At 37.5% G+C, this 72,089-nt stretch overlaps 2 protein-coding genes across 3 annotated transcripts; both read right to left on the bottom strand.

Annotated features, from left to right (window-relative positions):
• Positions 1-16,790: 16,790 nt before the first annotated feature.
• PPM1J (protein phosphatase, Mg2+/Mn2+ dependent 1J) lies at positions 16,791-53,098 on the bottom strand. Of its 2 annotated transcripts, none has more exons than XM_072425819.1 (11): positions 52,909-53,098; positions 51,184-51,740; positions 38,405-38,540; positions 35,979-36,296; positions 29,363-29,475; positions 27,920-28,004; positions 27,293-27,411; positions 25,281-25,344; positions 23,196-23,303; positions 20,737-20,888; positions 16,791-17,326 (listed from the first exon to the last, which is right to left on the bottom strand). In XM_072425819.1, the coding sequence occupies exons 2-11, from the start codon at positions 51,435-51,437 to the stop codon at positions 17,164-17,166; spliced, it is 1,512 nt and encodes a 503-aa protein (XP_072281920.1). In that variant the 5' UTR covers positions 51,438-51,740; positions 52,909-53,098; the 3' UTR covers positions 16,791-17,163. The 2 variants fall into 2 exon arrangements, with proteins under 2 accessions (XP_072281920.1, XP_072281926.1); XM_072425825.1 differs by lacking the exon at positions 52,909-53,098 and adding an exon at positions 52,250-52,304.
• A 17,006-nt stretch (positions 53,099-70,104) lies between these two features.
• Positions 70,105-71,121, bottom strand: LOC140322498 (protein D2-like). The gene has a single exon (XM_072399062.1). It carries the CDS (start codon positions 71,091-71,093, stop codon positions 70,491-70,493), a length of 603 nt encoding a protein of 200 aa, XP_072255163.1. The 5' UTR covers positions 71,094-71,121; the 3' UTR covers positions 70,105-70,490.
• Positions 71,122-72,089: the final 968 nt, after the last annotated feature.

Below are 72,089 nucleotides of genomic sequence, written 5' to 3' on the forward strand. Positions count from 1 at the left end.
CCGTTTATAAATTTTATATCTGCCATGTACCTAGCTCCCAAAGCAAGAATATCGACCCCAGGGTTCTTATCTGCACCCATACAACTATATAAGGACACAAGACAGGGCTGTCCTCTGTCACCTTTGTTATTTAATTTAGCATTGGAGCCCCTGGTATGTTTTATAGAAAGCTCCAAAGACTAACACGTCATCCAATTCCATGTAAAGTCTGCATTTTTTGCAGATGATATTTTACTTTTTTCTGCAAACCCGTCTCATGGTGTGCTGACCATACAGTCACTCCTAACATATTTTGTCTTTTTCTCTGGCTTAAAGGTAAAATTTTCTTCCACTAACTCCACATAGATCTGGGACCTGACATCCAATACAGTTTTTCAGATAGCACAACATGCCTTCAGCTATCGGGGTATCTGTCAGGCCCTGGTTAGCACCAGACCTCACCAGACACCAGTCCCCCAATCTAACACCACAGTCTTCACCTATAGCAAGCCCCACTCAGCCTCGGGGGACTGGTTGCCCCCAGGACTTATTGTGCAAGAGATGGTGTCTGGGGATAGGCTAGCAGCCACCTCTGACTGGGAGCAGAAAGGCTATAAAGCCCCAGCCAATGACAGCCTGGGATACACAGGAACTTACTAAACAATTGACTTCAGCTGTGCAGCCTAGGTGCAGAGGATGCTGAGGGAAACCTTAGCCACAGGAATGCTGCAACCTACAGAGTGCTGCTCCTGCAACCCCAGTGCTACCGTGAGCGCAGCCGCCAGAGGGAAAAGGCTGCGTGTGCCCTCCTGCGGTGAAGTATCGCCTGAGTGCTTATGCCCAGAGTGCGCCTTCTAACATTACCCCCCTCTCGAGGAGGGGCCTCTGGACCTTCTTCAGGGTTTTCATTGTGAAACCTTTTGACTAATTCTTCTGCATTAACTTGCTGGAACGCAGCTCCTCTCCTCTGGACCAGAACCTTTCCAATCAATCAAATACCGGAGAGAATTATGTACCCAACGAGAATCTACAATTTTCTCAACCTCATACTCAGGCCCACCTTCCACATGGAAAGAGTCTACACTCCTAACCGAGCGAGGTAGGTTTCCCCTTTAGGTTACTTTGTTCTCTCAGCAACAGGATATGGCTCAATGAATTTCGGCCCAAGCTTGGTGGAGGGCTGGCAAAGGGCAATATTCTTAGTGGAAACCCAAACTATCGATGTCGATCAGCAAATCATTTCTGATGCCCGGAACCTGCTTTAAATTTTGTTGTACTTGGGACCAAATTGTGGTCATGTGGGTGAGCTATTCTTCCAACAACAGCATGTTGAAGGTGGGGCCAGACAAAGGAGAATTTTGGATTCCGTCTATCCAAACATTGAAAAGGAGACATTTTAGTAGATTAATGTTCAGCGTTGTTAAAGGCGAACTCCGCAAATGGAAGGTAATCCGCCCATTCCTCCTGACAACCTGATATAAAGCAGCAGAGATACTGCTCTAATGATTGATTGGTCCTTTCAGTCTGACCGTTAGTTTCAGGATTAAATTCAGAAGAAAAAGAGAGGAAAATGCCTAAACGTGCAGAAAATGAACACCAGAATTGGGACACACACTGCAAACCTCTAACAGACACCATTTTGTCCGGGATACCATGTAACCGAAAAATGTTCTCAATCAGTTTGTGAAGGGGTATAAAGTGCGCCATTTTTCTAAACCAGTCCACTACCACCGAAACCACAGTGTATCCTTTGGACACAGGTAGGTCCACTATGAAATCCATCGCAATATGCGACCAGGGTTTGTCAGGGACAGGCAGTGGCTGAAGGGTACCTGCTGGGGCTGCACGAGGAGTCTTACTACAAACGCACGTAGTGCAGGCCTTTGCAAAAGCTTGAGTATCAGAAGGGACGGACATCACACATAGCGTACCAGTAACGCCAAAGCCTTTTTCTCTCCCGGGTGTCCAGTAACCTTAGACTTATAAAACTGCTGGAGGACCTGTAGGCGTAGGGGCAGGGGTACATATAACCGCCCTAAAGGGTTTGCCTGGAGGTAGGTCAGACTGATGAGGCAAGGCTCTAACAGGGTCAATAGATCAGGGGAGAGCGAACTGGCAGAATATTCCCCACGCACACAGTGCATGCTTGTCGGGAGTTTAACCTTTTGGCACGCTCTATGTAGTCTAGATTCTTTTGGTCAGTGAACACAGGTATTGGATGCTCTGCCACCCTCCAACCAGTGTCTCCACTCCTCAAAAGCTAATTTTGATAGCCAAGAGTTCACAATTACCAATATCATAGTTTTGTGCTGCTGGAGAAAATTTACAGGAAAAGAAGGCACAAGGGTGTAAACGTTCTGGGTCTCTCTCGCACTGGGACAAAAGTTGCTCCTACCCCAAGTTCAGATGCATCTACCTTCACAAAAAAGGGTTGCTGAGTATCAGGGTGTACAAAAATAGGGGTGGAGCAAAAAGCCTATTTCAACCTTTTTAAAAGCTTCACAAGCCTGGGCAGGCTACTTGGAAGGCTTTGCTCCCTTCCGTGTCAGATCAGTAAGGGGAGTGACTATGACTGATAATTTCTTAATAAATCTACTATAAAAATTGGCGAAACCAGGATCCTTTGTAGGCCCTTCAAATTGGTGGGCTGAGGCCAAACAAGGGCAGCAGTGACCTTGACTGGATCCATCATTAGACCCTTATCAGAAACAAGGTAAGAAATTTGTTGGACTTCGAACACACACTTCTCTAATTTGGCATACAAATGGTTCCCCCTAAGTTTCTGAAGAACCGCCCTAACATGCACATGATGCTAGGCCAGAGAAGGTGAAAAGACTAAGATATCGTCTAAGTAAACCACTAAAAATTTCCCAAGAATATCTGGGAAAACATCATTTATGAAATCCTGAAAGACTGCTGGGGCATTGCACAACCCAAAGGGCATAACCAGCTACTCATAGTGCCCATCCCTATTGTTAAAAGCACTTTTCCACTCCACTCCCCCTCCCTATTCTGATGAGGTTGTAAGCCCTCCCTTAGGTCAAGCTTAGTAAAAACTTGGGAATTGACTACCTGGCCAAACAGGTCATCGATACGGGGTAAAGGGTATCTGTTCCTAATGGTAATTTTGTTTAACCCTCTTTATTCAATACACGGTCCTAGGCTACCATCTTTCTTTTCTACAAAGCAGCACCAGCAGGGAACGTAGAAGGCAGGATAAGGCCCTTTTCCACAATTTACTTTTATAAACGTTTTCATGGCCAAATTTTCAGGGACAGTGAGATTATAGGGATGCCCTCAGAGTGGCATAGTATCTGGAAGCAGGTCTATAGAGCAGTCAAAGGGTCCGGTGGGGAGGCAGAACATCCACGGCCTGTGGAGAGAATACATTCGAGAAGTCTGAATAAGGAATGGGTATCTTCTCTAGGGATGTACCAGCAGTATGGAGAGGTAGCGAGTTTACTAAACAATCTTCAAAACATTTTTCACCCCATTTAACAATCTGTCCAGAATCCCAGTCTACTAAAGGGTTATGTTTGTGTAACCAAGGCAGACCCAAAATTACAGGTGAGGAAGGTATATACCAAGCATAAAAAATTTCAATATTTTCGGAATGGGTAACCCCCACTTTCACCAAAACCTCAGGGGTAACTGTTATGGGACTCCCCAGCTGCAGAGGTCAATCATCAATCGCCAATACACACACAGTGACCTAATAGTAGGGATTCCCAAAGAGCGTGCTAGGGCCTTAACCAAAAAAGTTGCCAGCCGCACCGCTTTTCAAAAAGGCCTGACAATGTTTCACAGTAGAGCCCCAGGAAATTTCACAAAATGGCCCGATTCCCCACAGTACAAACAGGGACCCTTATTCCTCCTTCTTTACCTTTCTGCGGCTGACAGTCTTGAAGAGCCACATGGCATCGGCTTATCCGCCCGAATGGGAGGTGGACTGGGTGCAGGAACAGTTGGCGCAGGCAGTTTCTCCAAACTGCGCTCGCGAATCCTGCGATCAATCTGGATGGTCAACATCATCATTTCATCCAGAGTCTCTGGCATAGGGTAATTGACCAACATGCCTTTGATGACATCAGATGGGCCCCAACGGAATTGGCTTTTGAGAGCAGGGTCATTTCATTGGGAGCTGACAGCCCAGCAGTGGAACTCTGCGGCATACACTTCTGCCCAACTGTTGCCTTGTCAGAAAATTCTTAGTTTGGTTTAAGCAGTTGCAGTCAGGTTTGGGTCCCCATACAAGACTCCCATGGCTTTGAAAAAAGTATCCACAGATGAGAGGGCAGGATCCCCTGTAACAAATTAAAGGCCCAAGTCTGGGAATCTCACCGGAGAAGGGATATGACCAGGCCGACCTTCTGTGTCTCTGTTCCTAATGACTTTTATTGGACTTTATAATGTAACCCCCTATGATTTCTGTTTTTTTTCTATTAGTTTATTATTGTAATGTACATGTAGAACCTTGATGTCTACCGCCCTCCGGCCAAGTTTAACAATTTTTTTGACAACTTTGACTCGTGGCTCCCACAAATCCTTTCCCATGACCTTCCCACCCTCATCTTCAGTGACTTTAATGTTGCAGTGGATGACCCCCAACCATCCTTCCTCAGCCAAACTTCTCTCAGTTACTTCTTAGACCCGCTACATCCAAACTCTGCTACCTCACCCACCTTGAAAACTCACAATTTTACCCTTTCTAATCACAACCTAATCACCCTCAACCTATCTAATTTTTGCCTTTCTTTGCCCCATCCCAGACCTGGTCAACGGCAGAGAGATATCCGTAACCTTGACCACAACCTGTTCTCAAACTGCCTTAAGTAATTTACCCCCACTCTCTCTAAAATACCATCTCCAGATAAAGCTGCCACTCAATTCAACCACACCCTCCATGGCTCTGGATAAAGTTGCCCCTGCCACGTTCCATTACCCTTGTCCTGCTAACCCCCTTAAGAGGTCATAGAGGTTATATTATAAAGTCCAATAAAAGTCTTTGGTTGTAGTAATTACATCATTATCTGTAGTATATGAGGGTCTAGAAGTATTTTATCCTGGTAAGGAATGCTGGGTGACCTCACTGGGTAATAAAGCATTTTAGCAAGGCATAAAATCAGAAAATCAACACAATAACTTTCAGCAGGCATATCAAGAGAGGATGGGGTCCAGGTGGCACATAAACTCTGGTGTTCCCTATAATATATCCAACTACCCCACATTGTGTTCAATTTGTCTGAGGAGCCCCGGGCATTGGCTGTAAGATCGTCCATCATCACAATGTCACTCACCTTATGTAGCCGTAATCCCACAGTTGAAATGGCAGTTTACTTCCAGTATAGTGGGATACAGGGATTGGCAATAATGACATGTCTGATGATGGAATGCTTATAGACCTTTTCAAAAATGGTATTTTGATACAACGAAAAAGAATGGGATCCGATGGTATTGTGTGCGTAGTGACTTTTTGGATGAGGAAGCCCACCTGGTTCTAGAATGGGTGTAGTAGTGGGCATGAACAAAATATGTGTAACATAATGCCCCTCCCTTGACCGCAGTGCCATCATAAGTTAGATACCGAAGGGAAAAGGCTGTGAAATTTCTCATATACGACTGGGGTGGGATTTTTTTTAACTCATTTTCTGGTGTATGCTACTGATGGAACATTTATAAATCAGAATAACTGACTTGGTTTTCTGTTTTGCCTCCCAAGCTTGGTGATAGCAGGGCAAATAATCCTCCGAGACAGAGTTCAGCTGAGAGTATAAAAATGAAAGTGAGTATTGGGTCAAGCCATGGCCATCTTACAAAAGCTCAAAGATTGTTTTAAAGTGGATATTGCTGGTTTTAGGGGAGGGGGCAATCTAAGGAAGTGTAGGAGTTGTATTGATCTCCAAAAATCCAGTTTTTTAAGTGGAGGAGGGAGCCATCATTATCTCCTTGGTTACCCATTGTCCCTAGTGTGTAAATTGTTCTGCCCTCTGTACTTCCCTCTCCCATTGCCTAATAAATATCTGGTCTTTCATGCCAGGAGGAAATTAAGGGATCAGCAGCATTGGTCAAGATGAGGGGGACAATTTTAATTGGAACAGAGAAGCATGCCATCTGCTGGCAGAAGTGCAAACAACTCCTGAGCTGCCTCTGCTCCCGCACTCCCTCTGGTGGTGGGATCTCTTACCTGCCGGTCAGGTGATTTCTTTATGCCTTTTGACCTCCCCTATTAAAGAAAGTCACTGGTAACAGGAAGTTGCCTGAACAAGAAGTTTATTTGGATCTGCTCCCAGGTTCCTGTTGGTCCAGTTTGTGTCTCCTGTTCCAGATTGTTCGTGTACCAACCCCGACTTGACCTTGACTACTCCTGCTTGCCGCCCTACCTGACCTCTGGCTTGTTTGATCTCAATTCTGACTTTCCTACACCTTGCCTGATTTCTGTTTTTCAGCAGCCACCTGCCTCGTGCACGCAAAGTGGCAGTTGCCTGCAGCATAACATCCTCACTTCTAGAGGCTTTGGTAAAGACCGGGCAGCTGCTCAGACTCTGCGCCCCGCACAGGGTCCACCATCCTCCCCCTGTGGCACCGTGACATTATCTTTGTTGTGTCTAAATCAGTCTAAGACTCGAACCATATGGGAGGCAGTGTAGTACAGGAAAAGGTTCTGAACTCTCAGCCCCCTATCTTTTTTTAGCCCGAAACAGCAGAGCACAACTAAGATGGTTACCCTTTTTACCCCAAATAAACTGGAACACTTTCAAAAGTATGGTTTTAAAGTAGTAGATGGGTATGAGAATTGGTAGGGCCTGCAACAAGTATAAAATTCACAATGGTATATTCATTTTAATTACCTGAATTCAACTCGAGAGTAAGTGGGGACCACTGCTCAAGATCTTATGTTATAGTGGCTGAGATTGGGGAGAAATTTAATGTGAAGAGCAGAGATAGATTAGTGAAGAGCTGGATTCATAAGTATTTAATTGTGTTTTTTCCCATTTAAAGGAGGAGGAGATAAGCTCTGTGCACAGAGATTGGGGCAAAGAGACAATGAAAGCTGCCGATTTGCAGTAATTTATTTTAAAGTTTGACAGGGAACCATTTTTCCACATTGTCTGTATTAGGTTTGGGAGGGAGATCGATGGATTAGTGATAATGGACAAGAGGTTGTCTGCATATGCCACCACCTTCTGCTCGGTACCCCCTTGTTGGAGACCCAAAATATCTGGATTGGAGCATACCACAATAGGTAGTGATTCCAGGGTGAAAAAAAAAATAATTGGAAATTACCCTGTATGGTGCTATTGGAGATAGGGAAAGATTCTGACACCTCCCCATTCACTCGCACAGATGCAGAGGGGTTTGAGTAGATTGCTGCTATCCATTTCATCATATTGTCCCCCAAGCCCATAGTTATTTATGTCATCAGAATGAAGTCTCGATCAGCCCTGTTGAATGCATTTTCCACATTTGTGGAGAGCGACATGGATGGCTTCCCTGTTGAAATTGATGAATGTATCCAATTTATGGCATGAGAGGTGTTGTCCCTTGCCTCCCTGTATGGTATGAAGCTCACCTAATCAAAGGGAATAGGTTTGTGACTATATCTTTTTATCCTATTGGCTTTATTGGCTAAGGTCTTAGTGCAAAATTTCAAATCTTGATTTGGGAGTGTTATGGGTCTGTAGCTACTGCACACTGAGGGGTCCTTATCTGTCTTGGGAATGACCATATAAAGATAGCAGTAGCTGCAGCGTGCAGATCTTGTTGGGTGACAGCTTACAGAATACCCTGTAAGCGAATGTTGTTGCGTTGACTGCAATTCTCCAGGTCATCCTGGTGTGTCAGCAACTGTTGTAAAAGCAAAGATTGAGAGTTTAAAGTTTCTGTGTTTTGGAAACTGACATCTTCAGGGCTACTAAACCTGCTATATTTGACGTCGATTCTTCCAGGCCCATGGTGACCCTTTTCATCCATTGGTCGAGCACTAATAATGTACTGCGAATGCAGGCTTTATGTTGTCCCCGGCATCAGGGTCTGCTTGTGGTGGTGCCATGCATTGATTTAGCCTTTACACTGTATGCTGCATGCACTGTGCATTGTGGGGGAATGAACAAAAAGCTGCGTAAAATCAGGAAAAATATATATTTTTTTTAAAAAAAAAGAGACTTTGCATGTCTCTAATGCCAAAAATCTCTGGTGTGTGTTTGCTCTTTTGGGTTTAGGTCTGCTTTAAAGCTGAACTCCAGAATGGTATAGAATACACAAACACATACAACTCTGTATTTATTTATCCATCCATTAAATATTTTTTTACATTATTTTTTTATATTGTAAACTATATTGTTATGGAGTTTATCATTTAATATTGAATAGAATTCTGCTTTAAAGACTGAGCAGCCTTGTTTATAGGACCAATAAACGCTAGCTCAGAGTGGACTTTTGTACGTTCAACAACTTTATCTTAAACCCTGTAACATGCAAATGATCTTACAACATCTATGCATATCTAGATTAATAAAAACTAGACGTTTTGACTTAAGGACTGGTTACCTGTACTATCGTGCCACGTACAAGGCTCTCTTGAATATTCTGTGAATGTTGCTAGAGACTAATCACTATATTGATAAAATGACTAATCTTTGGGTTTTCTTAAAGCAGATCTAACTCACAAAACAAACAGTCACTTTTACATAAATATATACATATTTTTTTGCTATACTGCAAGGCACATGCCCTGTGTATGGAGCCAATGTGATTCCTGTTTAGAGTTACATTATCAGTGGCCACTCTAAGGCTAAAGAGGATTGTCGTAGTTGGAGGTCTACTGTAGTCAGCGCTAAAGATAGTGGCTATGAAGGATGCAGCTGTGCATATTTGCCAATTTTGGCCCAGCTCACCCACACCATCATGAATTGAAGTCTGCTTTACTGTATATATGAATGAATTAATACTATATAACTTGAAACCACTAGGTGGCCTACTTTACTTACAATTTAGCTCTCATTTACTCTTTATGTTAGTTTTTTTTTTTTTTACAAAAATTAGACTAATGGGAATAAAACATAATCTATATTATGACAGCTAAATTTAGCCCTAAATTTCACCTCCTATGCTACATCAGAAAACTTAAACAGACCATGTACAATACAGTCTGATTGTACATTCTTCTTTTGATCTACCAACAACTATGTAATGGCCTAGGAGAAAATTTAACAGACACAACTTTCCTTTCTGTTATTCCTTACCAATTAGGAGCTGCAAATGTAAACTAAACACTGTTAAATTCTGGTAACACATAAATCAGGATTTAAAAAAACAACTGGTAATCTTTAAAGCTCTAAACAAGATGACAGAAATAAAAATCTCATAGACAGTTTATAAACGCAAAGAACTGGAATTACAAACAAGTAATAATTCTTATAAAGTATTTCTGGCAGAAAGGTCATTTGAAAGCAAATTGAAAAGTAATTCAGTATGACAAACCCTGGTACACAAGTGCTACAGGCTTCTCTGCAGCTCCAAATCATATCAAGACCACTGGTGATGCAATTTTTTTATTTGTCTACTCTTTTTTTTGGAATGTTTAAAATAAATTTTTTGTTGTGTTGACATACTTTTAGTGGATTTCAGTTGGGAAACATATTTTAGTATCTATAGTTATTTGGCTAATTTTAAAATGTGTTAAAAAGTTATTAACACCCTAACACGTGAAGAAAATGATTTTGTATTTGCCATATTATATAAGTTGTACTGAGTTAATCATGATGACACCTCTGGATATGTTGAATAGACCAATAAAAGTATGCAACTAACTTTATGTTGAAGACATGAAACATATGTTTGTTACACATCTTACACGAGGACATATCACCATCTTCTGGTGGCCAACAGTAATGCACTGAAGACTGACAAAAATGTAATTCATTACCGTTTGGGATGTTAGTAATGATAACTACATGTGCCCTATTTATTTTTTTTTTTTTTAGTTAATAAATTTGTCACCTCCTCTTACATGATTAAAAATATCATGCCACATCCCAAATTGTTATATAGGATTTTTCTTGTTTTATATGGGACTTTTTAGGCACGTACTTTTAATAAAACTATATTGTTATAAATACTTGTAGATCCCATGGTCTTTTCCTGAGGAAGCGGGCAATAGTTCTGTCGAAAAAAATACCCATTGAGATTTAAGAGCTATGTTATTGATGTGAATATATCAGCTATTTTAAATGTTATTAAATTTTAATCATGATTGTTAATACAAATTTGACATTTTAAATTACATCCAAAAACATTGATTTCCTAAAAAAATATGTGCCTAAAAAGTTGTATATAAAACAAAAAAAAAACCTAAATTTATTTTTACCATTAAAAATTCAGATCAGTTTATATTTGAATACATATGGTATATGCATCAGTATGCCTCTATTGGCACATCATATTTTGGTGATCAAACTCCATCTCGAATATAGACTGTCATTAGTAGCACATTTTCAAAAAAACACGTGATGTTCAATTCCCAAATGGAAAAAATATATTTCACTTATTAATACTTAAACATATCAAGACCATTTTGAAGTTTCCTACAGTAAAAAAGGCAATCTCATTTTATTAAACATCTTTGATAACATTTGTATTACCAGAGAAAACCTAGTCAAAAAGTATTTAAATCTAAACTTTAGGCAGATTTATGCAGCTATGTATTTCTGACCACATTAATGTATTTTTTTAAATGTAGTATAAGAAATCCCATGGAGCGATTAGCAGGCAGCTGTCTTACCTCTTCAATCTTTGCTATGCCTTAGAAGCAACCACTTTCCTACCACTAGGTTGCTCATGGATAAAGAGAGAAAGGTGGATGGCAGCTACCTATTTCATGTGCATTTAAACTAAAATATTGGAGTCTGATTAGGTAAAAGCAACTCCAAATCCCCTACCCTGCAGCCTTTAGTCTGGGGAGGGACAGGCAGGGATTACAATCAGGAGCTCTTCATGCAAAAGTGCTGAGAATGAACTTGCTGATAGGGGAAGAGAGCTGAGTGAATAGACTAAGTGTATTTACCAGTTTGCCTGGAGGTCACCTTTAATGCAGACTAAATTTGCAACTCCTAACTTTATTGCCAGTGACAACTTCTTCACCAAATCATTTTCTGGGTTCAGGTCCTTGTTCATTTTGATTAGCCAGGCTGGATGACAACTTTTACACATGCGTGTAAAAGTGAATAATGGCACCTGGTATACAAGGACTTCAATTCTGCAATTCAAAAGCTATCTGTTCACAATTGTTGTTTTATGGATTTAGTTCTGCTTTAATGTTAAATGTAAATGTGGTTCTAATATTCTTGCTCCTTCAGAAACACATACGTCTTACATCAATCACAGATTTATGGGTTTCTTGTATACCTCATAGGTTTTTTTTAAGCTAACATTTTTACGCTCATGGGAACATGTAATAATTATCGGATAACCCCTATAGAGGGACCTGGAATATGTAAATAAAATGGCAAAGTGTCTAACACAATAACATCTTACATTATGTAAATCTCCATGTCCTCATGCTTTAAACAGCAGTGCAGTGTATGCAAAACAGGTCTAAGTATTGGTGTTGTTTTACGAGTATATTGCTTGTATATTGCTACCTGATACAGTTTTGATTGATAATATAAACAGCAGTGATTGCGTTCTACTTTTACTAACGTAATTGATGCTCATAACAGAGAGTTTGGTAGACAGTCAGCACTTAATTACAAAGGAAATACTATTATCTGCAGATAAATTGCTTGCTTATGATCCACAAACTTTTCTTCCTTATAGTCCTTATAGTTAAACTAGATGTAAACCTTGTCAAAACATCCTATTTATTCTTTTAGAATGTAATGTAATTTAAAATAAAATAATATTTTAATATATTTTATTTAAATGGTACTTTACTGGTGTAAAAGGGAAGCGTTTGGGTTCTTGGAGCACTGGGTTGACTTTTCATTGGGGTACAACTTATATGTCAGAGATGGTTTGCAGCTAATTGGAAGGGGGTTTGCTGTGCTAGAGGAAATAATAATGGACATGGTGGAGGGATATTTATACTAGGACGGGGGGGGGGACAGTCAAATAAAGTGTCAGAAAGGTCAGACGGGGTTCAGTCACCAGTAATTGGTGGATTGGTGATAGTTGGGGGAAGGGTTCTGGATAAGTAATAGGAGTTTCCCACATTACACACAAACATTGGATTGCGCAGTACTAATTGTAATGAAAAACAAAATGATTTGGCAAACAGGGCTGGTAAATACAGCAATGGTTTAAACTGCCTGTTCACCAATTCTAAAAGTCTGGCAAACAAAATAGGGGAGTTGGAAGCCTTAATGAAAGAAGAGCATTATGAATTAGTTGATATTGCTTAATCCTGGCTTTGTTCTTCACATGGCTGTGTTGTCAATATTCCTGTGTATACTCTCTTTCGTGAAGACAGAGTAAAAATAAAGGGTGGTGGTGTCTGTTTGTATGTGAGAAGTGATCTGAAAGTGAATGTGAAAGAAGAAATTGTTGATAGAGCATGTGATAAGGTTGAGACATTATGGTGGAGTTGAATATGAACATGCATAATACACAGTTAATTATTGGAGTCTGCTATAGAAAGAAAGAAAAAGAGAATCAACCATTAGCACAGATAGAAAGGGCTGCAAAGGCTGGCTCACATTTAGTAACGGGAGCTTTACAGCAAAAGACCGGAAATTTATGAATTTATTACAAGATAATTTTATGGTACAGTTTATAGAACCCCTAACTAGAATTCATACTCCGCTGGACTTAGTTCTTTTCTAATACAACAAATGTGCATATAAAGGAGAATCTGGGTAGCAGTGACCATAATATGATTTCATTCAATGTAAGTTGTAAACAGAAAGCAAAAACAGGAAAGATAAAAACATCTATTAAGAGAGAAAGTTTTCCATTATTAAGGGTGGGTCTTTATGACTTGGGGAGAATATTGTCCTCAATGAACACAGAACAGAAATGGGAATGTTTTAAGTCTGTTCTACACAAACACATTGAAAAATATATTCCACTGGGTAATACGTTTACTGGGCTAAAATTAAAACCTATGTGGCTCAAAGCTCAAAGTTAAAAAAGCCATGAAGAATAAGAAAAGGGCATTTCAAAACTATAAAAATTAAGGATTACCTTTATCGTTTGAAATTATAAAGAATATAACAAAAGATGTAAAAATAAAATAAAATGTGCAACACTTCAAAATGAAAGACAAATTGCAAAGTAAGTAAGTAAGTGAAGTAAGCGAAGTAAGGCAAACCCCCCAAATTTTTTAAAATATATTGATAGCAAAAAGATCAGATCTGAGCATGTAGGCCCCTTTAAGGATGTCTCAGGGTTAGTTACTGCGCATAAAAAAAGGCAAATTTACTAAACACTTTTTTAGCACTGTGTGCACAAAGGAAAATGGCAGAGCTCAAGTCCAAATTGCTAATAGCAATGTCACTGCCTTAAACGAGCCACAACGGCTCAAAATTGATATGATTGAGGAACAGTTGTACAAAATTTGGGTTGACAAAGCACAAGGACCTGATGGATTACATCCATGTGTCCTCAAAGAGATGAGCTCAGTTATTTCAAAGTCTTTGTTTTTAGAGACTTTTTAATCACTGGCATGGTTCCAATGGATTGGCTTAAGGCCAATGTGGTTCCTTCCTTCAAAAAGGGAGCAAAGTCATTACCAATAAGAGACCAGTAAAATTGAATTCCATAGTTGGAAAGATCCTAAAGAGTTTATTAAAGAACCACAAATAGGAGTTTCTGCTTGAAAATATTATAAATGATAGTCAGCATGGAATCAAGAAAGACCCACTTGTCAAACACATTTACTCTTTTAATGAGGAAGAAAGTAAATGGGTAGACAGTGGAATAGAAGTTAATATAGTGGACGTTGCAAAAGCATTGGACACAGTATCTCACAGACTGTTAATATGCAGGGTAGGGTGAATAGGTTTAGAAAAGTCAATCTGTAAAGGGATAAATGAACTGGCTTACAGACCACATCTAGAGAGTAGTGATTAACAATTCATACTCTGAACAGTCCAAGGTTATTAGTGGTGTACCCCAGGGTTCAGTGTTGGGACCTTTAATGTTTAACATCTTTATAAATGATATAGAGTTTCGGATAAAAAGTACCATTTCTGTGTTTGCAGATTACACCAAACTATGTAATGAAGTTCAGTCCATACAGAATGTCTATAATCTACAAGCAGACCTGGATGTACTGCTTGATTGGGCAGCCAAGTGGCAAATGACATTTAATATTGAGAAATGTAAAGTTATGCACTTTGGGCGCTAACAACATGCTTCATAGTGTCTAGGGGGAATACATTTGGGGGAGTCAAAAATGGAAAAGGATCTGGGGGTTCTGGTAGATCATAGACCTAATAAAAGAAGGAAAACTAAACTAATAAAAGTAACGGAGGAGCTCAGCTATGAGGAGAGATTAGCTAAACTGAATCTATTCTCCCTTGAGGGAGGGGGGATATGATCACCTTCTATACATATAAAAATTGCCCATATAGGGAGCTCTTTACCTGATTATTCACTTTCAGATTATTACGAAGGACAAGAGGGCACTCTTTGCGTCTTAAGAAAAAGAAGTTTAAGCTCTGGATAAGGAAGGGATTCTTCACTGTAAGGTCTGTGCAAATGTGGAATAGGCTCCCTCTGGAAGTAGTTTCAGCTAGCTCTATAGATTGCGTTAGGAGAAAGCTGGATTTTTTTCTAGAAGCACAGAAAATAACTTTGCATTAAAGCTTTAAAGTAAAAATAACAGAGACTGTTGATCCAGGGAACATCCGATTGCCTCATGGAATCAGGAAGAGATTTTTTTTTCTGTTGGAACAAATTGTACCAGGTTTTTTTGGCCCTCCTCTCCATAGGATTTTTATCTGGAATATGTTTATTTCCCTAGTAGTTGAACTTGATAGACTTTTTTTAAACTAACTGACTATGTACCTATTATTGTACATTATTTATATAGCGCCAACATATTACACAGCGCTGTACATTATTAGTGATATTGACCTCTAGCGGTATTCCAGAGTCACACTCGGGGTAGCTTTAAACTAAAAAAAAACCCACTTACCTTGCTTTGTTGTCGTCCCCCCGGCGTCCTACTGGTCCCCGCAGGTTCTGGAAACTTGCCCTTCCTCCTCGATCTCTAGCCGGCGAATGCAGTGGCGATCTCCGGGGTTTCCTGGTGACGTTGGTGCATGCGTCGGTGCCGGCGGGCATATCGGCGTGAAATTCAAATAATTTTGTATTGGATTGAATAAAAAATAACTGTATTGAGTCTAATACAAATAAATATTCATAAAATGTATAAATACCGTATTTCTTGGACCATAAGACGCACTTTTTTCCCCCCAGAAGTGGGGGGAAAAAGTCCCTGCGTCTTATGGTCCAAATGTAGCCTCTGTGCCCGGGCCGTCTCTCCGGTATCCTTTTCCCTTCTCTAAAAACTGGTGCGTCTTATGGTCCAGTGCGTCTTATGGTCCGAAAAATACGGTAATTATATTATATATATATTATACATGCTACTGTACACTTACATGACATTTAAATATTTTTTTTCACAGATTGTTTTTTAACCGATTGATTTGTTATTTAAAGTTTATTATCAAATGTAATAAATTTACTAAATATCGGTGAGTTATTCCTAATAATTATAGCCTACAATGAAAAAAAAATTTCGATGCAAAAAATTGTACCGAGTTTTTGCATAGAAATTTGCACTGAATTAGATAGCTAGATAGATTAAATGACAGACAGACACAAACAATGACACCGGAGGAGGTGAAAACCCTGGGTTGTCAGGGAACCCATACTGTAATAACTATATTGTTGGCCACTGAATAGCATGCCACCCTTTACCCCAAGATGCACAAAATTGCACATTGCTAAAGCAACCCTTAGTAACCTCTGGAGGATCCTTGGGGTTCAATGGAACCCTGGTTGAGAAATACTGTTCTAGAGGCCAAGAGGCTACATACTCCTCATCCTTTGGACTCCATAATTCGCCGCAGCAGTACTTTGTAAATCAGTAAAAAAAATTCATATACCCTGCCTATGCTCAAACTCTGTCTAAAATGTGTTTAATAAATGGCAAACGGTTCTTTGCGCTCCTCCATACCTGTTTTCCACACAGTGCAGAGAAATATGTAATGGCTGATTCTCACTGAAATGCTCCAATATGTGGCTGCCATGAGCACTCTCTTCCCTATTATTGTTATTATTATTAAACAGGATTTATATAGCGCCAACATATTACGCAGCGCTGCACATTTAATAGGGGTTGCAAATAATGGACGAATACAGACACAGGAGGAGAGGACCCTGCCCCGAAGAGCTTACAATCATGGAGGTGGGGGAAATAACACACAATAGGAGGGGAGATATGTAGTGGTGGGCAGTAGTGTCGTTATCAGAAGACAGAAGAAGATGTGTAAGCAAGTTTGAAAAATGGGTTTTGAGTGCTCTTCCCTACATTCCCAGGACTCTTTTAGGGAATAGTTGGAGACCATTAGATTTTACATTGTTGCAGTTAGAGAGATACCCACTAAGCTCCTTTCCTGGGAACAAACCTTTTTTTTACCAGATAGTAAATGTGAAAATCTCTCCTTAGAGATTCTGATGGCAGTTAAACTGTACAGATGCTCTAATCTTTATTCCTTTATCTTTATTCCTTTATCCAAAACTCAACAAAAAAACAAACAAAAAAACAATATTAGTGATAATTTATATTCCCCAACAAACCAAAATGTTTTAAATTTTTTATCTTTAGGTCTCATAAACATAGCACTGAGTAGATGCATTACAAGTTCACATATTATGACAGATACAAAAGACATTAAAGTAGTTTATTAGTTTACTATAAACATAATGATTATTTATTATGTCAGCTTGTTCTTTAATTCAGAATTTACTTACATTGACTATTTAATCCATGTGCTTTTTTTAAGGCTGACTGCAAGCATTTGCAAAAACATACATTTAAATAAGAAAATATAAGCTTGAGTCTTTGGGAAAAGGGTATTATGTTAAAGTGCTTTGCATTTGCTGAGCTTCCAGAATATACTGTCGAGGTAATGTTCTGTCCTTGTGCCCACTAAAATCATAAACATATTAAATGTGTCATCCTCTGTTTTCCTTTGTTGATCTGCTTTGTTCCCCCAGTGGAATAACAAAGACAGAAATGTCATCTAGGGAGGCAAGTTTTCCATTAGGTAGCCTCCAGCCACTCTCTTTCCGTACACCTCTTGTTCGAAGAACAAGCTCCTGTGCAGCGAGGTTATACCTGTAACACATAACAAGTCATATAAATCCTAACTATTAAGTTTTAAACTATACGTTACATGTGTAATTATTTTATAATACCATTCTTTAAAAATAAAAAAATATGTCTAAGCTAAAATGTGTCAAATAAACTCAAATAAAAATAATAATAAAAATAAAACTCAAATAAATCAATATGCTTTCTGCTATTCATTGTCCTTCTAGCCAGTGAAACATACAATGCTTGCAGTCAGGGATTTATAGGGGGATGTTATACTTATCTATGAGCAAAGAAATAAAACTTTAGTGTGCCCAAGCTCAAAACTAATCTATACATATGTGAATAGGCTCTTTCCTTATCAGTTGATCCCTGATTCCTAAAGTAACCTAAATACAGCTAAAATAGTTTTCTAATATAACACTGTCTTCCTCTTACCAACTCTTGCACCATAACTCAGGTTGGGATCCAAGAATCACTGGCCAACCAGTGCATAGAGGTAGCTTAAAGTTTTGGAAAGATAAGTATTCTGGTGTTTATAAAGTTGAGCAAGCAGGAAATATTAGAGATAGAGGAGAAATCCATTGTAGGTTGGCTGGGTTACACATACAATTTGTAGAAGTAGATGTCTAATAAATCATACATAGTATGTGCTAATATAGTTTTCCATTTCTTGTTGATGTTAGCAGTCTCACCAAGATAACCCAAGCCCCGTGAATGTGACCTACGCAGTCTGACAGCTAATTACACAGAACTGTGTCACCAGACACCATCCCCATTTCAGAGTACATCATTGTCACAATTCTTTTTCTGCAAATCTCTTCCTCTTTGTGTTCTCAATACTATGTATACATCAATACTATGCTGCTTCACAGTGCTTGTATTTGTAACGTTGCTCTGGAAATGTGAATAGCTATTGTTCACAATGAAGCTGTGATGAAAAATATTTTGCAATGGTGTTTCACTCATTTCTCTACAATATGAATCACCCATTTCTGAGGATGCAATTTCCTAAACTTTATTTAATACCAGAAGTTGTGTGGATAGCTATCTTTTCCTTAGTAAATGTGACAGTGCAAGTTTTTTTTACATTATTGTATGTAAGTAATTTAAAAATTCTTGTTAATCCTGCCAGATTCTGTTCTTTATCTGTTTTGAGTAGGAGGGCCATCAGAAAGATGGTTTGCCTAGCCCAGGGGTCTGCAACCTGCGGCTCTTCAGCCTCCTTGTTGTGGCTCCCTTCGGCTGCCGCGGGGAGATCTCTGATGGGGGATCCCCTTCCTCCCAAGACACTGCGGAGGAGGGGGATTCCCTATCCGGTGTTCTAATGAAAAAAATCTACCAGTGAAATAAATCTACCACGGGGCGTGTACAAATGGGTGTGTACAATGACATCCCCCTCCTTTGAACCCCAATTCCTCTGGAATGGGGAGATGTACAAAACCAAAAATGTAGGTGCAAGTGCGGGACACCTGTGACTAACACCGCCTAAAATTTAATTGTTAGGCTATCATCAGAACATAAAGAACTCTGCCCATCAAAAAAATCTACTGTTACACATTGCTGGAGGCACCTGAACCCCAATTTCTCTGGAACAGGAAGGGGGTACAGGTGAACAAAATTAGAGGTGCAAGTGGGGGACACCTGTGGCTAACACCTCCTAAAAACTCCACCTATCAAAAAACCCCTACCCTGTTACACATTGTTGGAGGCTTCTAGCACCTAAACCCCAATTTATCTGGAAACGGGGGTACAGGTGAAAAAAATTTGAGGTGCAAGTATGGGACACCTGTGGCCAACACCTCCTAAAAATTCATAAAAACTCTGCCTATCAAAAAAATCTACCCTGTTACACATTGCTGGAAGCATCTAGCATCTGAACCCCAATTTCTCTGGAACGGGGGGGAGGCGGTACAGGTGACCAAAATAGAGGTGCAAGTGGGGGGCACTTATGGCTAACACCACCTACAATTGAATCGCTAAGGCATCGTCAGAAAATAAAGAACTCTGCCCATCAAAATAATCTACCCTGTTACACATTGCTGGAGGCTTCTAGCACCTGAACCCCAATTACTCAAGATTGGGGGGTACAGGTGAAGAAAATTAAAGCTGCAAATGAGGGACACCTGTGGCTAACACCCCTTAAAATTTCATCGCTAAGGCATCGTCAGAACATAAAGAACTCTGCCCATCAAAAAAATCTACCCTGTTACGTTAGAAGCCTCCAGCTAATGTAACAGGATGATACGTTAGAAGCTGGAGGCTTCTAGGGGCATAGTTCAGTGTTTAATTTATTTCAAAGTAGGCCTACACATGCACACTTGTTGTAACAGGTAAAATTAAAAAAATATTAAAACTTTTAAAAGTTTATAAACTGTGTTATGTTTTGCGGCTCCAGACTATTTTTCTTTAGTGGAAGAGGAGGCAAAATGGCTCTTTTGATAGTAAAGGTTGCTGACCCCTGGCCTAGCCTATGAGCCTTTACTGTAGTCATTATCCCCTGCTGGTTGATTGATAGCTGCTCTAACTATTTAGCAGCTTTGACAGGGACTTACTATTAACATAACTTCATCTTTTGCTAGACAACTTGACAACTTGGCTTGTCACAGTCAGTGGAAAAAGAATGGCTGTAATAATACAACAGAAGAACTCATAAAACAAGAACTGTTATGTTATTTTATCCTATATGTAACCTATACTTACAGTTTAAACTATAGTCCATGGTCATTGACCAACAAGCAGATCATCCTGTGAATTTTCATAATATTGCAGCTGTTTAAAGTCATACGGTTTAGTTTCTCATAACTAAACCTGACCTGAAATAAGGGAAAGTTAAAATTTTCCACTTCTTCTGACTTATCCACAATGTTGTAACCTGGTGGTGTATCAGTATTCTTTGGCATTGTTGCTCATGTTACTGCTGTTCTTTCTGCTGCTCCATTTAAAAATATCCAAATATTTTAATTCTCCATTGCTCTGGTTTGTTGTGCCTATTTTCCTTTATTTAATTATTGTTTGCCATATCCAGGTAACTGATGCACCACTTTATTACTCGTCTCATTCCCTCTTCAAAAATAAATAAACACAAATGGCACCCTCAGATTCTTGCCAGAAAAACAAAAAAAGGAAACATAAAAAAGAAAACTACAGAGATGATATTCACCAATTCCCTATACCAAACTGCAATCCCCCTAATAATTTAATATGAACTTTCAACATATATAGTTTATGATGTGTGTTGTGTTTCCTTAAAACAACAAACGTTACCCCTATAAAATCTGTATTGGTATTTATTCTCTAAACTAGATGTTGAGCAACCAACTTGATCAAAATCTTTTCTTTTTTTTTTTTTGGTAACATGACATTTTTTATACCCATTTTTATAAATCTCCACATACTTAACTTTGCAAACTAGATATGAACTTTTAATTTACCTGTTTGGTTCATTAGGCCCATAAGATTCAAACACTCTTTGAACAATATCTGCCACTTCATTGTCAGTAATAACATCCCATAGTCCATCGGTACCCATTACTAAAACATCATCCGCACTGTGCGTACATTTTGAGAGATCATAGACTTCCACCTGCAAAGGGAAAAGGATAAAATTAGATAGGTTTTATATGTATATTATATGTAAACCCTTATGTTTAAAAGGTCCCAGGCTGTAGTGGAGATACTTACAATACTGTTATAATTTGTACATTATGTAATGCTAAATAGGTAAAATATGCTATTTTGCTAAAAATGCTATTAGTGGTGATGAGACTGCAGTACCTGTATCTTCCAAGATGCATGCCAGGGCCATGAGAGGGGTGGAAGCATCGGCACCCAACAACTATAGCATTAATGCAAGCTTTAGGATTATTCTCTGTAATTCTGTGGAGCCAACTGAGAATCCTAAATGTTTTAGAAAAATGCTCCAGCACAATTAAAAAGCATCTTCTTTTCAAATTTTGGAATACTCAGCTTTTTAAGAAAAGCCACATTTATAATTTTTCATATTCAATATTTAGTTTTTTTCCAGGGGATCATCTAAAGTATAGACAGAACATATATTTTGATACAAGCTTTAAAGTACAAAGTAAAATGAAATAGAGACAAGTGATCCTATGATCCAGTGGGATGAGCAAAATGCTTGAAAGTTGGAGCTGATTGTCCTGTGGGATGACATGCATGTCATTGTTGATATACAATGTTGTTTTATTGAACCATGATAAATAATATTACAATAACCTGTTGCCATGCATGTATCTCCCAATTAATAATATCTAGTTATTTCCAGTGAATAATAAATAATTACAGTCTGTTCACAACAAGATTGTAAAATGACTCAACAGTAGTTAAAATCTGACTCCTGCCTGTAAATATAAAATATTTATAAGGTTCCATATCTATTGTACATTTGAGTCCTTGGCATATCATTTGGAAAATAAAGCTTTCTACAAAAGCCTGTGGACAGTTAACAACAGACATGAATAAGATAATGTTTTTGTAATGTAATTGGCATTTGTCTATTACATTTAAAGCTGTATTGTTTACTGTAAACCAGTGCACATATTTATTACACCCTTATGCTTAGGACAGAATGTATGGACAGCAAAAGAGATTCGTAAGCTGTAGGCCAGGGTGGTTGTGAAATAAGAGCTTTTAGTTAAGTTAATACGTGCAAATTTGCAGGGTGTTTGTTTTTCTCAAACCCTTATCTGTTTTATATCTAATAATTATTTTGCTACCGCTTTTTAAGTCTAGATCTATAATGTTTAATGCCAAACTCTATGGGTAATGCTCTGTACAGATGTCAGCTAGACATTACATTACTGTTCCTGAAAACATTGCTCAGCAATATCAATCCAGTAATTGTTTTTATATCAACAATCCAAAGAAAAATGCAGCTGGGGTCTCTTTATCTTTTAATGTTTCTGTACTTACTTGTTCTGTATTTGCCTGAACCACTCCTCTATTGTCATGACCACTGTCAGCAACCAGTCTGCTCTCCAGAAACTGATGGCTACAGACATGGCTACCTATATGACAGACACTCCCATGTACTCCACATGCACATTAAAAGTTTCTGTCTAGATTCCTCTTGGCTGATGGCCACCTTTACCTCCAAAAATACCCTGATTTCTCCAGTACTGACATATTAACATTTATCACTTAGGAATAGTGGCCACCCTTACCCCTAAAACTGTGGAACTGCTTGTCAAACTTATCCACCAGGAGCTAACAGTCATCTACAAATTAATTATTTATTAAATAGATTTTATATAGCGCCAACATTATACACAGTGCTGTACACTAAAAAGGGGTTGCAAATGACAGACAGTAACACAGGAGGAGGAGAGGACCCTGCCCTGAAGAGCCTACAATCTAGGAGGTACACTTTACAATCATTCTCGCTCATACCCTTCTCATTTCATGAGAAAAAGACACTGAGGACCATCCTAAACCAGTAAGAACAAATTGGACATACAGTTGCCTCTGATTAACAAATACCTATCTACACCTTCATTTATAACTACTATTAACATCCCAGGAACTGACATTTGTCTGTAACACTTGGTTGACAGACAACCACCCTATGTCCCCTTAAGATTTCTGAAAACCCACCAACAAGAAAGAAAATTATATTTTCTATTTAATGTTTTTCTTTATTGTTTAACTATTTCTATTTAAAAACTTTTAGGTTATCAAAGGATAACTAATGTCTGTAAAAGTGCATTTTCAATGCTGTAATGTTTGAAAGCTGTAGAACTTTACATTCATTGTGTGTTTTTAGCACTTTCTCCATAAAGTCTAGCAAACTTTATGTGCAGTAAAATACAAGTACAGGACGTAGAAAAATAAAACTTTAAGATGCATACACGAGGTATAAAAATAGAATACTTACTCCAGGCACAGACGATAGGAATGGCTTAATGTAGATATTTGAATTATACACTTTAAGGTCATGATCCCCAAATCCACGTGTTACTCCAATGGTTGCCATAACCCTAGCCTGCAAAGAATAACTATTAGAAATGAAGATTTACTGCTCAGTCATATTTTTTCAATCATTTCTGTATCTTTATAGTTCATTCTAACAGGTTAAATACTAATCATTTTTTATTTGCATTTTTATTTGCACAGTAGGTGTTTACTGATTATGCTGGCATGCATGTTGTAAAACAAGCTGCTTTATTTACTGTATGAAAGGGCTAGGCTTTTCAATTACATGATGCCACCATTTTTGCAACCTTGTTTTTAGTAAACGGAAGTATGGGCACAATCAAAATACCATAAATGAGGAAGTTTGTCAGCAGCATTAGCACAGGAGTTTTGTTCTACATACAGGCAATGTGATGCAGAAAATTCTGCTCGCAATGATGTTCTTCTTGCAATTGTTATGCAAATTGCACTGACTTGAAATTGAGGAAATTCAAAACTACTCCCAAGTAGTGTTTGATAAGTTTCAAGTCAGTAAAATTTGCATAAAAGTCAAATTTTCTGAATCTCCTTGACCATCTATGTATAGTGATATTTTTATAACAAGCTGTCCAGCAATAGTGCCAGTTAAAGATAAAGGAAATCATTTTATATTGGGGTGAGGGTGCATAGCCACCCTAAGACAGAATTTAGGTTACTGATTCAAAGTAAAGGAAAAAAAAGCTAGCAGCCACTGCACCTAAGAAATGTTGAGTTGCAATATATTATATTTTTGTTTTTGTTGGCTTGGGATACACTTTAAGATTATCTTCCTGAGCCACATGCCGCTGCTTTAAATTTTTTGGCCATTCTAAAATTTGCTTGATTTCAGTGCTTCAGTGGTTTATAGCAGGAACTAAACAACTTTTAGTGCAGTAGACACTTTGAGCACCTAGGAAATGCTTTTATGCCATGCTAAAGAGGAAGCGCTAAACAGGAGCCATGTGTACACAAGGTAGACCTGATCTAACTCCTTAGCCTCCATTGTAATAATAGATTACAAAAGTAATCTGTATACTAATAAAGTAAAAGTAAAGTATACTGATAAGAGCAAGATATAGACTACATTTATAGGTGATCTGTTGCTGAAGAGGTACATTAATCCTTAGGTCCCAACATATCAGTCAGGTGTGTTGGATGAAAATTTCCCCTACCCATGTAAGTGTGCAAAATGTAATTTATTGGGATATTTTTTATGGCTGTAAGAATTACAAGAAAAAAATGCAGACTTCTCTATTATTGCAACCTACTAGATTACTGGGATGTCAAGACTCTGCCCTACCCTTCTTTACCCTTTATAACCAGTCTTTCACCCAGTCTTCCTCAGGGTTCGTTAAGCATATAAAACCACAGTATGCGTGACTTTTCAGTTTATTGTGGAGCGCTGGGCAGCCTATTAAAAAAATTGGTCTGCCCAACCCAATGCACACCAAAGAATATGCATTTTATATGAAGTACTGCACAGCCTAGTGGGATTAAATCCTTCTAATTGGCTGAGTATGACTGATAACTAACCTATCCTTAGTTCCCTTCTAATAAGCATACCATATTATTACAATAAGCTGCTTGTTCAGTTTTGCTTTTTAATTACTTATTTTAGTAGTTAGTAAGTAGGTTAATAAGACCAAGTACTGTACGATCTTATGGAGGTTTTTTCATTATACACAGAGAAACCTAAATAGGTGATACTAGACTTCATTCACTGTTCTCTGAAAATTTAAACACCAGTTTATCCTGTTAGTCACGTGGAAAGGTGGATACCTATTGCCCCTCTATTTCTGCAGTAAGACCCACTTTACCTGTTTGGAATGAACGAAACCTATATGATTTCTTAGTGTGAAAAGCAGACTGAGGAGTCCGAGGCACAGACAACCAGACTGAAACTTTACCAACAGAATAGCAGAGGTATTTACCAAGCATGGTGCTAAGCTACAAAGGATTTCCATTTTTTTCTTAAATTAATAATGCAAAAAAAATAATTAGAAGATTGTTAACTTTAAAGTCTACAAACCTTTTTGCCTTCTCCATATACAAGAGGAAACTTCATATCATCTTCTTCAATTGTTTTGTAAGCCCTGGTTTAAAAAAAAAAGTGAATGTAAAATGTTATAAAGTATTTGTTGATGATTTACACAATGAAATAAATCTTTTTAGGAATATGAGTTCCTCTTAAACATTAATACATAAAGGCATAAACAAAACCATGCATTAAGATGTGGCTTCTATAACTAAAAGCATTGATGTCAGTGTCAGAGCAGGAATGTACAATCAGAGAGTTGTGTGTTTAAAATGCTTGCTTCCTATGTTGTATACTTTAAAACATGTATAGACTGTTATCCATTATCTTAGAAAACTTGATATGGCTGATATTTGTTTTAATCAAGAATTTTAAATATAAATTTAACGCTTTCCTATTAGTGACAGATGTTTGTACTATTACTCACTTATTTCCTGCTAAAACCTTAGGGCCTCCATATTTTTCCTGTCTCCTGCTAAAACTATAAATTTTTTGTAAGCTTCTGTAGCTGTAAATTATAACTCTCCCACCTGGGAGGTTAATCGTCACTTCCTGTGCTTTGAACAAAACAGAAAGTGAGAGGAAAGAGAGGAAAATACACTCTTAGACTAAACAGATGTGCCCATTAGTATATTTTCTTTATTTGCTTTCCTTGTAAAAACTAAAAATGTTTGAGTTTACCTAATTTTAGTCCCGGTGACAGTGGTCACCAAAACAAATAACGAGAGTAAATCTTCTCAAAGATTTCACAATTAACAATACCAGTCTACACTTCTAAAAAGCTATCAGATATGTAATCATGAAAGCAGCATTTATTTGACTATTTCTCCATATGCCTGTTATCAGCATTAAAATAATAGAGGTGATCAGACAACTTCCATAATGAAAATAAATTATATTCATTGGGAAGGAGAGAATGCAAGTGAATAAGAAAACACACAGTTGTAATATAAATACTCAAGAGTGGGAGATCAAATTCAAATACTTGCCTATTTTTGAATATGTGAACTTTACAATGTGATACATATAAGAGGATATGTTTTTGATGTGAATTCACAGAAGAGTGCTTACACACTGTCAGCAAAAGATGACATCACCTGACCACAAAATGTAGATTAGCACAGATATTGCTGAACTCTTCAGTGACCCAAACTAACAGCAAATGCTGACTGTTTCTAATCTTGGCTGTATCATACTTTTTGCACAAGATTTTTCCTGGTTACACCATAAGCAGAATTTAGGTGGCTTTATGTTGCAGATTCTTAAAAGTACATTACAAAAAGATGTACAAGCATTTAATTTGATTCATGATGTGCTTGAAATGGAAACATTTATACTGAGCAAAAGCTTGATGCTTACAGAAAATACCAACAAGTGTTGCCAAAGTCTAACATAAATATTTAAAAATGGAAAGAAATCATGGGCTACAGTAGAAATTAAACAGTCAAGTTTCAGAACATTTAGGAATTAACAATCATTTAGCAAACTGGGTAGATTTACATGAAAAAAAGAGTTTAAAGTGAAAATAACCTAACCTAAAAGGTGATCAATCTTGATGAAGCATACCATAATCCATGTCTATAAGTTGCCAAAGGTGCCTCAGGCATTGATGAAGAATACTATGGTCCCTGGTCCCTGTCTATAAGTTGCCGAAGGTGCCTCAGGCATCGATGAAGAATACTATGGTCCCTGGTCCCTGTCTAAACTTGCTGAAGGTGCCTCAGACATAGATAAAGCATACCATGGTCCCTGTCTATAAGTTGCCGAAGGTGCCTCAGACATAGATAAAGCAAACCATGTTCCCTGTCTATAAGTTGCCGAAGGTGCCTCAGGCATTGATGAAGAATACCATGGTCCAAGTCTTTAGCTTGCTGAGGGTGCTGAAGCACTGATGAATTCATAAAGGTTTAGACAAGATATATCAAAATGCATATATGCATAAATGTATATATATATTGCAACTTTTTTAGTGTGATCTAAATTAAGACGGAAACTCTGTATATTACCAGCCTGTCATGGTGTGGTCCCGATACAGGATCCGTTTCCTGATTTCTTTATGCTGTACTCTTCTTGGAAACTCAAGGCATGTGAATTCATTTCCCAACAGATCTGGCTTCAAGGAAGCCTAATGAAGGAAAGATTGCATGTATTTATAAGATACTGTGCCACCTGTCCTTTTTCAGTTTACAAAAGAGAAAAACAGACATACATATACACACACACTGATATATTTGGTAAATTATATGCAGATGCATAGGTCGCCTTACTGTCTGAAATTACTGATAAACTTATGATGTAAACTTAAATTTGGGTTGTCAGACACTGCTTGTTAAGCACCCTTTCTGCCTCCTTTGTTTCCCTGAAATACATTTTAAAACTGCCATTAAACAATAATAGGATATAGCTTATATGATTAACATACATAACCACCTCCCCTTCTGAAGAATTAAAATGTTTTCTAAAAGTAAATACAATAAAATTCAGATACAAGCTGGATAAATAACAGAATAATTTTAGCAAAATTAGCTACAGTGCAATTGGAATTTCAATAATAAAAAAAGACATTAATGTCCATTATAGTTTGCACGACAGATGTTTAGGGAAGAAGTGTGCCTTTAAATATGTGTTCTTACTAGGAATTGCAGTCTTTGCCTTTCTGTTTCCGGAGTAAACTCTTGCGACATCGGAATGGTTTTCCCCTGTTGGATGATAATGGCTCTAAAATTATATAAAAAAGTGAAGTCACACAAATGAAGTTTTCATATAAAAATACCTTATACAGCAATTGAAAAATGACAGTCATACAGAAATTTTACTGAGCTCCAAATATTCTGGCTTTAGTAAACAATTCCACCAAGACTGATAATTATAATTATTATATTGTATTCAGCATTAAAACAATATAGTTACATAAAGTAGGTTAGGTTGAAAAAAGACATAAGTCCATCAAGTTCAACCACTAGGGAAATAAACATATCCCAGATATAAAACCCTATAAGACATAGTTGGTCCAGAGGAAGGCAAACAAAACCCCTGGTACAATTTGCTTCAACAGGGGAAAAAAACTCCTTCCTGATTCCATGAGGCAATCGGATGTTCCCTGGATCAACAGTCACTGTTATCTTTACTTTAAAGCCTTAATACCCAGTTATATTCTGTGCTTCCAGAAAAACATGCAGCTTTTTACTAAAGCAATCTAGAGTAGTTGCTGAAAACTACTTCGTGAGGGAGCTGATTTCACATTTTCACAGACCTTTTAGTGAAGAATCCCTTCCTTACACGGAGCTTAAATGGGACATTCATCTCGTTAATATAGATGTTTTTCCCTTGACCTGTATCTGGTAAGCATGCATTAATAAACCCTACATGCTGATCTGCCTGAAAATTTGAACTAAGGGCTGCAGGATTCACATGTAAAGGAAGCACCATATTTACATACTAAGAGTTGTACTAGAGTTGCCTGGGCCATCCATGTAATGTATTTGTGGTTTTCCCAACCCAACTAAAGTACATAGGCTGCTGTGAAGGGGAGTGACCATGATCCAGAGAAAATGACATTGTATAAGTATTTATTTTAGCAGTGTTTCTCAACCAAGGTTCTGTATTTTAAGGGTTTCTCCATCTGTAAAGGTTTGTCCATCTTTAAAGACCACACTATAGGTTATCAAGCATTTAGCCCATCATAGCTATTATACTGTAAAATTCTGATATATTCAGTCTGTAAATATTTTGAAAAGACTAATTTTCCCAGCCATGAAAGGGTTAGAGAAAAACACAGATGGCATTTAAAATATTAAAAATTCTGAAAGAAAATAAACTGGAGAAAACAAAATGGAAGTCATATATTATGCAAACAAGGTAGGGATGCAGGTAAAAATAAGATAGGGGAAAGGGGATAGAGAAAAGGTGGACAGAGGTTAACAGACAGTGGAGGATAGAGGGGAAGACAAAAGGCAAGCCTTCTCCTCTCAACCCCACTGCTTGAAACTATTACCAATATTCTGCTTATTGTATTCATAAAATGTTTTGTGAATAAATAGCTCTATGTAGCAATCAAAGTTATAAATAAACCATACCTGCTGTCCCCAGCATTGGCTACATACAGTTTGTCCAGCAAACAGACAGCAACAAGTGCACAGCAGCCACCATCTATACTGTGTGAGGTTCTCTCTCTTTCAATTTGTTCATCCTGTAACAATGAAGATAAACATAGCACATAAAATGGAAGCCAGTAGAGGAAATGGGTATATAATGTTTAGGGTTTTTTATTTGCAATATTTCTTTCTCTATTATCGTTACAAATCTAAAAAAATTTACAAAAATGGCCAGCGGAGGGTAAATAGCCAGTTACTGTTATTGCCCTTGCTCTCCCTGCAGCAGTTTTTTTCATTATTACTGACTTTCAAAACCTTTACTCATGCTGTGCCATTGTGTAAGACAGCTATATTGACAGGGGTTGGACTTTTCTCCCTTATCTTTGAGCCCCCCAGCAAAGAAAACACTGAGCAGGTGGTCTGAGCCCTAAGAAAGGCCAAGATGCAGAATCAAAGCAGCAGCCTGGTCTTCTCCAGAGCCTCTTGAGGTGCCAGGCTCGGGGCAGGCAGCAAGCAATTGAGGTCAGGAACCAGGGGGCAAGAATCAGAAATCAAGATAATAGATACCGGTGATGCAGGGGTCACCAAAAACACTGGGGAACACAGGAGACAAAGAAAGTGACAGAAAGCACAGGTGACACGGGGGTCATTGAAGACAAATGGTACACTGGAAGAGCACAAGGGAATAATATTATTATTATTATTATTAATAATAAACAGTATTTATATACCATATTTTGCAGCACTGTACATTAAATAGGGGGTTACAAATGACAGACAGATACAGACAGTGACACAGGAGGAGGAAAGGCCCCCACCAAGAAGAGCTTACAATCTAAGAGGTGGGGGAAGAAGCACACAAAAAGAGGGGGGATATGGAATGGTGGGTAAGTAGTGAGGGCTTAAAGAGACAGAAGAAAGTAGGCAAGTTTGAAAAGATGGGTTTTGAGTGCGGTTTTAAATGAGCAGAAAGTAGAAGCAAGGCGAATAGGACAAGGAAGACCATTCCAGAGAGTTGGGGCAGCTCTAAGAAAAGTCTTGGAGTCGTGTGTGTGATGAGGTGAGGAAGTCATTAGTAGGTAATTGGAGGGGTGAAGAGAGTGGCTAGGGGTGTATTTTTCTATCAGTTTAGAAAGGTAGGTGGGACAAGAAGGATTTCCCCTTTTTTTTGCAAATGCAAACATTCAAAAATGTGTCATTTAGCATTTTAGAAGGTCTCAAATGTGTTGTTTAGGCACAAGACAGGACCTAGGATTATGTCTGTCTTTATGGTTACTATTCTGCTGATTGAGCAGCTCACAGGTCATAGACTTTCCATATTAGTAATATTGGTAATGCAAAGGATAAACTTGCAATTTTTGTGTTTTGCATGAAAAGACTACGTTACCCCTGCCTTAAAGTTATTAGAGATTATTATGTGGTAATATTAATTTATGAAAGCATTCAGTATTATCACAACAAACTTGCATTAATAATGAAAGCTATCAAGTATTTAGAGAGAATACAGAGTGTGTCAAGTAGAGGAATAGCTGACATCTGTTTTATGATGCTAGTAGATAAATATAACTTTCTATAAACCGGCCAAGGACGAATTTATACTTTTTTCTCCACTAGGCCAGCTAGCCTGATCCCCCATCCCAGCCAATAACAGACTGACACAGATACACACACAACAGGCACAGGTGCAGGCCCGAGATCGGGTGACATAGCGTGCTGTAAAGGGAAAACTCACTGCACATGTGTGAGATTGGCTCCTCCCCATGTAAGAAAAAGCTCTGATGTGCAGAAGGAGCAGCCAAGATCCTGCTGGGATGCGTGACGTGGATATCCTAGGAGGGTTGTACTCCCATTCCGCCTTTATCGCAGCAGGGACAGAAGGGGAGGGGCTTCACCTTTTTTTTTTTAAGGAAAAAAAAAAAGAAGGTCATTTTTACTTTCCATAGCAGGTTGTCTAACAGGTTGTCTACCCTTTTATGCAAAGTAAAAATGTTGGTGATAGGTCTGCTTTAAGGCAGAGGATGTGATGATGATCCCAAGGCTGCTTGTACTTGCGTCTCATATAACTTATTACCTGTAGGAGTCATCTCCCGCAGGCAGCCCTGCAGCATTGATTTTTTGGGAAATTCTCCTGCACAATTATCCAGTGAGAGGGCCAGATGCTTGTTTGGCCCTTTTTGTTGAAATCCAAGGCTTTAAGAAATGAATGGTCCACCAATGGTTAGAACTTCAATCCATTAAGGCAATGTTTGTCATCCAGGGGCCCGTGAAACACTAGGTTTCCTCCAGTTTGGTAGGCATTCCTTGAGCAATAAGCAATTAGGCCATTTCAGACCCATGGTAAGCTGAAACATTTTACTTCAGGCTCATCCGTAATATTCATTATTATATTATTAATGAAATAATGGAAACTAATTTTTGCATACAACTGCGGCAGATTGTGCTGTGGTTCACAAAAATGACAAGCTGCTTTTGGCTATGTGATTGTCCTTTTGAGATGTGTACAATGGCTGCAGCTATGTGCAAATCTGGTTAACTGCAATGGGTTTTTCAGGTCTCAGGCACATAGCAGCAGTTCGCTGTACAGCTCAGAGCTGCCAACCTCACAATTTTACACTATAAGGGTGAAGGAGCCCTAATTGTACCATATATCAGTGAATATCAGATTTACTGCTTTATAAATACAATATATGTACAATATATAAAAATGTGTTTCAGGGTTATTTGATAAAATGGTAAAATCAATCGTAGTTCAGAATATTTGAACAAGTCAATCAGTTATTGAACAAGTGGATGGTAAATTAAAAAATTGTAGTTGGTGACAATTATAGATTTAAATATATTATAACATTCTGGACGGGTTTCCCTTTCCCACTCTTTAGGATAGTGTTGGTGTATTTATAGCCACCCCTATAACATTAACCAATGTGGAAAAATTGAGAAAGAGAAAAGAAAGGGGCTTCAAGGCTGTTTTTCAAATATTTATTTTAGAAAAATAGTGTGATATGAATATTAGTATACATTGACATAGGATTTTATGTATCCATCTCCCATTATATAATCACGGGGTGGAGGCCACTGAACTAAACATCAACAACCTGTGCTAGATATGCTTAATAATTTTGTAGTGTAGGTTAGCCAATGAAACAACTTGTTACCTAACACGTTTCGCACAAAGGGGCTTCCTCAGGGGTATGTTACAGATGTGTAGACTTTGTTATTTTCAGGTTGGTTGGGATTGCAGCAGTTTGTTGTGTCATGGGTAAAACATGTAGGAGGACAGGCCTGACGTAGTAATAATTGTTTGTCACAATACCACCTAGATAGATGGATTTTACAGGATATTGGTAGTAGTACTGAGTCAATATTACTTTGGAAGCAAGGTACCAGTTAGGTCCTACATAGAGTGGGAAGAGAAGAGAGGCAGCGTAGTTGCCGCTTCAGGCAGTTAGTTAAATAAACTAGATAGAAAATAACACTAATTTTTTAAAATAAATTTAAGTAATTTTTTGATTATTTTTCAGAAGATTTTTTTGGCTTTTTCTGTAAAATCCCCTTATAATTGAACTTCATACATGATAATTGTTTGCAATGCTGCTCTTTTCAAGACTTTTTTTTTAATATTTTTTAAAGAAATGTTAATGAACTTTAACAAATATTAACAAAGTTAATATTTACACATTAAAAAAAATCCTAAATTTAGGATAGAATATTAAACTTTGAAATAAATGTTTCCATGCCCAGATCACTCACAGAGCACTTGCTGAACAGTGTGATATTGTGAAATACAACAGGCATAAAGACACCAAAGCCAAAGTGATTTTTGTGAATGGCAGTTTGCCAACATGTGTATACCTCTTGTAGCTACACACTTTCTCCTAATGTCTCCGGAAAAGGAAAGATAATCCAAAAGAAGCCAAAGGATTATACATTCATTCAGTGGAGGACATAGCCAACAGTGGGCACATGTGCAGAACATTTGTTGGGGCCCGCTGCCCTCATTCCCTGCTATATGCCCTGCCCATCTTCACCCTACTCCACTGCCTGCACTCACTGTCTGACACAGATGCAGAGCCACAAGTAGGAAATCTACAATATCCAGCCCATTTACCCAGCAATTCCCTTTCCAGTCTAGAGAGACATATTCCCTACAAGCTGGGTATGACTGTGACCACCTTTATGTGGCCCATTGACCTTGCACGGTCTGCCTTATCAACAACTATGGAATATTATCAGCACTGTTCTGAAATGTTTTTATGTCTGATCTCCAATTACCCCTAAAGTAAAGTAAACCTAAAGTAAAGAATTGCTATGTTATACCTAAAACTCCTAGAAGTGTTAATTGTGTCTAAGCAGTACCCTGAAAATGTTATTTTTAGTTCCTCTTGACAAACAGCATTTTATTTTCTGGTATGTGAGTGTATCTAGGTATGCCTGGCATTCTGGTTGGAGAGAGCAAACTGCTTTATCACATAGCTTGATCATGCTTCTTTATACAATAGATAGAACAACACACCTAATACTCTGTATACATTGTGCGCTGCCTGTTTGCTCCGTCTATTTAGACAGGTACAGTGGTGTTTCTTGAGCTGCTATGAAGATTGGAAGAAATTACAGCTTGTAAACAAAATGCAAAAGTATGAGATATACAGCTGTATGAATTCTTAACCTGGTGTGTTTAACAACACTGATCATGCCATTTTATTTTTTCTTATTGTATTTTATTGAATAATACTTTCTGAGACTGCTGGTTCAATAATGTCAAAGTTTACTGCACCGGCTACAACATAGCAGAGTTTTGTAGTTTTGTTTTCTAAAATACACTATAAGTGCTATGTTTACATTTGTACATAAAGCACTAGTTGTAGATCCTACAGCTGATAGCAACAGTGACTTATTAACAGGCTAGGAGGAGCTGTAGGTAAAAAAAAGGTTATTTTTTTTCTTTCAACATTTTAGCAAGAGATGGAGTAAAGTTTAGGGTTTGGTTAAAACCAATAAACCAAAAGCTTTTATTCTTTTTGGACAGAGCAGGTTTAGATAGAAAAATCATACCTAACAGAGATTATGTAAGCTTCCATTTCTAACTGGATTCTTAAAAATACAACTTGCCTGATTGTTGGTGTTCTGATCATCTACCTTTAATATTTTCTGAACTACTGACCCAAAAATAATATCCTCGTACAGCTCAGGTGTTAATTGCCACAGGTATATACATATTTCTTTCAGGGATATGAGTGGCACTACTGACACCAAAAGATCAGTTTTACATCTAAACAATTACCATTCTTTACAATTAGTTAAAAGCAATTGAGTATACAGTACATCATATCTAAGTGGTAGATCCACTTTAACTTTAAAGCGGAACTAAACCCAATTGATACTCACCTGTCCCCCAATCGTTGCAGGCACCACCATCTTCCACCTTCATTTCTTCTATGTGTACATCTTTGACCATCTGGATTTGCCCAGACAGGGATGAAATTCATTCACTAATGATGCTTGTATGATAAGCCAGGTTTAGGGTATCTAGTGATTTTTTGACACTTTGACAATTTTACAAGAATATTTATTGTAAAAGGGACATGATGTCACTTCTTGCAAACAACACCTGCCTGATCGTGGCAGTTTTCAAAGTGGGACTTTGGTTCCACTTTAAGAACTAAAATATTGACTCTGATAACTTAGCATTGGCATTGTTCACATTTGATGCAGAGACAACTATGGAGGATGAAGTGAACAGCAGAAGTAAAGCTAATGTAGTTTTAGACCATAGTTTAGGATTTAGGTTATTGTTGGGCTTGGGTAAAGTTAACTGGACGGTTAGTGTTTATATTGAATAATCAATCAATCTGGAATTCCTCAAACATTCTTTCCAGGTGAATCTGGGTGCAAAGTGAAAGGGTGTATGGTTAGGAGCTAAACATTAAATTTAAGGGTTAGGAAAAACATAAAGGGCCATGTTAATATTTAGGAGTTGTGGCATAAGGTTTTGGGGGTCAGTTGAAGTATTCAGGTACAGAAGAATAATGTGTTCGGGGGTACTTTAATGCAGTGATACTTTTGGGCACTTATTCAAGATCCTAATACTGAACCACCTGTTTACCAATATTTTAGTTTTTTTTTTAATTTAAGGGGTACAATGAGGTTTACAGTTATGTTTTAGTGAAGCTTTAGAAGTCAGGTCAAGTTAATTCTTTTTGATTCAGCAAAATGTTTTGGGCCCTTGATGTAATGTTTAGAAAAATTGTAGCAAAGCTGCTTTTCACTTTTAGGTGCACTCCTTGATATTTTGGGTTAGCTTGGCATTTGTTGCACTTAAACATACCTAGCTCAATATTGAACCATTTAATAACCCAAATAGCTGTTCAAAAACACTATATTTAAAAAAACTATGCTTCAAGGGTGAATATTAATATATGATGCTGAGATATATAGAAAATAATTGAAAAACTTTTTTAATGCCAATAGACCAGTATTGCTGTAATTTGATAGCAATTAATAAACTATTTCTAAGTTAACAGCTGATTTATAAAAAAAAATATTTCAGGTATTTTACACCAACCATTACCAAAGTCAGCCTGAATATTTATCTACTCACCATTTGCCTGAAAGCATTTTCCAGAGCACCAATTATAAGACTTTCAGGAAATACTTGTTTTTCAAGGTGGAAGCGAAATGCAGTCTCCAGAGGGGGTTCTGTTTTCTCCTGAGTCTGTGTATTTGAAACAATCTTATTCCTTGTTTCATTGTCTAGACACAGAGGAGCAGCAACTGTAGGCTGATGGAGAATATGTACAAGGTCTCTTAGCTGATCACAAATGTGTAGGTGAAGGAGCCTTGATGCAGTCAAAGAACATCCATATCCTGCGTGACCATCAAAAAGTCCCCAGTAATAAAAAGATAATCCATCGCTGATCTAAAGTATGGAAAACAAACTGAAAATGAGTCATGTAAAACCTGTTCCTTTAGTAAACCAAACTTAAATTGCATAACTTACATTGAGTACAGCTGAAAAACAAAGCAAAAACAAACAAAAAAAAAGACAAGATTATAGACATCCTGTATGGACTTAATTCCATTACATAGTTTGGTGTCATCTGCAAACACAGAAATGGTACTTTTAATCCCAAACTCTATATCATTTATAAAGATGTTAAGCAGTAAAGGTCCCAACACTGAACCCTGGGGTATACCACTAATAAGCCAGTTCTCTATCCATTTACAGATTGAATTTTCTAAATCTATAGTCATATTGACAGTCTGTGGGATACTATGTTAAATGCTTTAGCAAAGTCCAAGTACACTATATCCACTGCTACTCCACTGTCTACCTATTTAATTTCGGTCTTTCTTGAATCCATGCTAATTATCACTAATAATATTATTTTCTACCAGAAAACTAGAACTTCAATAAGTTAAACTTACTGGTCTGTGGTTACTTGGTAATGACTTTGCTCCCTTTAAAGATGGGAACCACATTGCCCTAATGCCAATCCATTGGTACCATGCCAGTGATTAAAGAATCTCTAAAAATTAGAAACAATGGCTTTGAAATAACTGCCCTCAGCTCGTCGCGGACACATGGATGTAATCCATCAGGTCCTGGTGCTTTGTCAAACCTAATTTTACCCAGCTGATTCTCAATCATATCAATTTTGAGTAATTGTGGCTTATTTAAGACAATGACATTGTTATAATCAATTTAGACTTGTAGAGCTAAAAAAGGGCTAGTAAATCTGCCTTTTCCTTATCCCCAGTCACCAACCTTTCAGTCACCCTCACTCTAAGGGGCCTACATGCTCAGGTCTGATCTTTTTGCTATCAATATAGTTGGCTTACTTTCTTTTACAATCTGTCTTTCATTTTTAAGTTTTGCACATTTTATTCCTTTTTTACATTTTTTGTTATATTATTTATAATTTTCAAACGATGAAGGTGATCCTTCATTTTTATATTTTTGGAGTTCCCTTTACATATTCTTTATGGCATTTTTACCATTAGCTGTAAGCCACATAAGTTTTAATTTTGGCCTCTTAAATTAATTACTCATTGGAATGTATTTTTCAGTGTGTTTGTGTAGAACAGACTTGAAACATTCCCATTTCAGTCGTTCTTTAAGGACAATATTCCTTCCCAGTCCAAGTCATGCAAAATGGCTATTAATAATGGCAAATTTGTTCTATTAAAACTGAATGTTTTTATCCTTTCTGTTTTTGGTTCCTGTTAATAACTTATGTTAAATGAAACTGTATTATGGTCACTGCATTGTTGGAAAAAACTCGGTCCAGTAAAGTATGATTCTTAGTTGAGGCGTTCATAAGCTGTACGATAAAACTATCTTGTATTAAATTCATAAATATCCACCATTTTGCTGTACCTGTAGTGCCATTACCCCAGTCAATGTCAAGGTAGTTAAAATCACCCATCACTAGCACTGTCCCAGCCTTTGCAGCCCTTTCTGTCTGTACAAGTGGTTGATTCTCTATTTCTTCTTTAGCTCTGAGGGGCCTATAGAAGACTCCAATAATTAACTGTGTGTTATGCATCTCAATATGCAACTCCATCATAATGTCTCTTCCTCATCACATGCTCCATCAACAATTTCTTCTTTCACATTCACTTTCAGGTCACCTCTCACATACAGACAGGAACCGCCACCCTTTTGTTTTACTTTGTCTTTTTTAAAGAGAGTATAACCAGGAATATTGACAGCCCAGTCATGTGAAGAATCAAGCCAGGTATCAGCAATACCAACTAAGTCATTGGGGGCGTCATTCATAAGGGCTTCTAACTCCTCTATTTTGTTTGCCAGACGTGAACAGAAAATGAGTCTTGGTAAAAATGTGTGAAACCGCTGTGGACTTTTCCACCCATTTTTAAAGTAATTGTATAACACTCATCAGATACCCAGCCTTAATTATTGTATGTGTTTTGCTTGGCGTTGTTTTAAATAGAGCAATAAATATAACATTTATAAGCTTAAATCCCTGATCTTTAACCCTATAATTTATGTTCACAGCTTACCTTAGTATCTTCTTGCACATCAGAGTTTTGTGATTCATTACATTTGCTATTCAATTTACTGTCTCTTTCTTCAACAGTAACAAATTCACAAGACGCCTGGTCTTCATTGTGATGACTCTTCCCAGCATTAATCACTCTACATATGAAAATTAGAAAATGCATAGAAAGATCAAATTTACATACAGACTTTATTTTTTTTTTACCAAACTAAACTTATAAAAGCAAAATACTAGCAATAATTCAGATAAGTAAACCCTGCTACTATACTACATGTATAGGGTAGGGTTGACGTAGATTGGTAGGTGTATCCCCAAAAGATCCAGGGCTTTCCATTGTAAGATGTACATAAATAAATGTCAAAATTCAAAAAAATGTAAGTATTTCATATTAGACAGATATGATACATTGGATATAAAAATTCTTGCATCCATATTCCCTACCAGTGGGTGAAGGCCCAGGTTCTTCTTCATGACTTCTATTTCTTTTTATACAAAATTAAATTTATACACATAACTGAATAAATCAGAACAGTATCTCATTCCTCTTCTCTCCTTATTCCTTCATCCAAAGCTTTGCAGTTCTTTCTCTGAATAAAAAATAACACTGTGCCCCTAAAAAAGGACAAGTCACTGCTTTTATAGAAAGTGAATTCTGTAAACATCTATCTTCTTTGAGCAATGTATCAGCTAAGATACAATGCTAAGCCTAAAAAAGGAGCTTAGAGCTACCTGCTGGATGTAAATGAAAATGCAAAATACCAATATGCAATATTTCCTTATTATAACAGAAAATCGATCTTTGTATTGCCCTGTTTATAAGATATAAAAATTATGTAGAAAAACATGATATTTTTTTTTTATCCCTCTTTTTTATCCAGTTCCCTATTCAAATCAATTACATCAAATAGATGGTGATAAATTAAAAAAACAAAATTACTATTATCCTTGTTGAAGGTCTCCAGTGCATAAGCATGAAATACTCACTGATTAGTCCCAGATTATGTATTTTACCCCTCAGTGACAAGTCACCAACTTTGACTTTACTTTGACACCGCGATGAGCACTCTCCAATTTATGTGCATTAAATCGTTGGTCTTCAGAGTATGTGTGTTAATTCATCAGTGATCTGGGAACTAGTATATACTTATTATTTGGGGGGATTTCCTCTAAACATCTTGTCCTGCAGACACAAGAATTGAGAAGAAATCTCTCTAAGTGAGGCAATAACCTAATAGACAATTGTCATCAGAACAAGAGTCCATCATAGAAAATGACTCTTATTTTTTTCAGTTCCAGTCACAACTAGTCGTTTCTAACCAATCATCACTGCATTCAAAAATAAAAAAAAATGGATTTTGATACATTTTAAAAGTTAGAGTAACAAATAATATATTAAATTATTGGTTTAATGCCTTGTTTTATTTTAAAATCTATTTAATTGATAACGAGAACAAATTCATTTTGATCATTTTATTTGACTTTTATCAGTAAACTAAAATGAGATGCCAGAATTCCCTCACAATTTAAAATCGCCTGGGTATCCACTCCAGAGCACAGAGAAAACTGCTGCCATGCATCCAGAAGCATCAAACTGCACTGAAGGTCAAAACGTTTGTATGCACTGCCCTTGTATTGGTGCTGGCAGGTCAGTTTTTCTAGCAGAGGAAAAGGAACTGGGCAGCCAGAAGCAGCATGTTGCTCTAAGGAACTGTGCTGCAACTACACAGCAACCTGAATGCAAACGCAACCATGTGCAAACCTTTGTACAAAATACTTCCAAAACACTCCCATTTGGCTGAATTGGAGTAGTTGGGAGCATGCAATAAGCGTGCGAAAAGTTGAGCGTGCTATCAATTGCTTTGGTTTACCACAGGTCTGTAAGACTACTGCTTACCATCTCATTCACATTAGTATCAAGGAGGAACACACTATATTAGTGTAACAGCACTTCAACGCATAATAAAAGGGATAATATTCATATTTAATTTTAATCTTTGGACATGTGGATCAACTGGGAGAGCACTTGTAGGCTGCCCACTGGTTTTTAAGTTTATATATTATATTATATATATATATATATATATATATATATATATATATATATATATATAAATAATGCTTTCTGGGTGTTAGCAAATGTAATGAACATGACTCTTCAGAGCTGCCCTAATAATGTTGTGGTAGTAAATCTGAAAACAAAGCATCTCAGACTTCCTTTGTGGGTAGGAGAGAAGCAAAATATAGTTTTACTACTTATTACACATTCAGTCTTGTGACTCTCAGCTAGGAGGCCCGGAATTCTTTCTTAGTACAACTTGTTCCTGTATTTACTTCCCTACATCTTGGTAATAGTACTGTGTCCTGTGTACATTGATGTTGGGTCTAATGTGGGTTATAACTAGGTTTCTTTATCTGTATATATTTTTTAGAAAGTATTTTTGAATGAAATTATATTATTTGGGTTACCTCCAACGTAACTGGGCATTTTGTTGCTCTAGTGTACAGTGCCATCCTCCATGTGCCTGGTCCAAGGTCCTCTGCTTTACAGAGCATGTTTATTTATTCTTCAATGTCCATCAAAATTGAAAGACATAAGGAAGAATTGCCTATTCAAGGAGTTTACTTATAAATGTTTCCACCCAATATTCACTCAGCTTTTACAATAAAGGCTGCATACTTTTCATGTTGGATTTAATTAGAAAAATGTAAGTAATAGTTACTAACATTTTCAAATTGAATCTAATAAGAAAATATTAAAATTTTGGGTAAAAGTTGGATGAATGCTGCAGCCAGACTCATCCATCCTTCTCACCACTCCTTTTCCGCTGCATCTCTTTGCAGATCTCTACACTGGCTTTCATTTCACCTTAGAATCAAATTCACGCTCCTGTGCTTTGCCTTTAAATCCCTCCACAGTTATTGTCCCACTTACACTTCTGACCTGGTAAAAAAGTACTCCCCCTGTCGCTCTCTCCGCTCCTCCAATGACCTACTACTGACTTCCTCACCCATAACCTCATCACACGCACGGATACAAGACTTCCCTAGTACTGCCCCAACTCTCTGGAATGGTCTTCCTCATCCTATTCGGCTTGCTCCTACTTTCTGCTCATTTAAAAGAAAACTCAAAACCCATTTTTCCAACCAACCTGCCCTTCTTCTGACTTTTGAAACCATCACTACTTCCCACCACTACATATCTCCCATCCTATTTTGTGTAAATTCCCCAACGTACTGGATTGTAAGCTGTTCGGGGCAGGGTTCTCTCCTCCTGTATCACTGTCTGTATTAGTCTGTCATTTGCAACCCCTATTTAATGTACAGCTCTGCGTAATATGTTGGCACTATATAAATCGTGTTTATTAATAATAATAATAATAATAATAATAATAATAAAAATGACTCTTGAGTGAAGTGATTTATAAATAGACCCCTATTGTGACTCCAGAGATGACACCAGAAGCAGCATGATGGAACTACCAGGGGTCCCTTCATGAACCAACCAATAAACCAGCTCAACACCACTCTTGGGGGTTCTAAAACACTGTTTTTGCTATGTTCTGATTTGCTGAATATGCATTAGTAAAGGACAGTGTGGAGGGACAGTGTAAAATTCTGACTTTGCCGAAATTAATCAACCATGTGCTATAGTGCCATGCCACAAACATAAGGAGTAAAATGGTTTTAACATATTGTCGTAATATGACCATGTTAGCACAAGGTATAAAATGGCTGTGTGAATTTGGCATTGGTAGTTTTTTTTTTATTCTTATTTTTTTTTATTTCATTTCTATAAATCTATATACTGTATCTATGTATGCAATCTTTTGTCTTCCCGTAACTCTTTGCATGTTGGTAATCTGTTTTACCATCCTCCATAATAACTAGGAGTTAATGTCGCCATGCCATTAAATATTTATATTATGATTTGTGTTTTCAGGGAATTATTGACTCACTAAGTTTGTGAGCGGCTTGTCCTCCTCCCTTGTATGTTGCTAAACACATTGCGCGCCAAGGAAGCCACCATAATTTGCAAGATTAAGGTCTCCATACATTGTATGTGTATCATTTGACAGCTGTAGGTCTTGTCTGACTGTGTACATGTCTGCAGAGACTATATGCATGCCCATCCTGACTGTGTCTGCCCAAATTTCGTGTCTGTGTGTCATCTGTGCATGTTTATTCCTGGACTATATGTCCCAGACTGGGTTAGGGTCTGCTGTGACTATGTGTGTGTTTGGAATTTCAACATTGTACAGATGTTGAAACATTCAGTTCAGCTTCTATGTAGTAAATAAATGTAGACTGCATTGGGGTATTTTTGTATTGTTTTCTGGTTACATGTTGTTTTGATGATTGTTATATAGGCTTAAAATGTAGGGTAAACTGTACTGTGCCTGGTAAAAAAAATACCACAATCTAATATTTTGTTGGACTGCTTTTAGCTTCGATTACAGCATGTATTTGCTGCGGTATAAGCTTATTTTGATAAGCTTATGCAAGGTCAGCATTTACTTCTGTCCAGAGTTGCATTCAGTTTTGGTCATCTTGTATTGAAGATGAGAAAGTTAGACTGCTGTGTAAATTTTTCTCAAATACATCCCAAGATTTGAAAATTATGTCTTATGCTTCCACAGCTGCTTTTTTATGATGAATAATGGCCATGTCATCTTAGAGCAGGTCCAAAGTTCGGCCCTGGGGCCAATTGCGGTCTGTGTTCAGATTTCCACTGGCCCGTAGCCTCTGTCAAAAAAATCAATAATATGCGGCTCCCCAGCACTGTTGACCACAGTATAAAATACACTCATACAAAAAAGCTATTGTATATTTCATTAGAGTTGATCAACCGCCTTGCAATTATCGGCCGCTACTCAGTGCAGATCCCATGTGCGCACAGGGAATTCACTACATCAATATAGTGGGCGTGTCCTGTGTGGGACCCGCATGGACCACGCCCACTATGATTCCAAGAACTCTGCACAGAGCCTGCACTGACACCAGACTTCGTGCACAGGGAATCCCTCACGTCACCCTGGTGGGCGTGTGCTGTGCGGGACCCATGCAAACCACACTAACCCTTAATGTTAACGGTTCAAAGAATGTCAGGCAGAATGGTCGGCCCACACACATTTTCACCTCACCAAATCTGGCCCTCTTTGCAAAACACCTGTCTTAGAGTATCTTCAGGGAAGAAAAAAGTTTTCAACCAAGTATTAGAAATAAACATTTTATTTTTCAGCTTTTTCATTTGTCCAACTACTTTTTAGGACCTGAAATGAAGTGATTGTGTTAAAAAAAGGCTTTAGTTCCTCACATTTTATGCATTTTTTTTGTTCAACCCACTGAATTGAATATTGAATATTTATGGACTTAAATGTGTGTGTGTGTGTATATATATATATATATATATATATATATATATATATATATATATCATCTTTATTATTAGTAAATAACATTTGGATATTACAGTAAATAAATTAAATGATGAGAGACCTACACACATAAAAATGTTGGGAACAGTAGACATAGTAGCAATAGGCATATCTAATTAAAAATAAGGATCTCAAAATTTCCTTGCTTGGCACTCTGCTTACCCAAACCTCACTATTCTTGTATATAATTATAAAATACACAGCAGATATGCCAGATGACAGAAATGTCCAAGGACCTCACAGGATTGCATTGGTCTGTTGTCACAGAGGTAATATATGAAAATCATCCCAGTTCCCAGACAGTTTATTAGTTTTGCCATCTAACACGTCTGCTTGCAGCACTCTGTATTATGGTGAGTTCACAACAAGGCAGTAAAAGATGGCATACCCCAGGGCTCAGCTTGTATGACCCTGATTGCAACACCGCTGGCTGTTACCCAAAATGTCACATTGTATCAGGAAGATGAATCATCCTACATGTTTGACATTGTCCTCGGATAATCTTATCTATTTATATATTTTCAGTAGGTTTATGAATCTGACACTCTGACTTTCTGTGAGAGTTCTACTCAATCATCCATCTTACCACTGTTATGAAGAACTTCACCTTTTCTCAATCCTTTTTTGTTTCTATTCACTTATAAGCAAAAACAGTACTGCAGCTGTCAGCTTTTGATATTCCTCCAAGGCCAAGCAAATTACAGTTAAAATGTAAAAGGGATGAGCTGAGAAGAAAAGCACTAAAATCCTAATGCATTGGTAACCATAATCATGATGCTTGTGGCAAATCTAAAGTCAGGAAATGTGAGGATAGGAAAGGAGCACTCAATTACAGTTTTTATTTTCCTAATGAAAAATCTGACACTGTGTTAGATGAAGGTGTGGCTGGAGCAGCAAACATGGGATATCAGACAAGACCCCTGCCCCTAATACTTCTGATTTAGTAAAAAAAAAAATACTCAAAGTTGCCCTTGTTACCACTAGCTTTTGCTATCATATACATTAATTTGCCCTCTCTCTTTAAAAAAAAGAAGCTACTACTAAAGACCACATAGTAACAGAATTACCTTCAGCAACTTTTACATCCCAATAAATTACAATAAATGTAGCAATATTCATACATTTTTCCGTATAATTTTTATCAGAACATTCAGATGTGATTTAAGCTAAAAAATTATTGGAAATCATATAAATGCCCATGAATAAAGGGCAAATCCTATTAGATTTCCATACCACATACTTACAGAAATCACCTACCAGTATAGACAGAATTTTGAAAATGAGATCTTTCCTGGTAATGAACACAAATATCTCATATAGCTGACCCCAAAGCATGACCCAAAAGCGCTTTAGATACGTCATTCTGGCCTGGCTAATCAAGATCGTCAAAATCCAAGACTTGTGTGAAGATGCCAACTCCCAAGTTGGAGCAAGCAAAGGTAAGTTTACAGGCAGGTGCGTATTTTTTTTAGGTTTACTTTACTTTTTCTTTAAAAGGACTTTGTCACTTTGCCATAACTTGGTGTCTCTAAAGGCCGTGTCTAACACACTTAAATGTATCTTTTTAATGCCCCCCTATTGCTCCATATCACCTTCAACAAGCCTGTTGTCAGATAATGTCACCAGGAATAGCTGGTGGATTAAATTACATACTCCATAATTTGATGGTATTTGGGTCACATAGTCTCTCAGAATCACTGGGCATTTTGGGGCTGTGAAAGTAGATTAAGCACCTTGGAAGCGCAGTAAAGAAGAGCAAAGGGGAGTTGGGAAAAAAAACAAGAGCCTCTGCCACTTTACTTTCAATGGCCAAATTGACAAACTGTCTGTGATTGTATTTTTGTTAAAGCATATTCCTCCCAAAGCTCCACTACCTATGACACTAGAAAATCCTAACTTTTACCCTCTCCTCCTTCTACATCACATAATTCAATCAGCTGACACCTTGACGGCCACTTGATCACTTACACTGAAGCACTGGTTCTTAACCAAAGAATGGAAGTCTGCAGATTTGACAGTGGGCGGTACTGTACTGTTACCTGCTCCCCCCCATTCATTCTCTATAGGGCTGCCACAAATAGAAGCTGCTTGTAGGGTCTTCCCTCAGGCTGTTTATTGGCAGGAGGAAGTGGTAACTGCAATGCAACCCCAGTATGAACATAACCTTACTTCTTTTAATTTGTTGCCTAGGCAAGAATGACATGGGCTGCGCTGTCCACAGTGTACGATACACAGGTCACACATCTCATGAGGCTTCATGACATTCTACAAGATCACACAAATGATCGCAGTGATGCAGTGGAATATGCAGAGACAACTGGAACCCAAATCCATAGATTAGACAAGAAATTCAGACAGTGCTGAACTACATGGACTGGTAAGTATGTGATTGTATTATATCCTATTATGTGTATAAATAAAAGGTGGAAACCACATATACTGCCTACACATACAAAGAATATCATTAGTAAAACTTACAGAAAAGCAAAAAGGCTATAAATAAAAAACAAAGGGGAAGCTTACAATAATAACAGAATTTATTTTATACAAAGCTTAATAGTGTGTTGTTTGGTGGCAAAAAATACTTCCCACTTCTTCAACTGCATGAAACATTAATGAAAGTAGAAATATGTCCTAAACAATAACGCACTTCTTTAAAATAGGACTTTCTGTTTATGTCTGGAAAAGCAGTACAGGTATGTTTCTTACTAAGTACTGCAGTTTGTGCAAGAAGGTAAATACACAGCTGAAATAAGCACATGTAATGTTTTTTATTGCTAAATGATCTGTAATTTTGTTCAGTCAGTGTTATGATATACACACATTTACCATACTATTATTATTAATATTATTAATAATATTAATAAACAGTAATTATATAGAGCCAACATATTATGCAGCGCTGTACAATAAACAGGGTTGCAAATGACAGATAGATACAGACAGTGACACAGGAAGAGGAGAAGACCCTGCCCAGAAGAGCTTACAATCTAAGAGGTGGGGGAACTATCACATATTAGGAAGGGGGATATTAAATGGGGTGAAGTAGTGAGGGTTTTAGGAGACAGAAGACTTTTTAAAGAAACAGAAAGTAGGAGCAAACGGAACGGAATTTGCAAAAACGAACGAGGAAGAATATTACAGAGAATAGGGACAGCTCTAGAAAAGCCATGGAACCATCTTGGAATGTGATGGGGTTATCAGTGAGGAAGTCATTAGTAGGTGATTGGAGGAGCAAAGAGAGCAGCTAGGGGGGTGTTTTTCTATCAGGTCAGAAAGGTAAGTGGGGCGGGACAAGAACTGTGGAAGGATTTGAAGGCAAAGCACAGGAGCATGAGTTTGACGTGAAATGGAAGCCAATGAAGAGAATTACAAAGAGACAGCTGAAGAGGAGTGGTGGGGAGGATGGAGGAGAGAGTCGGGTTAGTGGAATACCAGAGAGGAGGATATTGCAGTAGTCCAGACTAGAGATGATAAGAGTCTGAACAAGGAGTTTTTAATGGTCTCTGGGGACAGGTAGGGGCGAAGAAATGTTGTGCAAGTAAAAGTGACAGGACCTGGAAATGTTCTGAGCGGAGTGGGCAAAATCGAAGGTGACGGCAAGGCAATGTGCCTGAGGTACTATATAACTAAGAAGACTATTTTCTAGTGTTTGCTGTGTCACCTCCAATTTACCAGACAATACACAACTAGATGGTCACTCAGTGTTCAGTGCACAAGCTGGAGGAGTAAGGATCTTGTAACCCTATTCAGGGTAAAGTTATTTGGCTTTAGCTTCTAGCCATGAGTTTTTCTTGAATTTAACACTGAATTTTAGGTACTAAAGTTTTCAGTTAAATCATGAAAACCTCAATAGTGAAAAAGTATATACAGTAAATCCACACTGTATGTACCAAGTACTTTGCAAACTGAGCTGGTATTGTGTTTACATTGAAGTGACATCATCAATGTGCTGCAGATAGCATGTGCATAGAGCATAGTGCAAGATGACCCAGCAAAGCCCACCCAGTACAGGCTGCTACAGGCAGCATGGCCAGTTACCCTGCACAAAGAGAGAAAGAAGTAGTCACTACACTTAATAAAGAGAGTTCCCTGCACAAAAATTAAAATTGAAAAATACACAAAGCACACCCACATCTAAATATGAAGACACATGCCTATTTCATTTAATTGGACAATATTTGCTTATCCCAGAGTTAAGCTTTAAATTCTCCAGAGCCAAGGGAGGATTGATGATAATCCTAACATATATAGAAATAAACATACTGATTAACACATCCCTTGCCAACTATTCACATATGGGATAAGCACCTAGGTTGCATATTTTCAGCCAATCATTATTTAATCTAGAATTAGGATGACCATCAGGGTTGGTTTCCTGCTTTCCATATATATCTGCCAATAAATGTTCCAGCAATGCCAGCATGCATATTTATATTAAATATATATATATTTTACAGCAGGATCTTGACTTTGAGCTAAAATTCATAATGAATTGATCAAAAAATACAGGTCAGCACTGATTAGATCCACTTCCTTAAATGACAAAAATAAAAGTAAAATATTTCGTACATATTTGAAATACATTCACATTTCCTCATGTTTTTTTTTCTTGTACGAAAAAAAAAAATAACTGTTGATGTGCCAGAAAGAAGGCTTACTTCTGTTTCCTCAATGGCATGACAACACAATATTTTTTACTCTTGACACATTACTCTTTTCTGACAGATTACAAAGAACATGTACTCATCACCTTCTCCCATCTTCATCTGTATAAACTCATTTTTTGTTAATAGGCACAGCAAGTCATTAGCTAATAAGCTATTATAATTTATTTTTTTACTTACAAAAAGGAAGCCCCAAAAAAAGATCATTGTTGGGGTCCGTATACATTTTAATATGACAATAATGACAATATTATTTGGGTCAAGGAAAAACAAAATTATATTTTAGGTTGAAACTGTATGAGAAAGGAATAAAATGACTTGTACTGTTATGTACCTTTAAACTTTCTAACAAATATAACCATCTGAGATTATCTAGCACAGCCCCTTCACAATTTTACACCATCACATCTGTTCTGGAAATATTTCATTACTTTAGATGGAGCAGGAAAATGGAATACTATAGAGCAGCCATTCTCAACCAGAGAACTACAGAACCCTATGGTTCCTCCAGAAGTTGACAAGGTTTCCTAGAGCTGTGTCTGACTGACCTCCAAGGAGATGATGTCTGTATAGTTCACTTTGTAGAGTGAGCTGCATGAAACCAAATACATTTTTAGTTGTCTGTAAAGGTGGAATTCTGACCACCAATGGATTGAGGCATTCTTCCCATTGCAACCAATACAAATAGAATTTCCCCATAGCTTGCAAATAGCAAATGGTCCCCAACAGCTAAAAAAATTGCTTCAGAGTTTGCACAGAGGTAAAAAGGTTGACAAAGGCTGCTGTAGAGTGTCACTTGAGTGACAGCTCAGAGTTTGCTGGGATTGCTCTCATCACATCCAAGATGGCGGCACATAACAATAGTCTTAGACCTTTTGGATGTCTACACAAGGGAGGCATGCATAGGTAAATAACAAACATCAATGCACATATTATCCTAAAGTAAAATGTTTGATAAAAATAAATGGGAAGGCAACAACAGATACAATATGATGTCCACTACTACCAACTTAAGTATTTTGCACAGGTTTCATTAAACAAGGTATGCATTCTACTTAAGGGCACAAGGTTAATTTTTTACATCAACAGATTTATATACAACAGAAAACTTCCAAAATTGATCTTCTGATATCCAGGAAGACAGTGGGCTGTGACTTTTTTTATCTGAAGAAAGCTTGCAAGCTGATGAAGGTGCAAAGCTATGTACATTAAATATGCTGCCTTTTATGGTTAGCCTTAACACTAGGCCATGCTGAAATGGGCAAATGACAACTATGTGGTTAACCACTCTCGGGCTCTCAATTTCTATGCACCCGCAAGTGTTGAGAAGGAGGTACCCACATGCTTTCATGAGCATTTTCAAATGGTTCTCTTGCTACAATTCTAAAAGGAAACCATTTGCTGTCCTTCAGAACAGTTGCAAATGCTTGCTAATGAGGTTGGAAAGCGTTGCCCTTGGACCCTATGGAAGCAGTTTTGCAGCAGACCACCTTGAGACGGTGCATGGAGCTTTTCATACTTCAACAGTTTAGAACCACACTCACTGGAGTCAATAATATTCAGAGCTTTGGGGGGTTCGGTACTGGTTCCACAAAAGTGAACTACTATAGTACTGCTTGGATACTGCCAGTCCAAACATAGTCATACATTGAATTACACTCAGAAAAAAACCTTCTCCAGTATTACTGAAATTTTTTAAATCTTATATTCTGGGTGCAAATATTTCTATAAAAGTATGATTGATACTTTTCAAATTTTTTATTCCATTTAACACATTTTTATAGAAAAAGTTTGTTTACACTGATAAATCCTAAATGACTACAGTTGTATTGTAAATAAGAACTGTTAGAGTGCACTTACTTTTCCATTTGGCAAGCCAATATTATAATGCAGTTAGATCTGTCTGAGTTTTGACTTTTATAAATGTAAGATAGTGTACTGTGCTGAATGCCTATTGCTGTTATCAGTCCAAGGTATAATTATAGAACAAGGAAACTCATTCTGCATACACAACATCTATACACTGCTTAGTTAGCCTTTTTTTCAGCACACAGCTATATAGTAAAATAAAACACGGGCCCTCAGTCAATTTCAAGAATTTGAGGAGTATTTTGGTGGAGATTACTGGGTACCTCTGCTTATTCAGCAGAACAGTTTGTACTTTTACTAAATGGTAAATCTAAAAACAAAACAACTGTCAAATAGAATTTTTGTAATTTAAAACTATAAATATAGTATTGTATATAGTGCTAACATAATATGTAATGCTGCACAAAGTCTATAGTCACATACCTAAAATTGGGGCAGCTATTTCTGTCCTCTTTCAACCCTTACTTACTTTGCTGCCTTTGGTTTCTGGCATAAAATATGCAGATTATAAAGTCAGAGAAAAATCCAAATTCTTGATATGCATTGTTGTTCCAGGTCATTGACTCAGGATATACTAAAAGCTCTTTATATTAGAAAGACAGCCAGGAAACTGGCATTTTTAAAAGAAGTCAGCATCGTCAGCCTATATATTTCCTAAAGTACACATTTCCTTTAGCGGTACCTGTGTCCAGGTGTATTGGAATGTAGTTAACCCATTCCATGCTACAAAGGATTTTATAAAGGGGTATATACTATTATAAATTAAAGAAACACAAGCATATAGAATATAATATAGATGATGTACTTACTCAGCATAGCCAGTGCCCCAGTACAGCTCTCCAGGGCATTTTAGATTCACAATGGTCCTGCTATTGTGGTCTCCCAATTTTTGGAACTCCTCTGGAGACAATTTCAAGAATGGGGGTCTGCAGGGGGGCTGTGGTTTAGCAACAGCAGCTGCGGGGGGCTCCTTCTCAGGGGTACAGGGGACTGGTAGAGCACTGTGTTTCTGGGACAGGGACCCCACCAGCCCTGATACAGCCGCTTTGACCTTACTAATCATCCCCAAGCAGTAAGTGCGGTGAAGGAATGCTGGTGGCTGAATGGGACATCCAGCTGTGTTCTGGGAATGCTCTGGACAGCCAGACTGAGATAAGTAGCAGGCAGATACAGGTGTATAGTCTATAATAAATCTTCTCAGCTGTATACAGAGTCTCCACCTCAGATTACAATGTTACTTCTCACAAACTATGCTGGTTAGGTTCTGTCCTTCTGCATTGCTTAAGCAAGTGAGCACACAGAGACTGGTAAAACTCCTCCTCTGTCACTTGCTGACAAAACTCCCAGACTGTTCATGTGTTCTCTCCTGAAAGTGAATGTAAAGGCAGAAAAAAGCAAAATATTACATATTAGATAGAAATAGGATAAAAGGATAGGAAAACATGGCATGTTATATTGTTATACATATTTAATGTACAGTGCTGAACAATATGTTGGTGCTATAGAAATAGTTTAATAATAATATTATTATTATTATTATTTATAACAATCATAATAAACAAAAGGGAAGTTTTATGAAGGAAATACTACACAAGGACAAAAAGTAAATACTTAAAGGATATATATATACAGTATATATATATATTTTTAGAAAAATTAGTGTATCAGGCATAGTTTGAACCCACTGAGAGAATGAAAAAAAGAAAAGTATCTGCAGAAGTATTGTGTACATAGACTGGTACAATGAACCAAAACAATGTATAAATATAACTGGATCACAACTTCCTTACTAAGAAAAAAATTAGACCAAAGTGTGTAAAATGGAAAAGTAGTAAAGGAAATGGTATTATTTTTAAGTATAAGCGTTGTAAAGACCTTTCTCCATTTGGATGGTGGTTAAAGGATGGGTTTTATTCTCTGTGCTGACAATCACTGGTATTGGGCTTAACTTTTCACAGAGTACATTTGGATCACTGCACTCCACTGTTCCCGGTGAGAATTTAGGAAGGGACGGGTATGAGCTGGTTCTTTTATTATTTAGGAGTCAATAAAGGGTTAATTCCCTGGAGAAAGGTGGGGCCTCTGAAAAGGTTTTTTAATGAGGGCAGAATGTCACATGACAGCCTTTTGAAAAAGATCTATGAAAGAAAACATGTCAGGCTAATGTGATGTGTATCTAAGTTGACATTAAAGGAACATGGAGCTTTGAAATATTTTCAGGAAGTTATAATTGCATTATTTATACAAGAGAAGCTGTCTATGTTGTCCTGATACACTGCTTGGATTGGAGATGAAGGGATCAGAGAAGGGTCAGAGGCATGCAAGGTGCTGCAAGACCTGAGAGTACAGAGATGGGAGACCACCACAAGGAGGGAGTTTTATAAAACTCTCTGGGACTGATACAATGTTTACAGTCCACCACTGTAGATCATTTGCTGCACTAACCACATTCCATACAAGGACCCACGGATATTCCTGGTGACACCTAGCTTGTATGTACATTGACTTACATATGCTTGTGCCCATTGACTCACCTTGTTTTCTCCTCCCTGTCCTGCCCTCTACTTTGTTGGATCCCAGAAATATAGATTGCTGACGAGTCACCCTGCTGTAATATGGCAGATTTTAATGTTCTCCGATTTGATATTTATTGAGCTGTGTGATTTTCTGGGATAAGTGCTGCATTTGCTTGTAAGCGCTGCAGCACTCTGCTTGTCCTTGGGCTGGAAGATCTTAGCCACCAGCCCCCACTGCTGCACTATACTGTGCAGTGCTGCTTTACACTCACTATCTCCTCCTTCCTCATAGCAAGCTAATTGCAGTTGGGTAGTACTGTACTGGGAAACTGTAGGTGAACAGTTCTGTAAAGTCACAGAAATATTTGCAAAGCTTTTCACCTTCCTATAGATCTATCTACAGGAACTGATGGAATGAACGTGATTTTCTGGCATACAGTAGAGAGACTAAAATTTGCTAAAGTCACTTTTTTTAATGTTTATTGCTAAATCTTTACTGCTTTACTTTGAGCGTTAGCATGGTTTGAGCGTTAGCATGGCAGGTTCCCAAAAATGTTTAAGTGAATGTCAGGTTCTCTGATTTATAAATAGCCCTCTCCCAGGAGTTTAGGGAAGATCTGCAGAGTGCTAAAAATGTAAACCAATGTTTAGACTATCTTCATACCGAAAATACCTTTTTGCTGAAAGTATGTAGGTGTGTGCAAAAATGATTGGTTAAACTGTAAAGTTTTTTTAATATTTCTATTAGTGTTTAAAAATGACAAAAAAAAAAAAATTTAGAAGCTACATGCCATTAAAACTCCCCCAAGAAGCGATTGTAGCTGCGAAACCTGTTGACACTTCAAATAGAGATTTTTAATAGCATTTTATTGTGTATCATTCATGACATATGTTGTGATTTGAAGCCATTTGTTTGACCTTTTTATTAAAGTGTATGTAGTGTTTAGTTTTTTGCAGATTATTTTTATTTTAAAATGTTATTAATTATTATTAATTATTTTTATTTTAAAATGTTTTTTTAATATATAGTAATGCCAGTAACTTCATGCTTGGGCCTACTCACCTAAGTTGGTAGAGTGGGACTTTCAGGGCCCCTGTATAGAAAACATTTGCTGATTTCATCTTGCAGTTCACACAAAGATATTACCATACCATTCTAATAAAATACATTCAAATTATACTCAGTTAATGGCAGGTAGCCTGCCCAATGACCTCATACAAAACACAATGAATCACAAAAAATAGAAATATAAACTGTGTAATTAAGGCAGAGATATCATCAATTGGGTCCATATTGTGTGACACTTATTACCTCTGTTTAGCCTATAATAAAGCCAAGCCCACACATAACTGAAAATCATGGTATGAATCATCCTTTGCTTTTTGATCTTTATCTGTGAGCTCCTGACTTTGACTCATACAATCTACATAATGTAAATTACTTGAAAAATCTATTATAGCAACTATAAGAATGCAATGTTTGTGGCTGGTGGGCAATTCAGTTCATTGGCAAAGATTACTTAGGTCCAGAAAGCATACAAGACACCAGTGTTTTATGTTGTATGGCCCTGTAGAAAAGTCAGTGTTTACTCAACTGTCTGGTATGGATTACCAGATTCTAAAGTACCTCTACATGTGTGTACATTCACATTCATGGTTGGAGGATTATGCTACTAAGAATGAATGTAATGGGAAAGCACATGTACCACTTCTGATCCAATCCCTTCTGATGTTGTGCACTCCAACAGGTTCCTTGCAGACGGGAACATTTTTTAAACAGTGTAAACACAAAAATGCAGGAGGTACTTTAAATTTAAAGAGGAACTAAACTCAAAATCCCCCAAAACACAAAAGATACACTCACCTTCATTCCCACAGGGCAGTCCGATCCATCTAGAGGTCTCTTCCATCGGGTCCCGCGTTGTCCCGGCATCCGCCTCTGAGCAGGCGCTCCGGGCGCCGCCATCTTGCCCTCTTCTTCCACGTTCTTCTTTCTTTGTCACCCGACCCAGGAGTGTGATTGGGTGATGTAGGTTGAAAAAAATCTTGCTGATCTCACTGCACATGCATGAGATTTTTTTTTTCCCTTTTCACAAAAAGGCTCCATCTGTGCATGCCCAAGATGGTGGGGCATGCTCAGAAGGGGCATCCAAGAGCCTCCCGGGATGCTTGACGTAGGTATCCCAGTAGGCTTTGCGCTCCCATTCATTCTCCAACACCTAGGCCAGGGGTCGGCAAACTTTTTGGACTACTTGGCCATTTCAGGAGGTCAAGAAGGCACACTAGGCCAAAAGAAACAAGGTGTCCAAGGAAAGGTTTTTTCCACCGTGACTGCAAGCGAGACCGCAAGTCTTCCACTCATCCGCAGTGTAGTCTCTGTATGTGTGCGCCTGTTTGGCATCGGAATGAAATTCGACTGCTTGAAAGTGCTGTTGGTGTCGTTGCACACTAAACACAGAGCTTTGTTACCGCGTTTGATGAAGAATAATTTGTCAGTTCACTTAGGGTTAAAGACACAATGTTCAAGGTCATCCTTACGGAGACTGGTAGCTGTATGTTGCTTCTGCTCTTTAGGCATAGTAATTGGGGTTACTGTGCAGAAACTTGCGATAACGAGACAACTCAATTAGGCCGGATCCAGCAATAAATAACTGGGGAGGCGTTAGGCCGGACTGGAATACTGGCTAGGCCATATCCGGCCTAAAGGCTGGAGTTTGCCGACCTCTGGCCTAGGCAATTGAGAATTAGGGGGCGTTGCTTCATCCCTTTCTTTTTTTTTTTTAATAAAAAAGGGTGTTGCAAAAAAAAAAAAAAACAACAGATTTTTTATTTTACAATAATAAGGTTGTCTACCCTTTTATGTAAAGTGAAAATTCTGAGTTTAGGTACGCTTTAGGCTTTAAATGTTAACGGTAAAATATATGGCAATATATATGGCACAATGGCTCTGATGAGGTAGCTCAAACCATAAGTACCCATACTTAGGGTCCTAGGCCAGACTCTTCATATATATCAATCAATGATATGTCAATATTCCCGCTTCACATTGTTTCTTCAGCAGTGTGCCCATCTTAACATACTCTCCGCACTCCCATGTTGCACTTTCCCCAGGGTCTGCACTAACTTTTTTCACAGCTTTTTACCAACTCTTCATTACGTCCTCTTGCACCTTTTCCTTCACAGATTGCCCTAGTACATAGCTTTACATGCAAACAGATTTCCGCCAGTCCCTACACTGTGTTGTTTCTAATCTAACTACTCCACATTATATCATCTGTGATCTCTAACACTGTTTTTTCAGTCTCACATATCCACACCCTTTCCTGGCTCCTCTCCGCATATTCTGGCACCCCCTTTCCCCATTATCATTAATAATTTAAATTTATTTAAAAAAAAAACTAATAAAATAATTGGAACTACTTAGCAAAGATGAACAATACAAATAGGAGAATAAAGAGAATATAGCTTGGTTACAATAAAGCATGGTACTGTAAAGCAGGGGCCAGCAGTACGTGACACAAGAAAACATAAGTGTCAGGAGTGCATATTACACAAGGTGTGGAGGTCAGGAGTATGTAAGGTACAGAATAAAGAGAATATGAGTATGTAAATCACATACAAAGTACAGAGGTGAACACTAAAAACCCCACAAAGCCCATGGGTACTTAACAATTGGGAACAGTTCAAACAGGAGTATATACTGTACAACACATGGTATAGTAGTGCGTGGGCCAGGCGTATGTATCAAAGAATAAAATGGTCAGGAGTATGTAAGGCATAGAGCACAGGAACAATGGAGCAAAGGAACAAAATAAAACACAGTAACCATGCACAAAGTGCAGAAGGGACATGGGTATGTAACATACAAAATGCAGGGGTAAAGAGTAAGTACTGCAAAAAGTAGAGGGATCAAATGCAAGTAACACACAGGAAGCAAGGGTCCAAAGTGAGTAGCACACAGGAAAAAAAAAGTCAAAAGCAATGAACAAAATGCAGGGGTCAAGAATTAGTCATGTGTAGGGCACAGGGGTCAAAAATATATAACTCACAGAGCACGGCTGCATGGTTCAGACAAATCCCTGTGTAAATATGTAATAAACCGAGTTCAAGAGTCAGGAGTATATAAAGCACAGAGGACAAAAGGTTGGCATACATAACATGTGAAATGCAAGGGTCAAAAGTATGTAATGCACAAACTACAGCGGTCAAGAGTAAATAACACACAAAACACAAAGGATCAAAAGTAAATAAGGTGCAGAGCGCATTGATCAGGAGTAAGTAATTCACAGGGCAAAGGAATCAAGAGTATATAATACATAAAGCACAGGGGTTCAAAGTGAGCAATACAAAGCACAGGGTTCCAAAGGAAGTAAGGAATAGAGCACAGGATAACATGTAATGCATAGAGCACAGGGGTCAAGAGTAAATGTTGCAGAGAGCCAAATGGTCAAAGTAAGCACAGTACGCATGGATCAGGAAAATTCCTGCATCAGGTAAAAATTTCCCTTTCCTCCTAGTACATTTCTCTATCCCCTGTAATGTACTCACATTGTCCTAGGTCCTGGCAAAACAACTTCCTACATTTGTTTCAAATATTATGCCTCATTAACTATTTTAAATAGTATACCTTATAGTAGTATACCTCAGTAGCTGATGTTTTCTGTTTTGTTCCACCTACCGGCCTATCATCTGTTAGATCCATAGAACAGAGCCAGGGAAGGATCTCTGACCTCTGCTTCCCCTCTCTCACTTCTCCATACTCACCCCTTTACAGTTATAACCTGTACACACAATTTGTCCATTTACAGCTGTGACATGCATTCCTTTTCCATCCACAGCTCTCCCCTGTTCATTCAAACCCCCAAATCCACACCACTCACCTGTACACCCAGCTCCCCTTATCCATCCATTGCTCTAACCTATGCACCTACCAATCCACAGCTCTCATTTGTGCACCCCTATATTCACCATCTCTGGACCTCTTCTGATCCCAAATTTTAATCAGTGCACTTAGACCCAGTAGCCACAATTTTCTCCAGTGTACCTCCTCAATTTACACCTCTTCACACCACCACTTCCCATCCAAAATTCTTACCTATGTTCCAACCCCCCTCCCCATCCACAAGCTCTAAATGGACAGCTGACATCTTGATTTAGTGATTAGGAGCCTTGTAATAGGTAACGATAACAAATCATAGCAGTCACTAAAAAAAAAAAAAAAAGACAGCAATACTACTGTGTTCTGTTCTCCCTCTCTGTCTTTATATTTTTTCTAACATTTTGATTCTTTTCCCTGTATTAAGCATTTTCCCAAACATTATATAGTAGTATATAATGGTTATGAAAGTGTCCATATTGACTTCAAACTGTACGTGTTTACTGTGAGGTTTAAGGCAATGGGTCTGATTTAATAAAGCTCTCTAAGACTGGAGAAAATTATTTATCATAGGTGAACCTGGGTGATTCAGCAAACCTGTAATGAAATTGGTCAATGATTTAAAGCATTTACCAGGTAACAGTAAATGTTTTTAAAGAAATCTGTTCCAGGCTTGCTGGATCACCCAATATAGTCAACCTCAGTGTTCCTCAACCAGGGTTCCTCCAGAGGTTGCTAGGTTTTTCTTGAGCAGTGAACAGTTTGTCCCTCTCAGGTCAGTTTTACAGATTCCAATGATATGTTTGGCTATCTGTAAGGGTGGTGTCCTTCCTTATGGCCAGCATTGTAAGAGGCATTCTTCTTACTGACCACCAGGCTAATTAGCTGTGTATATAATATTTCTATTAGCGGTTCCCTGAAGACCTGAAAGTTATTTCAAGGGTTTCCCCCATGTTAAAAAGGTCATGAAACACTGGTCTATCCTCTCCAGTCTTGGGGAGCTTTATTAAATCAGGCCCAATGTTTATGGTATGGGATACATAAGGGCATTACAAATGGATTAGTAAGCAATGTCTGATGTTCCCCCTGATGCGTTGCACTGTAAAACATTTTGTAATGAACTGCTGCACATTTTTGTCCATTTCTGTACCTAATTGTGCAATGAATGGGATCAACATCAACAGCTTTGGTAAATGTCAGATTCCATGCCTTATAAATAGACCCCCCTAGTGTGAACCAGCCCTAATATTAAAGGTTTCATGTAGGGTAAACATTAACAAAACAGTATTGCTTATTTTGTAAAAGGAATTTGGCTGTGTTACAATAGAAACAACCGCAAATCAATACCACTGAAAGCACAGGAAGATATTGAAGATGGTTTGGAAACTTCCTGCTAAAGTATTGTTCATCATATATTTATTTTCCTTTCGTTTAGGTAAACTTTTGAAAGTAGACAGAGAAGAAATGGAAAATTTACTATACACATTTTATTTGTATCAAAAAATTTTTCCCCCATCTCCAGGCAATGTATTTAACAGTTAGATAGGGAGGGGAAGAGTAAGAATATTAGATCATTATTTAATTCTGTGCAATTTTCTTGTCACTGGGATTCCTCTTAAGCTACATACACATTTTACTATAAAACAAATGATCCTGAGTAAACAAATATTTGTAACATATCAATTCATAATGCTTTACATTGAACATTTACTCATTCAAAGATCCCACACCTAATGGCCACATCTGCATGATAGGTTGTTGATTAATGACATCTTTACATATGATAGAGAATGACAAATAATTGCCAAATCTAACTAGCAAGGATTATTATTATTACAAAGTGTTTATATAGCACAGACGCAGTCTCTGCATGTTACGCAGTCCATAGTCATGTCAGCCTCAGAGGGACTCACAATGTCTTCAATACAGTCTAAGGTCATTTAAGGGAAAGCTGATTAACTTAACTGCATGTTTTTGGAATGTGGGAGGAAACCCACACAAACACCGTGAGAATTTGCAAACTCCATGCAGATAGTGTCCTGCCTTAGATTCAAACCTGGGTTCTAGTAATGCAAAGGCCAGAGTACTGTCCATATTGTACCGTATTTTTCGGCGTATAAGACGCTCCGGCATATAAGACGCACCCAATTTTAAAGGAGGAAAATCTAAAAAAGATTCTGAAGGATTATTCCCCTTTTGATCACCCTGTGCCAATTTAAATTCCCCTTCTGATCACCCTGTGCCAATTTAAATTCCCCTTCTGATCACCCTGTGCCAATTTAAATTCCCCTTCTGATCACCCTGTGCCAATTTATCCCCTTCTGATCACCCTGTGCCAATTTATCCCCTTCTGATCAATTTGATGAATGCCGATCGGCGCCGCCTTCATGGGCGGGCACAAGTGCCGCACGCTGGATCTCAGGGGAAATCAAATGAATTTTTTTTTTCTTGTTTTCCCGTGCGGAAAACCTGGTGCGTCTTATAGTCCGGAGCATCTAATGGTCCGAAAAATACGGTAATTTAAATTTCCCAGTATACACATAAGTCAGAGGGTGGAGAGTCGGAGGGCAGCATGGTTATTTGCTGTTAAAAATCCAGAAAGAAACAGTGTTGCCACGTGCATGTGCCATCCAAGAATAACTGCATGGCCAGATGGTTATTCACATCCATTGACACTGAAGGGTGGGAAAATGGCTTTTGATAAGAATAGCTATCTGACAAATGCCTGGAATTCCAACAACAACTACATGCACATTTACATCAGTGAAAACATCAATGTAAATTGAGCAGGAAATATGTAAGTACCACCATGACACAAAGGTTTACAGAACAATAAAACCATAAAAAGTTCCATGCTTTATCCATAATAATATAAAACATATTAGCCAGTATTTGGCTAGGGCATTAGGGTCTCAGGGGCCCCTATAGTTAAAAGAGTCACTTAGGATCACAACAAGAACTTGAGGTCCCAGAAGGCATTAGGGTCTTAGACGGCAGAAATAACAGAAGGCTTGGCACTAGTGTAGGGACACGCTGCTAGCTATAGGCAGTAAAAACTTAATGCGTACCTAAACTCAGAAATTTCACCTTGCATAAAAGGATAGACAACAATAGATAAGGGTTTGCCTCTAGGTGAAATTGCTATTGGTAATTGTCCAGAATTCACAGAAAAAAAGTTTGTGCAAAAACTATATCACCACTTGTACATACACATTACATATTCCACAATGTACATTCTGTTACAAAAATATTACTCACTGGGTGACATACTTAAAAAACAAAAACAAAACGGTTTGTCTTACCATTTCTTTCCTGCAAAGGAAAGGTCTGGTTCATTATAGGCACCGGGTGCACTTTCAGCGTTCTGAGTTGCATTCCCCTAGAAGTTGATAACCCTTAGGAAATATCTCAGCAGAACTGAAGTTCCTATGGGAAAATAGGATTTACTTAAAAAGCCAAATGTAAACTGTCATTAACATCTAAACAGAGGAGAAGCAGTCATGACTTAAAAAAAACGATACTAATCAATCACCAATCTGCATTGACAAAGGAGATGATGCTGGAACTTTTCTTTGGTGCCATTTCAACGTATGAAGATGACTACCTAAAAAAAACAGACAAACTTAGAAATTTTTTGATGGTATGAGGGTGTTAGGTAAAGGTAATGGTAATTGTTAGCTCTACAGAAAATGCCAGGTTTGAATTGAACATTTTAACACTTTTGTCTATCCATCATTCAAAAGTAAGTTTGGTAAAAAGAAGTTATTTTAGGATGCATCTTGCCATAGAGCATAAAAAACAAAACTTTTTTTCAGGAAAGGCATATCGGCTCAATGACAAGGTCCATCTAACATTGACCAGCAACAGTGATCTGCATGCCCAGATCAGTATACATTACAAAAAAGATTGCAAACAGGCAGGTAAATTTGTTTATTGCAGATGAGACAGGCGATGGCCCTTCTGCAATAAAAGAGCCTGCCAGATCACAATTTTTCTTTCTTCAGCTGTTATCAGTGGGATAGCAAAGGATTTTGTATTTTCTCAAGGAGAGATTTACAGTGATGGCTTGTAATTTATCATAAAAACATTACAATGCCACCACGTGGCCAAAGTTGTAACTGCAAGCAAAAATACAATTGTAGAATGTAAAATGAAATAGCAACACAACTGGGAATAAGGATTAACCCCATTTTTTTTTTTTAAATGTCTATCCCAAAAAAAAAAAAAAAACATTTCTTATTGCAAAACCACTTCTTAGTGGCAGTGACGTCTGACGTCCAGTTCCACCCTTAAACTATCTAAAAGTCCAGCTCTGTTTTATTTACAGGCCAAAAGACCCCATCCTAATTTATCCTGTGAGCCCATGGTGTACTTAAATACTCTGGGTTCATAGGAGTATGTTGAAAATGCTATGATGTCATTACATCATTATATTTATGGTCAAAAAGACAGAAAACAATACATTTTTCTATGAACATAGACAGGAATAAAACATTCTTTCATGTGTTCAATGTCACAGTTAAACCAGGGTCTACGCTGCACAATCTTTACAAACTTTTATTTCCACAACAGATATAAAAATTTCTCCTGCTAATAAAATCAAACAAAAAAAATTCCTACGTATTTTTAAAAAATCCTTTGTGTATTAATACCTCCCTATTGTTTATTTATTTATTATTTATTTTTGCTGACTTTTTTTATTTATCTTTAAACTTTTTATTTAGGTCCTTTCTTTATTTCTTATTTATTTTTGAGTTAGAAATACAACTTGCTTTCAAAGTGGCATAAAAATTATTATTTTTAGAATAATATTCCACCTGGGGACCAGCTACCCCTAAAAGCCCTACATTTGTATGGGACAAGGTAGACCTGACTTTTGTTGCCTCTTTCAAGGGGCTGCCTATGTCCCTGTCAGCTTTCCTACCCCTGCGCTTTGAGTGTGAATGCAGCACAGGAGAGGGGGAAGAATTGTGCAGGATTGTAACTGGCAAATCTGCTGGAATTTATTTTATCCCCTGATGCATGAATGGGAAGATGAAGCCAGGAACCAAAAGAAGCCATGGCAGGGAGCCAAGGGTGAGGAGCCAAAGTTTCTTTCAGACTTTTGTGGTCAAAAACTGCACAGCTAGTTGTTCCGAGGTGCATACCAAACTGTTTTCTTGCCTTCAGAAGCATTAAACTGTGCTGCAGGTGTTTGTACTCTTTGTAGTGCAAAGAGCAACCGCATGGTCAGATGCAAAATGTCCATTCTGGGAACCATGTCGCAACCCTACGTCCCTCATACAGTTCAGTGGAAGTGGTTGGGTGTGCAGTTCAACAGGCCCTTCCAGACTTGCGCTTTCAGACTTGCAGTTGACCACAGTACTTTACCGCAGACCCAACTATACTGCCAACAACTCCTATTCAACTGAATAGGAGCAGTTGGAAACTATTTTGTGCACATGCCTAAATGTGGTTGTGGGGCTGCACCAGCACTGGCAATTTCCACTTCTCTTCTCTATTTTCCTTTGGTGATAGCAAGTGTAAGTGGAGGGAACTTATCCAAAGTTTTACTAGCAGGCCCTCTGATTTCTAATTAGGTCCCTGCATGAAACAATATTATAAGTACATTTTAGGGGCGGTGTTTGACTTCTTGATTGGACAATATTTTATTGATAAACCAAGACCTTACAGGTATTAGTGATCCTCTAAGTGGTTTATTTTATGTTACCAGCAGTTACTTGCTATCATGCCTGTTGATGGGATTCACTAAAATACAAACCCAGAAAAGTTTTAAGTATACTGTGTGTTTCTTTATAAATCATATGAACACATTTCTCTGACTTTAGTGTTTGATATCCAGTAATATTTTATGTATTATAAATATTATAAGTAATATTTTATGTATCGTATTATGCAATATGTGAAAAGTCCATCCCATGACAACTATGTTGTAAGTTGTGGTTATTACAGAACTCCTTTATCTTCTGATGCATATACCATATACAGTAACTTTTTTATAGCTGAATGGCAGCCAATTTTGTTTTGTAGTACGTAAAAGTTAAAACCTATGTCAGTTCTTGCATGTTGTCTGTGTCATCACTGGAGATTTCTCCACACTTACTGCCCTAATGAAGTAAAGATATAAACCGTGTTGTTGTCAGTGGGTCAGGAAGATGCAGAAGAAATAAAAATCTTACAGGTTTTAGCAACCTCTCCTTATCATCATTAACACAAGAACACATAATAAGGACATAAATACTAGATACATAGAGACTAGATGTAAGACTAGATGTATATATCTCTCCAACGAACACTCAGAGGGCAATAAAAACCCAATAAATCTGTCCCCATTGGGTTCAAAATGAAAGAAAAAAATATCCTAACTATTCATTTAGTTATGCTGAATTTTTTTTAAAGTTGCTGACAGGTAAGTTTACAGGGTTCTGTACAATTCAGCATAGAGACACAATAAATTTATATAAATATGTTTGTGTTATAGAAATACAGTAACTCCCCAAAAAGGTAGAGTTGAAATTTGTGGTGTGTAAAATTTTGTGATTGCTTTGATGTTTTGTTGATGCAGCCAAAAAGTGTTCAAGATCTGAAATCATAAATTCTAAAGACCGAACATTCTGCCTTTATGTTAAGATAAGTGTAACATAGGTACTGGATCTTCTTCTGTATTGTATCGATAGGTAGTATTATTTTAAAAATAATATGAGTTATAAGTAATATAATAATTCCCCTTTTAATACAAAAATGTTTTTATGTCGTCCCTGCTGCATTATCTGGTATAAGTATGTATAGCGTCAAAGAAACATTTTGTACACACCATTGATGGCAAGAAGTATGTGCCAACATAAAATAGGCATATAATGCAGGATGTAATGATATGTCTTATTGACAATCTGAAATATTTGATTTATTTTGACTTACCTCAACATAATTAAACAAACTTTATGTTTAGCCATATATACTATACATATATGTCCTAAAATAAATACAATAAAAGTTCCTATAGTTTGTTGGAGACCAAATAAGGTCATTAAATAGATAATAATCATAAGAAAAAACAATAGTAGGGAAGAGAAAGTTTGTGAAAATGGAAATGTGAGGGTCATCCTAAAAATGATTTTTCCATTAAAAAAAATACTTTTGAATACTTTAAGTTTGTTGTAAAACACAAGTGGTAAAAATATGAATCCAGTCTTTTTTGTTTTTAGGTTGTAACACTTAACATTGTAAAACTTTTTTTAAAATGAATTGTTTGGTATGGTATGTCTTGGGTGGCAGTTCTATACATTGCCTCAGAGTGTCAGCAAAGTCCTACATTATACATAGTTACCATTGTAATGTGGAAATAAAACAACTTAAAGGATAAAGCTATTTATCATATATTTATTGCACGTGGTATGCGTCTGGCTGTGTAATATTTGATTATTGGCTTTTCTGAAGCTTACATGTCATTCTAGTTCAGGTACACTGTATAATATAATAATCTTAGAATGCGCTTACAAGTAATTATGTCTAACCACAGCTATTCTTTGACAATAATGCACTGATTAAAGTGAAACCCCCTTACAGTTTTGTGGATAAACTACAAAAAGGAATGAGATTTGCCCCATGATGATTACAGGGCAATCAAACTTCAAAAAATAAGTTGTGTAAGTGTGACATCCAAATTCCCAGGCAGGTAAATCTCTGAACATGGTTAGGCCACTACAGAAGATTGAACAATTCTTTCCCTGCTCCTAAAAGGAAATTATATACTGCTTACATCGTCCAGTAGGGCGAAACGCGCCGGGGTCTGAGACTCACTATTTCTTTACAAATGCTGTCCACTACGGTATCCCTTATGGTTATATGGACTATATAAAAACCTATACTACTAAGAAGTATCATGTATAGTACTTAGTCTTATGTAAGCTCCACAACTTTGGTTTAGATCTTATGTACTCTCAATTTTATCGTATTTCTCCATGTTTGATGTATAATATACTCTGTATTTATCAATACAAATTTTGCCCAAATAAAACCCATCTGCTTTTCCTTTTTTTCCTTTTCTTTATATTTATTTAAAAGTGGAAACAAAATAAACCTGAATGAGTTCAGTCTGTTTCTCTATTTTCCCCTTTTTGGAGGTTAAAGAATTTTGTTGACAAAATTTAAACAGTAAAATTTAATCCCTCTTTGGTAGTTGTTGTTTGAACAGGTTCCTCCTTTGGATGATTTTTCCTCTATTTTATTTCTGATGACAACAAAGAAAGTGAATCTCCCTAGCCATGACACAGACAGCAATATATTAGTATACAATCTTCATTACACAATGTTCTTATATTTTGGCCAATTAGCCTATTATTCATGGTAATTCCATCTTTCACCACTAGGTGCCACCAGTTGTCTCAGGTGAAAGACAGCCAGTGTCATACATCTTTCTGTACCTGAAAACAGACTGTCATGAGCCCACCCTCTAGCACAGGGAACCCTGGTTGCTGGGGGTCCCTTGAACAATTTTTGACAATCACTGACACTAATTATCTTTTTGGCTATCTGTAAGAGGCATTCAAATGCTGCATAATGCTATATATTGTGAACTGTCGATAAAGTAATTAAAACAAGGGTTCCTTGAATACCTAAAAGTTATTTCGAAAGGTTCCCCTACATGACAAGACTTATGGTGTGTTGGAAGTCTCTTTAATGAAGAAGCACTGTATAATTATAGCCCGTGACAGCACAGAGCCATGGGACATTTTTACATAAATTGCAGTACACCAGGCATGGTGTGACACACAAAACTGCTGTGATAATGAAATCTATCACAAACTACATGACATCTGTGCTGTCTGATTTGGGCATGAAATTTCCCTAAGTCATTACACTGTATGGATTGTAGCTATTTTCCATGTTTTCATGGAATTTAACTCATTAAACCCAGACCTTCTTCAATTAAAAATTTCTATGGTATTTCAAACCACAGATTCAGACATTCCATTTTATCTCATTGGCATGACCCCTGACTAGGGCTAACCAACTTCATCAACTACTCTGTTTAACATAACTGGAATGTGCTTATCTTGCCTGTGGAAATTTAAAGTCATCACATATTGAAGCATGTTCATGCTCCCTGGACAGTCACTAAACGCTAAGACCAAGCCTGGCACATAGATGTCATATCTAAAGACTCCACAGGAATTCTAATCTGTTTTTCGTAGGCTCATGACAGTGGGAACAGCCCATTGACTTTACCTGGGTGCTTTAATGAGGTAAAGGGACTGTGATATTGGCATCAGTTTAATTTCAAAAGACAAAGAAGACAAATATAATAAATTAGGCATACATGAGATATTATAATGGTTCTCTTTCATATGTCCAAAATAATCAGCTCATCTAACCAGCCATTTTTGTTCATTGCAAGCAGAGGTAAATACTATTTTACCTGAGACCAAGCATCAACAAAAGTAATTTTATATACATGTATACATGCATATATCTGACCTAAATTTGAGTATTATGATTTACAACATTACTCATTTTTTGTATGCTGTTGTTATAACTTTTTGATAGCACAGTACATACAACTTCATAATTCTTGACATGTATACTGACTGTCTGATGCATTATCATAATTTTTAAGGTTTCCCAACACCCTGAGGTAACACATTGCAAAAATTCATCAGCACAAATAAATGTTATTGTCTAAGTTTGAAGAAAAAAGACCCCCCTCACTGCATGAATTTAATGCAGATGGAGGAAGGGACCTACAAGTGTATCATTGTAAGGTTGTACAATTTCAATCTATTATATTGTATGATAAAATTCTTGCATACTTTTATAACCTCTTTCTCTCTCTGTAGTATTCTTTATACACAAACCAATTTAATATAGATGAGATTACAGTTGGAATGGGATCAAGGATCCAATTGCTTAGGATAGGCTGTGGCTGGACCTCTATAAACAAAGATAGTATCCAAGATGCAAATGTGTACACTTGGGTGAACATTGGAAAATTCCTGACAGCAGATAAACTCACTGGCAAAAATGCATGCTTAATCTGAATGACCTTAATGGGTGCTGCTGAATATTCTGGAATTTTAGCCTTTCTTAGTATCCTCTATCTTATGGCTGGCAGCTACACTGAGACCCAATGGATTGTCTTTGCCCCTCAGGCAGTATGTGTGAATTTGTGACTCTGTCTGTTACTCTACTAATCTGATGTCTTAGTACCTGCCTCTCACAGGTATTTTAGGTTGTTCCCTATTTCTTCCTGGTATGCACAACCTATGTAGATATTCATAGTTTAGTACAGTGTTTCTCAAAAAGGGTTCCTCCAAAGGTCGTTAGCGGGTTCTCAAGAAAAGAACAGCTTGTGACTCTCAGGTCAGTTTAGGCAACACCAATCATCTTTTTGGTATCTGTAAGGGTGGCAGCCTTCCCAATGGCTAGCGATGTAAGAAACATTCTTCTTACTGACAATGTACTGTGAGATGTAGATATAGTAATTGGTTTAGATGCGCAAACCTTAGATACATTTAGAAATCTGGGCTGCTTTTCTTGGGGTTATAGCAATGAGGGAAGAGACTGGGGGAACAGATATACCTTTGCAAATGTTAGAGAAAGTTTTTTCATGGTGGTTATTTGGTCATCAGGGTCAGTCCATGCTGTAAGTATCTCGGTATTCTTTGAAAGAGAAAAATCCACTATCTCCACACCTTTTAAAATAAATACACAATTAGATACAGACAAGCAGATCCTCTGCCCACCATCCTGTTTTTTGCCATGTTTGCAGTCCTTCTATTGCTGAAGTTTGTATTTTTGTTATTGGACAGTAGCTGTTGACATCATTTTCTATTGCATGGTACATGCATCTTAGATGGCCATTATTCCCTGTGAACTGGAGTATGAGAGACCCAGTGGCTGTCTGGATAGGTCAGGTTGTGAAAAGTGACATATGCCTGCATACTAGATCCTTAATTTTCTGATCAATACGATTGTAGGGTATAGGAATGAAAGTGCTGCTGCTACATTTTACAATATAATTGGTCAGCATTAATTTTTATGTGTATTATTTCTCCCGGATGGCAATTTGATATGCTGCTACGTGATATAAATTGCGATAAGAATGGCTAAGGGTTGATGAAACAAAAAAAAAAGAAGAAGATCCCGTCTTATCGAAAGATGTCAGCCTGGTTTTGGGTATCTAACTCTAGAGATAATTCTTAAGTAAAAGTGTATTTGACAAGTACATCCAAACAAATAACAGCAGGCTGAGCTTTTTTTTTTCCCTTTACAGCAAAGAGTCTTTTTAATAGGAGGACTCTTAAAAGAATATTATTATCATAAGAGGATGTTTACCAATGTTTACAATGGCCGTATGATAAGGAACATCTTGTGGGCTCACTCTTCTGTAATATTTTGCAAAGCAAAGATAAAAAAAATCTAACTGTATTTTCTTTTAGGAATAGACATTTTAAACTTGGGTCAGGCCCAAGCTGACAATTAGAGCCCATCAGCTCTGACTCTCCGATGATCTGCTGATTTCTTGCTTAAACATGAAGTGGCAACACATTCCAAACACATATGCAATTTAATATGGGTTCCAACCTAAAATTCAATAAACACTGCTGTACAGCAACGCTGAAGTGAGATTATATACCATAACTGATAATATATATTTATATTTGGGTTTGATGGTATGGTGGGCTTAGCTTAAACTTCTGCTATTCACTATTTTCAGAAACTTATGCAAACGTTTTAGCATAATTTTAAGAATTTACAGAATAAACTGGCTGGTGGCCAAACCAAATTGGCTGGTGGTTGTCAGGGAGCGATTTATGATAGGGAGTTGTGGATTATTAACACATCTCCATTATTGTGAAATGCCCCTGACAACCACCAGAAAATGGAAACCCTGTTTGCTGCTGTACCTAAACAAGAAGATCCCATCCAATGTGTGACTTGCCAACCACTTTAATGTTATCAAAACAGTTGGCAAGGTAAATTAGGTCCACCTCTCATTGACTTCAATGGGGGTAATCTTGATCAATATGTTAAGTGTATTTTGAAAAACAAACCCTACTGATGTTCTGTTCAGTGTTATATATTTTATATCTGGTAGGATGCATAAGTAAAGCAACACTGAGGGACAGGTAAACTGATGCTAGTTTTTCATCTTGAGCATTGAAAATCTAGCATCTGTATACATATCTACTAGTTTTCACCAAAGCAGATGTCTCCTTTAAAAGAAATCTCCTATTTGGGTGACAAACATGGTGAATCTTCCCAGCAAGGTTACAGACAGCACTAAATTAATTCTAGAGATTCCAACACTTTATTACTAAATCTAAAAAAATAAAGTTTGCTTTAGATACTCTATACATGAACAATCTTAAATTGTTATTGTGTATGGCACATTGCAGAGAACTAATTTGCATGCACAGTACAAAATGGTAGATATTTAAATATGTATGCGTACATCAGCTATTTTGCTAACTGGAGTACTTACTAATATTTAGATAAAATTGTATGACTTACCATAAAATTGTCATCTTTTTTTTACATTATTTGTAGGTATATTACATACAGTATATTATATAATGAACATTTATGTTGAACAGCAGTGCTATGTGATTATTGCATACAGAAATGATTGTTTATTAGTTATTGGTTGATAAAACACAATAAAATAATGAAGCATACCACAGATAGATATAACAAATTTGCTGTTATTTAACATGATGATGTTCTACATGTGTGTCTTTTTAGTCATAAACTGAGTTGTAGCAACAGGATCATCCATTCTGCACCGGTGGACAAAAGCATAGACATCCCAAGGACCAAGAGGTCTTTCACTGTGCAGAAGAGAGGGAGAAATGCCAGGATGTTGTATGTAGAGCAGGAATTGGTATCTGTGATATCCAGTATTAGCTGGTGGACTTGGTGGATAGTATGGAGAAGCAATTGTTCCCATTACCTCCTTTCCTCTTTGGAGAACATCACCTGGAATATTTGTTACCAACCAGTGCCTCCAGAATCTGTGTATTGGGTTGGATCTGCTTGGAGCATCTGGATCCACCATTATCAGTGTGTAAAGCTTTTCTGGTTTGGCGTGAAGATATCGTATCCATGGAGGGCCCCAGACTTTCCTCAAAGATTTGGGATACCCAAAGCAGTATGGTGCGTACACACAGGATACATCTCCTATGTTGGGGTACAATACATGAAGGTCACCTTGACAAAATTTTGCATCATCTCCGGTGATAGGATCAAAGTCACCGAAAGCAGGATGTAACAAGCTGAATAGTGCCAGGGATAGGTAAAAGTTAACAGTAAAACACAAATTTTCCATTTCTGCAGGTGATCCTCTCTGGAGTACAATTTTCTGATGGTAGTTCCCTCCAAACGTTACTTTAAGTAATGTTATCTCACATGAAGTTATCAGCTTTATCTGTTACTGTATCTTGCGATACATCTGTCGGTTTAGTTGCTTCATCATGTTATCTAAGAAGATTTTTTTTTTTTTTGTAAAAGTGGGGGCGCAGGGGCAGCAGTTTAATAATTGTCACTTAAAATGATGATCAGGCTACTTCCAAGCATTCTGTTCTGTTCTATTGAGGTCACCATATTCCTGGTTTTGGCAGGTATTTTTTAGGCTTTTAAGGTTGATCATTAATCAGAACACCTGTACTGAGACTAGGTATTACCCGAAATATGCACACATAGTTGACACAATTTAATTTGTATTAGACCAATAAAACAAACATACCTATTTGCCATTGTTTAACCAAACTCTCCTCTCCTTACTTCTTTGCTGGCACCAACATCTTCACCTGATTTCTTTAGTTGGGTTTTGGGTTTCTTCATCCATCTTGATTAGCCAGGTCAAAATGACATAAGTTCTGTAAATGTTCTTTTATTGCAAGCAGCCAGATACTGTATATGCATGGCTAACTCAGTGTACATTCTATAGAAAATAGTGAGGGCATACAAGTTTGTTATATTGCAAAAGAGACATGTTGCTTTTGCAATAAAGAACCTGACTGCTAGCATTTTTTTAACATTTTTCATATTAGTTTTGCTTTAACCAGGACAGGTAGATTGCTGAGATTACATTTTCAAATAGTATTTACAACCTTTATCCTCATTGTAATCATATGTGTCAACTATGTCAACCAAATGTTTGCACAGACACTGCACCACATATGTGAACTTACTCCATGGCAGCTAGTAAAAAATGTAACATTTGCAAACCATTTTCCAAGGCATAGCAGAAAAGGACAGGACAACTATTTCTAAACATATTTAAGTCAGTTCATGGGTTACTGCACATAGTTATTGCACTTTG

This window comes from Pyxicephalus adspersus, chromosome 1 (genome assembly GCF_032062135.1).
Source record: "Pyxicephalus adspersus chromosome 1, UCB_Pads_2.0, whole genome shotgun sequence".
In the NCBI taxonomy this organism is placed as follows: Eukaryota; Metazoa; Chordata; class Amphibia; order Anura; family Pyxicephalidae; genus Pyxicephalus; species Pyxicephalus adspersus.

Excerpts from the sequence above, each read along its gene's own strand:
- PPM1J (XM_072425819.1), bottom strand. The coding sequence starts at position 51,437 with ATGATTAGTAAGGTCAAAGCGGCTGTATCAGGGCTGGTGGGGTCCCTG. Across the intron at positions 29,476-35,978 it reads AAAATGCTTTCAGGCAAATG|GATGAACAAATTGAAAGAGA; the intron begins GTGAGTAGATAA and ends TCATTGTTACAG. Across the intron at positions 20,889-23,195 it reads TCCTATCGTCTGTGCCTGGA|GTGGAAGTCTATGATCTCTC; the intron begins GTAAGTATTCTA and ends TTCCCTTTGCAG.
- LOC140322498 (XM_072399062.1), bottom strand. The coding sequence starts at position 71,093 with ATGGAAAATTTGTGTTTTACTGTTAACTTTTACCTATCCCTGGCACTA.